At 50.1% G+C, this 72,089-nt stretch overlaps 1 protein-coding gene across 2 annotated transcripts; it reads left to right on the top strand.

The window, feature by feature from the left end:
* The first annotated feature begins 7,220 nt into the window (after positions 1 to 7,220).
* LOC123086070 (O-fucosyltransferase 1) lies at positions 7,221 to 42,864 on the top strand. 2 transcript variants are annotated; one of them, XM_044507770.1, is made up of 9 exons: positions 7,221 to 7,386; positions 7,464 to 7,599; positions 15,570 to 15,651; positions 15,750 to 15,826; positions 16,120 to 16,208; positions 31,510 to 31,633; positions 31,705 to 31,988; positions 33,118 to 33,247; positions 41,955 to 42,864. In XM_044507770.1, exons 1-9 carry the CDS (start codon positions 7,379 to 7,381, stop codon positions 42,585 to 42,587), a joined length of 1,563 nt encoding a protein of 520 aa, XP_044363705.1. In that variant the 5' UTR covers positions 7,221 to 7,378; the 3' UTR covers positions 42,588 to 42,864. The 2 variants fall into 2 exon arrangements, with proteins under 2 accessions (XP_044363705.1, XP_044363706.1); XM_044507771.1 differs by lacking the exons at positions 15,570 to 15,651; positions 15,750 to 15,826.
* The last annotated feature ends 29,225 nt before the right edge of the window (positions 42,865 to 72,089 follow it).

The following is a 72,089-nucleotide window of genomic DNA, read 5'->3' on the forward strand; positions in this document are numbered from 1 at the left end:
CAACAATAAAAGTCTAGGAAGGGATCATCTTTAAAATAAAACTTGCCTAAATTCTTTTCCTAGAAAAATAGTGGTCTTTTCAAAAATCAAAAACCTTTGCAAAATGACCTCACTAAACACATCTCTGCCTAGGGCAGAACCCAAATTTTGTTCTAGTTATTCCCCTCTCTCTCTCTCACACACACACGCACATTATTTTCTCTAACCCTTCTCTGCCTAGGACATAACCCAATTAAATTTCAAAGGAACTCCATTTGTCTAACCCTTCTGACCTAATGCACTAAAATAATTTTTTGCTCTAACCTAGTTAACCTAGCTTGTCAACCTAATGAACCTGATTAACCTAGCTAGTTAACCTAGTTTATCTAGATAATTAACCTAATTAAACTAGTTAACCTAGCTAGTTCTCTGTCAAACCCTTAAATAAATTTTTGCACAAACCTAGATAATTAACCTAATTAAACTAGTTAACCTAACTAGTTCTCTGTCGAAGCCCTAACTAAAATTTTGCACTAACCTAGATAATTAACCTAATTAAACTAGTTAACCTAGCTAGCTAGTTCTATGTCCAATGTTTGTGCTATGCATGAGAGAGAGGAGGGTTGGGGGCTTACAGAGGATGGCTCCGGTGGGGGCGAGGGAGGCAGTGGTGGCGAGGGAGGCAGTGGTGGCGAGGGAGGCAAGGGTGTCTCCGGTGATGGCGAGGAAGGCAGGGGCGTCTCCGGTGACGGCGAAGGAGGTAGGGGCATCGAGGGTGGCTCCGGTGGTGCCGAGGGCGGCTCCGGTGGCGTTGATGAGGCTGCGCGGCTCCGGTGGCATTGGGGGCGGCTCCGGTGGCATCGATGGCGAGCGGCTCTGGTGGCTCCGGGGGTGTCGACGCCGACAGGAGATGGGGGTGAAGTGGGGCAATTGGGAAGACGCCGGCGAAATGGGGCGATGGATTTGGGGGAGAAGTGGTGGTCGGGGGGAGGGAAACCTCTTTTGGGTTAAGTCAAACATAGCGGCATCGCGTTAAGTAAAAATGCGATGTAGCTAAGTTAGCTATAGTGATTTTTACTAAACGCACTACTACTATAGCTATGTATTTTCCTTTTATTTTCTTATTTCCTCTTCTCTTTCTATAGCGGGGGTCTAAGAAACGCGCTGCTGCTATATTATCTACAACACCTCTTATGAACAGACACTACTGCTATGCCTCTCTTTTTTTTTCCTTTTTCATTTATTTTTCTTTACTTCTTATTTTTTTTCTTTTTCCCTTTTTCTATTTCTTTCATTTTCATTTACTTTTCTATTTGTTTTTCATTTTCTTTTCTTTTCATTAGCAGTAGCGGCTTTCACCGTAAACGCGCTGCTACAATAATCTTAGTGGTAGCGCGGTTTTGTAAGACTGCTACTACTATGTGTAGCATATCGTCTTAGTAGTGGGAATTTTAGTAGTAACGCTTTTACTAGGGGATGCGCTACTGCTACATTTGTATATGTAGCGTGGTTATCCTGCACGCGCTACTGCTATGTAGCACTAGCGCACTTTTTTAACAAGCGCTACTGCTAAAGTTCCGTGTATAAGGTTTTCTCTAGTAGTGTGAGGGGTAACTAATTGTGGTTTCAGTTGAGGTGAAGATATCCCGAACAAACCCCTCAAAGAATTGTTTTTCATAGTAACAAGTGACAATAAATTTCAGCATAGTATATAAATGTTTCCTTACCAAAGGCGCTTCACTCCCCGGCAACGGCACTAGAAAATAGTCTTGATGACCCACAAGTATAGGGGATCAATTGTAGCTCTTTTAGATAAGTAAGAGTGTCGAACCCAACAAGGAGCAGAAGGAAATGACAAGTGGTTTTCAACAAGGTAATGTCTGCAAGTGCTGAAATTGTAAGTAACAGGGTAGTTTGATAGCAAGATATTTTGTAACGAGCAAAGAATGATAATAGTAACAATAGTGCAGCAAGGTAGCCCAATCCTTTTGAGGCAAAGGACATGCCAAAATGGTCTCTTATAGTAAGCAAAGCGTTCTTGAGGGTACATGAGAATTTCATCTAGTCACTTTCATCATGTTGATTCGATTCGTGTTCGCTACTTTGATAATTTGATATGTGGGTGGACCGGTGCTTACATGTTGTTCTTACTTGAACAAACCTTCTACTTATGATTAATCCCCTCGCAAGCATCCACAACTACGAGAAAAGTATTAAGGATAAATCCTAACCATAGCATTAAACTTTTGGATCCAATCGGTCCCTTACGAAATAGCGCATAAACTAGGGTTTAAGCTTCTGTCACTCTCGCAGCCCATCATATAATAACTACTCAGCAATGCATTCCCTTAGGCCCTAATAAGGTGAAGTGTCATGTATTCGACGTTCAGATGACACCACTAAGGGAATCACAACATACATACTATCAAAATATCGAACACGTATCAAGTTCACATGATTACTTGCAACATGATTTCTCCCGTGACCTCAAGAACAAAAGTAACTACTCACAAGTGATAAACATGCTAAAGATCAGAGGGGTATTAAATAGCATAATGGATCTGAACATATAATATTCCACCAAATAAACCATATAGTAGTCAACTACAAGATGTAATCAACACTACTAGTCACCCACAAGCACCAATCTATAGTTCCGGTACAAAGATTGAACACACGAGATGAAATAGGATTTGAGAGGAGATGGTGTTGTTGAAGATGTTGATGGCGATTGCCCTCCCCAAGATGGGAGAGTTGTTGGTGATGATGATTTCCCCCTCCAGGAGGGAGGTTCCCCCGGCGCAATCGCTCCACGGAGGGCAAAAGTGCTCTTGCCCAAGTTCCGCCTCAAGATGGCGGCGCTCTGTCCCGAAAGTCCTCTCCTTATTTTTCTAGGTCAAAATGACTTATATAACAGAAGATGGGCACTGGAGGTGGCCTTGGATGAGCACAACCCACCAGGGCGCGCCTGGGCTCCCTGGCGTGCCCAGGTGGGTTGTGCCCACTTGGTGGCCCCCCTCTGGTACTTATTGGCTCCAATATTCCTCATATATTCCATAAAAAATCTCCGTAAAGTTTCATCTTGTTTGGAGTTGTGCAGAATAGGTGGCCTGACGTTGCTTTTTCAGGTCCTGATTTCCAACTGCCGGAATTCTCCCTCTTTGTGTATACCTTGCATATTATGAGAGAAAAGGCATTAGAATTATGCCAAAAAGCATTATTATGCATAAAAAAATCATAAATAATAGTAGGAAAACATGATGCAAAATGGATGTATCACATCACGAGGCAGGTTATGCCCACGAGGCGGGTCATTGTTGTGAGGCGGGTTACGACGAAACATGATGCAAAATGGACGTATCACATCACGGGGCAGGTTATGCCCACGGGGCGGGTCATCGTTGTGAGGCGGGTTACGACGCTGTTCGCTGCTAGAAACCGCCGGCGACTCAATGCGCCGGCTGTAACTTCGGATTTGGCGTGGTGTTGAGTGGATTCACTCTCGACTGTACGAGTAAGCCGCCTGCTGAGCTACAGCCGTCTGGAGAAGCTCCACGACATTCTGGGTCTCTATCGCAACTTGAGACTCGCCTTCGATTGGAATAGCTGCCAACCGCGAGGTTGCGGCAATCATATTATCCAATGTGTTGGAGTAATGACCATAAGGTGTTGGAACTCTTTGAGTGGGGGTTAGGTCCAGACGAGGCGCGTCTGGCACACGGGGCTGAGCCGCCGCTCCGGTCCCAGTCGCCTCAGCCGCCCGGGTCACACCAGGCAGGTTACTCGGTCCTGCTCCGGGTGTATTAAAAAGGTTCCGCCCTTCAAACTGCGCAGGTAAGCGGCTTTGGTGCCTCCTTCGAAGGACAACATTTGACGCGTTCTGATCCAGATTTAAACGAAAGGCCTATGCCCTTATCCACTGCGTCTCGACCTCCAAGGCGGCTCGTTCCATGGCCATCCTAACATTCTCTGCTTCAAGGTCCTCTCGGGCCTTGGCCACCTCATCCCGCAACTTTGCAACCTCCGCATTATGCTGTACTTGATTTGCCAGAGTCACCTCTGTGGCCAACAGAGTCGCCAAAGCATCTAAGAGTTCAGGTAAGACTTGAGCCGGCGGACGCGCAGAGCCGCTCACCCCAGCCGTCGCAACGGCAGTTGAGCCGATCGTCATGGCCGCAGCAGTCGAGGAGTTTAACACTGGTTGCGTGCCAGCCATGAAAATAGCGGCCATGGTCGACGGCTCATAGGGGTCTGAAATACTGTCAGCATCGGAATAGCCCCCAAGCCCGCCGTCCTAAAGTTGATAGATTCACTCGGTTTCACCAGTTGAGGACTCATCACCTGAATAGATGGCCGTCTCTCCACCACACATGGATCCTTCCTCAAGATCCGCCCTATGAACAAAGCCAACGAAAAGCGCGCTTCCGGCCGGGCTGAATCATGCGGGAAGCGCGCGCTGAGCCATCTCGATGATGTCAGTGCAGGAATCCGGCTCAGGCTCTGACTCGCCGATCTTGCCGATGAAGACATGAATTCCGTCGAAGGGGACCCGGTACTCGTACTCAATTGAGTCGGCCTCGGGGCCCCAGCCAGCATCGTCGATGTAGATCTTGCCGCGGCGACTCTTGGTCATCCGTCCCACGACGTATCCTTCAATCCCTAAGAAGCTGCCCTTCAAAAACTCGAAACCACTGTGCTCAGGCCCCACGACGGGCACCAACCGTCGTGGGTTTATCACAACAAATGTCCTAATGAAAGGACTTAGGTGTGAAGCCATCGTGGCATATGTTAGCTTGAAGGGGTTGAACGGGATAAAAGACACAAAGGATTTACCCAGGTTCGACCCCTCACAATGAGGTAAAAGCCTACGCCCTGCTTCTAGTTGTATTGTGTGAGTTTCGATTACAAGGGAGCGAATACACTTGACCTAGTTCTCTATCGATTGTTTCTTAAGTTAACGCGCCGCTGGGTCTCGCCTTTATATACACAGGTCCATGCCCGACGGCTTACAAGATTTTGAGCCGGATCAGACAACGTGACCGACTTGGTTTCTAGTTGCCTTGCCTTAACCGACAAGCTAACATATGGCGGTTCATACGCTTGGGTCTTGGGCCTTTCCCAGACCCGCTTCTGTGAATCGTCGTTTTCATACTTCACCTTCTTGGGCTTTCTTGGGTCTTCTTCATTTTAAGTCGCCAAAGGTGTAACCCGACCCCTCCTGGACGGGTCACACCACGGGGTATATCCTCAACAGGACAAGTTTTTTTCGGACGGAGGAAGTACTAAACTACTAATCCTTCACCACGTATGCGTGCATAGAAAATGAGCATGGGCCGTGACACGCACCAAATCTCTCATGGGCTTTCTGTTTTTATACTCAATTTCGGTGTCACATGATTCATGGGTGTGACACCAGAATGACGGGAGCACCTAACCAGTGCTTCAGGCGCCGGCTGGCTCTACCGGTGCTCGCTAGCGACGCTTAGCGTGTCGGCCCACCAACCGATTTTGAACAAAAAATCATCAAACTGAAAAACAGTTCACCGGTTTGAAAAAAAGTTGAAAAACTTCAAAAATAGTTCACGAATGCAAAGAAGTTCATCGAATTTGACAAAAATCACTGATTTTGAAAAAAGTTCATCAATTTTGAATTTTTTTCATAAACTTTAATTTTTTTATGAAATTTTAAAAAGTTCATCGAATTTGAAAACAACTGCACGGATTTAAAAAAAAGTTCATCCACTTAAAAAAATTTCATCAAATTTGAAAAAAGTTCATCAAATTTGTTTTTTTATTGATTTTGAAAAAAAAATCACCAACTTTGGAAAATGTTCATCCAATTAGAAAAACGTTCATCAATTTTGAAAAAAGTTTATCAAATTAGAAAAAACGTTCATAAAATCCAATAAACTTGTTGCATCGAATTAGAAAAAGAAAGAAAACAAGCAAAGAAAAGGAAAAGTAAAAAAAAGAATTAAAGAGATAAGAACCTGCACCACTAGCGCTTAAGGAACCGTGGCCGTGTGGGTTTAGGATTCGCCCAGAACGACAAAGGCATCGTTCGTACCTTTTTTTTAACTTCGCATACTGTTCTACTAAAAAAAAGACCATGTTACTTTTTTTATAAAAAAACTTTCCTTCTATTCATCTTCAATCATGATGGTATAACAAACACCGAAAAATAATAAAAATTATATCCAAATTTATAGACCATCCAGCGGCGACTACAAACACTGAAGCGTGCCGAAGGTGCACTGCCGTCATTGCCCCTCCCTCGCCGGAGTCGGTCACAATTTGTCGTAGTAGACAGTCGGGAACGCATTGTGCTAAGACCCTATATGACCATTGCACCAGAACAGCAACCGCCACCAATGAAGAATAACGTAGATCGGAAGTATCCAACCTGAAGACATACGGACATAGAAAAACAACAACCAGATCCGAGCAAATCCACCGACGATAGATCCACCGGAGACACACCTTTCACACGCCCACCAACGATGCTAAACACATCACCGAAATGAGGGTTAGGCGAGGAGACCTTTATTCCATCTTTAAGAAGCCGACGCCATCTCGCCTTCCTAAGCAAAACATAAAGCCTAACAAATTTTAAAGGAACAACTAACAAAAAAGCCCTCTCGCCGGCCCTTGTCAGGATCCACCACGTCCCCATGGCCCTAGGGCCACCGGAGACGAGACAGACCTGCGGCAGAGCCGGCAAGAGGCACAAATCCTAGTTTTTTTTGTCGCTATCTCTATCTAAAGGCCATGTTACTTGCTGTTAATCAACTCTCTCTAAAAAAATATTGTTAATCAACTACGTATTATTGGTGACTGTATTTTTAAGTGTATTTTCGTGCACTTATAAGTGTTAGTGTTTTCTTTGTGTTGTCCATTATTTTTGCTGGCTTCCGATCCGTCATCAAACCATGTGTTGCTCGAAAATTCGTACTAAAACTGAACCAAAAGTAAATGATTATTACAAAAACTGAACTGTAACGACATATAAAACCTATGAACCAAAGTATAAAAACCATATAACCGAACCGAATCAAACCGAAAAAACCGAATGCACACCCTGAACCAATGCCCCGCGGGCCTTCGCTCCTGCGCCAACGATTGCCAAATATGACGGTCGGACGGCCAATGAGCGTTCGCTTGGAAATCGCTCTGAACGAGCAGTTTTGGAAAAAAAGGCCGCTTTTCCATTTCAGGAAAAAAAATGAAAAAAAGGAGAAAAGGGCCGCTAAACAAAACCTCACATCCCACGTTTCACCTACCCGCGCGCGCAGGACACACGCTCAACTCCCACTCCCACCCACACCTTCGATTCCCAGATCTTAGCGCATATCGTGCCCAATCCCCCCACCTGTTTCCGAAACCTAACCCCGCGATCCCAATGCGCAGGTGAGCACCGCTTTCCCTCGCCATACCCCCTTATCGTTTCAATTTTTTGCTGAATTTTTCGGTGATCTCTCCGGTAGGGGTCCTGGCGAGGCGTCCCTCCGCCGCCGCCGCGCGCCGGCGCGGCTGTTGGTCGCCGTGGCGGCGCTCGTCACTTGCACTATCTGGCTCTGGTCCTCCTCCGCCGACCTCACCCTTGCCTCCTACAAGGCCCAGGTGCGTTCTCTGGACCGTGCTTGTTTACCGGTGTGTAGCTTAGCTGTATTGTTTGATCTGCTTGGCTATTTCTATGGCAATGGAAGCACACGATATGCTTGTGCTGTTTGCGGGCCAACTGGGGATGCAACTGCTGCATTAGTTAGACGATGTTACGGAATTTCTCCCCATTTTCTCTTCAACAGGGTATTTGTTCAAGTTACGATATGCTTGTGCTGTTTGCGGGCCAACAGGGTGAAGTCTACAAAAAACCTTAAACTCATACACCTTGTCGGAATTAAACCATGAACTCTTAATCCCTAAAATGGGCACCCTATACTTATCAATCCCGGTCAAGATAGACCCGAACCTGTTTGGTGCACCAGGAAAAGATCGATTCCGACCAGGATTAGAGGCTATTCTCAGTTTCTCACTGACATCTATGTCCTCACTGTCATATTTATCTTCATCCAACGACCACCCATGACAACGACCCATGGCTGTGTGCAGGTCCTCCAGCTCGTAGCCTTGTGCGCCCATTATGAATCATGTTCCTCACGTGCTGTGCTGCTTGGACGGCCTCGGAGACGCGGTACCCGCTGAGCTTGCCCGCCACTGGCGACGAGTGGTGACAACATGTTCGGCTACACCAGCCCGTAGTTTGCACCTGACCCATCGAGCGTCCTTTCCACGACCACGTACTGGTTGGCGGTTGCAAGTGCATGCCTTGAGTAGCAGAATCAATCACTTGAGCCGTTCTAGGCTCACGAGTACATAACAACATGTTGCAGCAGGCTCTTGCATAGCATCGTCAACTCACCGTCAGCCGGATGGACAGTGGGTGCGTCTGCAGTGCATGCTTTCGTGTGAAGACTCGGACACTGGAGACATTGCCTTGTACGCTGTGCTGTGGCCGCCATTGCCGAGCATCTTCGCGGACGCACGCAGCAGTTTGTCTCGGCTTGAACCGCTTCAGGATGAGATCCTCCAAAAAAACCATCTTTCCTCTCCACTCTTACTTATTCTCTAAGAATTATAGCGCACGCTTGCCTCTGATGGATAAGTCTGTGTACTAGGGTCCTTGTGGGGCTGCAGCACATGGTCCTTGTGGCAGTTAGGAGGATAAAGTCCTGGACCATCAAGGACTGGCTGTTAGGATAGAGTTCTGTTCTTGACCATCAAGGACTGTCAGTTAGCATCTTAGACTAGCATCTTAGACTAGCATCTTAGACTGGCATCTTAGCAGCATCTTAGCATATGCCTTGGCTGGCTAGCAGCCTATAAATATGTATCCCCAACCCCTCAGGTTGGTATGGCATTGTGTGAGAAATAAACCAACGAAAATTGTCCCAACTCTCCTAGTGTCATCCACAACTATCAATGCTCAGGGTGAAAGGTCTAACAAGTGGTATCAGAGCCTCGTTAACCTGCACCCTGAGCATTTCCTGTGAGCAGCCCAAGTCGGTAGCAGCAGCTGCTCCGTCTGCCTCTGGTTACCTTCCTCCCTCCGGACTGTCGAGCAGCAGCTCGTCTTCATCAGCCTCCTCTTCACGCAACAGCCCCCCTGCAGCGAGCCATGTCTGCAGGTCGCTCTCAGCACACGGCTACCTCGAGCATGCGGCGCCGGCAAGAGGCCGAGCGCGCCGTGGCAGAGGAGCGTGAGCGAGCGGCTGTAGCAGCGGCTGCTGCGGCGGCAAGAGTGTCGAGGCTGGCTGCAGCGGAGCTGGCAGCAGCCAGAGCGGAGGTAGAAGCAGCCAGGGCGGAGGTAGAAGCAGCAGCAGCAGCAGAAGCAGCCCGTGAGGCTACGGCGGATGCCAAGGCACTCCGCGGCAGCCCCGGCAGCTCCAGCAGCTCCGCGCCTGCGGACGACGGCGCCGACGCAGATCGCGCCAAAGTGGCGCAGGAGCGGACGGCGCAGTGGGTAGCCGAGCACGCCCGCGCTCCAGGTGGAGGCGCGCACCGCGACGGCGGCTGCAACGACCAGGACCGCGGCCTCTACGAGGTCCGGACTGTGGTCAGGGATGTTGGTTCCAGTGTTGGGTGGCCTACCCTCACTAAAACCAACTACGTCGAGTGGGCCGGGATCATGAAGGTCAGGCTCCAGGTGCGGCGCATGTGGGAGGCAGTCCAGGACAGCAACGTCGACCACCTAGAGGATCGACGGGCGCTGGACGCCCTCATCGCCGCAGTCCCGCCCGAGATGCAGTTCTCGCTTTCCAACAAGCGGACTGCCAAGGAGGCTTGGGACGCCATCGCCGCAGCACGCATCGGCAGCGACCGTGCTCGCAAGTCCACCCTGCAGGCACTTCGTAAGGAGTGGGAGAACCTGGGCTTCAAGCCAGGTGAGGACGTTGATGACTTTGCTCTCCGTCTCAACACTCTGCTGCAGAAGATGGTGAAGTTTGGCGATGCCACCTACACCGAGGAGAGAGCTGTCGAGAAGCTTTTTCGGTGCATTCCCGAGAAGTACAAGTAGATGGCTCGCTCGATCGAGTCGTTGCTGGACCTCTCCACGATGACGATCGAGGAGGCGATAGGTCGACTCAAGGTCGTCGACACCGACGAGCCACAGCCCCCCTCGGGGCCCGTCACCACCGGCGGGAAGCTGCTCCTAACTCGGGAGCAGTGGGATCCCAGCCTTGGTGACAAGAAGAAGGGGGAGCCTTCCTCCTCGACGGGCGGCCGCAAGCGTGGCAAGCAGCGTAAGGCGCGAAGAGGCCCCCCGGGCAGGGCACAAGGACGTGCCGAAGGTGACGCCCGCGGAGGCGCCAAGGACGGCGCCGCTGGCAAGCCCAGGCCGGCACAAGACAACAGTTGCCACAACTGTGGCCGGTTTGGCCATTGGGCCAATGAGTGTCGGCAACCACGACAAGGCCAGGCTCACGTCGCACAGGCGAAGGAGGAGGAGACGGCTCTGTTCATGGCGCATGCAAGCATTGAGCTACCCTCGGCGACTCCAGTCGCAAAGGCTTTCATCCACCTCGATGAGCCAAAAGCACACGCTCTTCTCGGCGATGGCTCCGGGAAGGACAAGGCTACAGGGTGGTGCCTCGACACCGGCGCCACCCACCACATGACCGGTCGAAGGGAATTCTTCGCCGAGCTCGACTCCGATGCGCGAGGCTCCGTCAAGTTCGGGGATGCCTCCGCTGTGGAGATAAAGGGCGTCGGCTCCGTCATCTTCACCACCAAGATGGGAGAGCACCGGCTGCTCACCGGTGTCTACTACATCCCCGCGCTAAGGAATTCCATCATCAGCTTGGGACAGCTGGATGAGAACGGCTCACGCGTGCTGATTGAGCATGGGGTCCTACGCATCTGGGATCGCCAGCGTCGCCTTCTCGCCAAGGTGCCCAGAGGTGAAAATCGACTCTACGTCCTTGATGTGCAGGTGGCACAACCGGTCTGTCTCGCTGTCCGTCGAGACGACGAGGCGTGGCAGTGGCATGAGCGCTTTGGGCACCTTCACTTTGAGGCCCTGAAGCGTCTAAGTGCCAAGGAGATGGTGCGAGGCCTGCCATGCCTCGACCATGTGGAGCAGCTCTGCGACATCTGCGTACTGACAAAGCAGAGACGACTCCCCTTTCCCCAACAGGCGAGTTTTCGGGCTAAGGAGAAGCTGGAGCTCGTGCACGGAGACCTGTGCGGCCCGGTGACGCCAGCCACACCAGGAGGTCGACACTACTTCCTGCTGCTCGTCGACGATCTCTCCCGCTACATGTGGGTGATGATCCTCGGCAGTAAGGGAGAAGCGGTGGACGCCATCAGGCGCGCGCAGGTTGGTGTGGAGGCGGAGAGCGGCCGCAAATTGCGCGTGTTGCGCACTGACAACGGCGGCGAGTTCACGGCGGCTGAATTCGCGTCGTACTGCGCCGTTGAGGGCATCCAGCGCCACTACTCCGCGTCGTACAACCCGCAGCAAAACGGCGTCGTCGAGCGGCGCAACCAGACGGTTGTGGGGATGGCTCGGGCTCTCCTCAAGCAGAGAGGGATGCCGGCTGTCTTCTGGGGAGAGGCGGTGCTAACGGCCGTCTACATCCTCAACCGCTCTCCTACTAAGGAACTCGACGGCAGAACTCCGTACGAGGCCTGGCATGGGCGGAAGCCGGCGGTCTCTCATTTGCGGGTCTTTGGCTGCCTTGCGTTCGCCAAGGAGCTCGGCCACATCGGCAAGCTCGACGACAGGAGCACTCCGGGAGTCTTCATCGGCTACGCGGAGGGCTCAAAGGCCTACCGCATCCTCGACCCAAAGACACAACGTGTGCGCACAGCGCGAGACGTCGTGTTCAACGAAGGGCGAGGGTGGCAATGGGACAAGGCGGTGGACGACGGCTCGACGCCGACGTATGACGACTTCATTGTCGAGTACGCTCACTTCAAGGAAGCTGGGGGAGCAAGCAGCTCCTCTTCACCGGGCACGTCTACCCCGGCCCCCAAAACTACATCGACTCCGGCGCCTGCTACACCGACGACACCACAACCGGCGACGCCGCATACTCCAGCCCCGGCGGTCGCCACTCCGGGCTCGTCTTCATCAGCACCAGCTCACGCAGAGCACAACCCGATGAAGTTCGCTTCCCCGCTCACTCACGACGAGGAGCGGGTCAACGCATGGTATGGAGGCGAACCGCTGCGGTACCGTACGATGGATAATGTGCTCGGCGACCAGCCGGTGCCAGGACTGGTGCCACGTGACCTGGAGGCGCAGCTACAGCTCGTGTGTGAAGACGGCGAACCACGGTCCTTTGCAGAGGCCGAGAGAGACGCGGCATGGCGCGCCGCGATGAAGTTGGAGATGGATGCGGTCGAGCAAAACCGCACCTGGGAGCTTGCTGATCTCCCTCGAGGTCACCGCGCAATCACCCTTAAGTGGGTGTTCAAGCTGAAGAGGGATGGAGCCGGCGCCATCATCAAGCACAAGGCTCGTTTGGTGGCCCGAGGCTTCTTGCAGCAGGAAGGAGTCGACTTCGACGACGCTTTCGCTCCCGTGGCACGGATGGAGTCCGTGCGACTTCTCCTTGCGCTGGCTGCCCAGGAGGGCTGGCGTGTCCACCACATGGACGTTAAGTCGGCATTCCTCAATGGCGACTTGAAGGAGGAAGTCTACGTGCATCAGCCACCGGGGTTTACGATTCCCGGCCAGGAGGGCAAGGTGCTCCGCCTGCGCAAGGCTCTCTATGGCCTGCGGCAGGCACCCAGGGCGTGGAACGCCAAGCTGGACTCCACGCTGAAGAAGATGGGTTTTGAGCAGAGCCCGCATGAGGCTGCCGTCTATCGACGGGGGAGTGGAGGAAATGCCCTGCTGGTGGGCGTCTACGTTGACGACCTGGTGATCACCGGCACCAAAGATGCAGAGGTGGCGGCGTTCAAGGAAGACATGAAGGCCACGTTCCAGATGAGTGACCTGGGGCTCCTCTCCTTCTATCTAGGGATTGAGGTGCACCAGGACCACTCCGGGATCGCGCTTCGACAGTCCGCCTACGCCAAGCGCATCGTTGAGCTAGCTGGGCTCACCGACTGCCATCCAGCTCTCACTCCGATGGAGGAGAGGCTGAAACTAAGTCGCGACAGCACGACGGAGGAAGTGGATGCTACGCAGTACCGACGCCTTGTGGGGAGCCTTCGCTACCTCACTCACACACGGCCGGACTTGGCATTCTCCGTCGGCTATGTCAGTCGGTTCATGGAGCGACCAACGTCGGAACACCAGCAGGCAGTGAAGAGGATCGTCCGCTACATAGCAGGGACCCTCGACCACGGCCTCCACTACCCTAGGTGTCCTGGGGCGGCACACTTCGTCGGGTACAGCGACAGCGACCACGCCGGCGACATCGACACCAGCAAGAGCACGAGCGGGATCCTCCTCTTCCTCGGCAAGTGTCTCGTGAGCTGGCAATCAGTCAAGCAGCAGGTGGTGGCCCTGTCCAGCTGTGAGGCTGAGTACATAGCGGCCTCCACCGCCTGTACTCAGGCGCTCTGGCTTGCTCGACTGCTTGGTGATCTTCTCGTTCAAGACACCAGAACGGTGCAGCTCTTGGTGGACAGCAAGTCCGCCCTGGCCCTGGCAAAGAACCCCGTGTTCCACGAACGGAGCAAGCACATCCGACTGAGGTATCATTTCATCCGCAGCTGTGTGGAAGAAGGGAGCATCGAGGCGAGCTACATCAACACCAAGGATCAGCTCGCAGACCTGCTCACCAAGCCCCTTGGGAGGGTCAAGTTCCTCGAACTTTGCTCCAGGATTGGGATGATTCAACTCTCCCACAAGACGACGTACAAGACTTAGGGGGAGAATGATGGATAAGTCTGTGTACTAGGGTCCTTGTGGGGCTGCAGCACATGGTCCTTGTGGCAGTTAGGAGGATAAATTCCTGGACCATCAAGGACTGGCTGTTAGGATAGAGTTCTGTTCTTGACCATCAAGGACTGTCAGTTAGCATCTTAGACTAGCATCTTAGACTAGCATCTTAGACTGGCATCTTAGCAGCATCTTAGCATATGCCTTGGCTGGCTAGCAGCCTATAAATATGTATCCCCAACCCCTCAGGTTGGTATGGCATTGTGTGAGAAATAAACCAACGAAAATTGTCCCAACTCTCCTAGTGTCATCCACAACTATCAATGCTCAGGCTGAAAGGTCTAACAGCCTCCTCCCACGCTCCCCAGCCTGGCACTTGCTCCTCCCGTAGCCACTAACATTCTGTCGAATAGTTGGTGTGCATGCACTCCCCAACAGTTCACCTCGTCTCCAAGCTCACTCTGACTGCCCCTGTGGATTCCCGCGACTCTCATTCGCCATACCGCGTCATTGGATGAGCTCTAATCACATTTTGTCCCCCTATTTCTTCATCCACAGTTCGCTCTAGGCCCCTGCCCTGCGCCAGAGCACGCCAGGCCGAACGCATGCATGCCGCTCACAGTGCCGCATGGACGGCGCGAACGGCGACAAAACAAGTGCACATGTGCCCATTCTCATGCCCTTCCCATAGTTCCGCTGCCAAACCTCACCGTTCTGAACGAGCACCCCAGTTCTTGGCGAGAGAGATAAAAATTACAGGAAGAAGATGGATATGACATGCGGATCCGTGCAGTCAGTGAGAGTAGAGAGTAATCCCGGCCGGGATTGTTATTTTCCTAGCATGACAAACTAGTCTACATAGGTTTAGGGTTGAGATAGACCGGGATCAGTGAGTAGAGGGTGTCAATTTCAGGGATTTGGAAGTTGGGGTTTGATTGCGACGAGCCATATGAATTGAAGGTTCAAAACAGACTTCACTTGTTAGATGATGTTACGGAATTTCTCCCCATCTTCTCTTCAACAGGGTATTTGTTCAAGTTATTTTTCGCGTTGTTTATCAGCGAGGAAATGGTGATGGTATTATGTTAATATTTTTTTATTGCTTTGGGGAAAGACCAATAGATGGTGATGGGCCATTTCTCTGAGGCTTGGGGGTCGAAGAACTCCAAGCCGCTGCAAAAGAAAAATATGTGAACGATCGTTGTTACGATGGGAGGGACCGGTGGAGGGGGATAGTGCGTTTACCAGAACTTTCATTATTTTGTGTAGTTGATCTATATGGTTGGTGACCGGCAAGAAAAAAAGATATATATGGTTGCTGCTATTAGTTTATTGTGGATTTGGATGATATAAGTGGAGGCAATGCAAATGCATTTAAATTGGTTAGAAAGAATTATTACCTTCTCTGTGGAAATCATTGGGACACTTTGATGGCTCATGAGGATGTATTTCCTAGTGGTGAACTGGATGACTTTGCATTTTAAAATATTCTATTCTAATGATAAACAATAGTATCAGAAATAAATTCTGTTTAGTGGCAATATGCCTTTTGAAATGCATCATTTTAGTTTGTGGGCTGATAAGCTGATTTTAACTAATTGCATCATTTTAATTACAATGACAATATGTGCATTGTGTATTTGAATTCTCAATGAAATGATTTCTTATACTAACATCGATGCGATTATTCAAGGATGTTGATGTAAATAAGTTGTGGAGAACTGCAAATTCAAATGGCTGGAGAGCTTCTTCTGCACCACGATCATATTGGCCTCGTATGTTTGTGTCTCTAACCTCTCTGGAAGTTGACGGTCATATTCTTAGCAAAGGATGGTAAAAGTGGATATGCTGAAGTTAATTAATGTACCTGCAGCCCCACCAACTGAGTCTGAGACTAATGGGTACTTGCGTGTCCGATGCAATGGTGGCTTGAACCAACAACGTACTGCGGTGATTAACGAATAAGCTCTCCCTTTATCTGTAAAGAAGCATGTTTGATCATAATACTTGCTATTTTTTGAACCCGGTTCCACATTTTCCGTAACTTCCATAACAGAAAGTAAAAAAAGAAGAAGGTGAAAACAAGAAAACGGGTTCAACTCACTAGTGGGAAACCCACTGTCCAACACCATTCTTGGAGACGAACTATGGGACGAAAACCACCAGCACTAAATTGCTGGAGTTACTATGATTATATGATTGATGGTAACAAAATTAAGGTTGCTATTGTCCTGTTTTTGTAGATATGTAATGCTGTTGTTGCTGCACGAATAATGAATGCTACACTAGTGCTGCCAGAATTAGATGCAAACTCTTTTTGGCGTGACGAGAGGTATCACTTTTATCCGAAATGGCATCTCATGCAGTAACAATGTATGCATTTAGATAAAAACCTTGTGTTCTTTGTGAAAATTGTTGATTTTTGCAGAATACTTAATAAGTTATAAAACAATCATATTTCCATTGTGTTCATATTCTATAGTTGGTTTTAGTTGATTATATAATTTCAGCCTCTTCTTTTTGTGCCTGATTATGTGACATTTACATGAGAATGATTGACCCTAATATTTCCATCCAGTGAACTATCTCGGTCAACTCCCTAGTCCCTACAAGCATTTGAAGCAAGATATTTAGCACTTAGTAGATGAAATGCTGTACAGTAGAATAGTTCCAGAGTTCTGAAAAGTGCCTATAAATTTATGCATGCAATGCCACAACACGTGTGTATATTGGGCGGGATATAAGAAGTTTTTTTTTCCATTCTGAACAAATTAAAATTTAGTTCAGTTCCTTTATATAGAATTTCATGAATAAATGACCGGTCCATGGTTACACCAGTATCCTACTTGAAAATATTCTCAAATTATGTGTTTATTGTGTAGTTGCAAATCATTGTTCCTTTTGTAGATTATTGCATCGTTTATATTGTCGATAATAGGCAATGAAAAGTTTGGCGGCGGACTCGATAGTATTAATGTAACAGAAAGTATGATGCAATTGAAAATTATCCAGCAAATAATTTGAAACCCATAAGATATTGAAACCAAGTCATTGTTCTGGCACATGGATAGCTAACTTTCACGCACCCCTGTCCATGGCTAAATCTTTGGTGATATTCCAGTCCTTTAGATCTCCGATCTCTCTTTAGGGACCCCTTCCATGTCAAGTTTGGTCTACCCCGATCTCTCAGGACATTATCAGCACGCCTTAACCATCCGCTATGCACTGGCGCTTCCGGAGGCCTGTGCTATATATGCCCAAACCATATCAGGCACGGTGCCACCCCAACTCTATCAAGTATATCATCATTTTGAACCCGAATCTTCTTGTGTGGCCACATATCCATCTTAACATGCGCATCTCTGCTACACCTAGCTGTTGGACATGCCGCCTTTTAGTTGGCCACTATTCAACGCCAGACAACCATCGCAGGTCGAACCGCCATCCTATAGAACCTGCCTTTTAGCTTTTGTGGCTCTCTCTCATCACAGAGAACTCAAGAAGCTTGGCGACACTTCATCCATCCAACTTTTATTTGATGGCTCACATCTTCATCGATATCACCATCCTTATGCAACATTGACCCCAAATATCGAAATGTGTCCTTTCGAGGTACCATCTGCTCGTCAAGGCTAACTTCCTCCTGCTCGTGCCTACTAGAACTGAAATCGCACCCCATGTAGTCAATTTTACGTCTACTAAGCCTACAACTTTGCGATTTTGAAGTCTGTCTCCACATCTCTAACTTTCCATTAACCCCCGTTCGACCATTTCCGACTAGCACCACATCATCCGCAAAGAGCATTACACCATGGGATATCTCCTGATATTATCCCTTGTGACCTAATCCATCACCAAAGCAAAAAGATAAGGGCTTAAAAAGTTGACCCTTGGTGCAGTCCTATTCTAATTGAAAGTCATCGGTGTCCCCATCACTTGTTCAAACACTTGTCACAACATTATCGTACATGTACTTGATGAGGGTAATGTACTTTGTTGGGACTTTGTGTTTCTCCAAGGCCCACCATATGACATTCTGCAGTATCTTATCGAGGCCTTCTCCAAGCCAATGAACACCATATGCAAATCCTTCTTTTGCTCCTTGTATCTCTCCATAAGTTGTCGAACCAAGAAAATGGCTTCCAGGATTGACCTCCTAGGCATGAAACCATACTGTTTTTCTGGTCACGTTTGTCAATCTTCTTAAGCAATGCTCCATGGTAATTAGTACAACTTTGAACACCCTAGTAGGAGCTAGGGCCCTACCAGGTCTTGGTCGGAGGTTGTACGGGAAGGAGGGAGGCGGGCGCGGACGTGAGCACGGCCGCCGGCGCGAGGGCGCCGTGTCGCGCGGAGGAGGCGGCGGCGATGAGAGCGGGCGGCTAGGGTTAGGGTTCCGGCTCCTTCGGGGAGCCGAGCAATAGAATATGTCTTATTGCTTAATTCCAAAAGGGTGTCTTACAACTGTTTATATAATCTTGATGCTAATAAAAATAAAATAACTTGGGCTAAGCCCCTAACTAGACGCGCCCATTGGGCCTCCTCCGGCTATAAGTGATGCCGGTCATAACATCTCTCCCCGCCTGCGCAAACAACTCGTCCTCGAGCTGGAAGTCTGGAAAATGTTGACGGAACTCCTCGAGCTTCTCCCAAGTGGCATCCTCCTCCGGAAGGCCGTGTCACTGGATCAGCAAATGCCATACTCCACGACGCTGCTGGACCTGCAACACCTTCGCCGGTCCTGGAAGAAGGCGCCCGTCGAAGGTCGGAGGTAGTACTGGCGTGGCCGCCGCTGGGTCTCCACGGAAGGGCTTCAGCAACCCCACATGAAACACGTCATGGATGCGGGCACCGGTCGAAAGCTGCAAGCAGTAGCCCACCTTGCCTATGCGCTCTACCACAGGAAACGGGCCCGCGTAGCGAGGGCCCAGCTTGCGCTTAGCGCGCGGGTCCAGGGATTGCATGGAGCGGTGAAGGAGGCGCAGCCACACCCAGTCGCCCATCGCAAACTCCGCCTCGCGGTGATGGTCGTCGTAGTACCGCTTGGACAACTGCTGGGCTTGGAGAAGGCGTTAGCGCACCTCCGCTAGCATCTCGTCCCGGCTGCGAAGGTCGCCCACCGCCTCCGTCCTAGCCGTCTCAGGGTCAACTGGCAGGATGGGCGGTGGCGGTCGGCCATAGACCACCTTGAATGGCGTGGCGCGCAGGGCGGAGTGGTAAGAGGTGTTGTAGCAGTACTCCGCCCACGCGAGCCAGTCCACCCAAGCACAGGGACGATCACCTGTAAAACAACGCAAATACATGGCAATCACCTTGTTGACCACCTTGGATTGGCCGTCCGTCTGAGGATGGAAGGCCGTACTCAGGCGGAGCTTCACGCCTACCATCCGGAAGAGATCGCGCCAGACATGCCCCGTGAACACCGGGTCCCGGTCGCTGACGATCGAAGAGGGAAACCCGTGTAGGCGGACGATGCCGTCAAAGAATGCACGAGCCACGGAAGCGGCGGTGTAGGGATGGTCGAGCGCGATGAAGTGTGCGTACTTGGAGAAGCGGTCGACCACCGTGAGGATGACGGACTTGCCGCCCACCTTAGGGAGGCCCTCGATGAAGTCCATGGAGATATCGGCCCAGACTTGAGAGGGCACCTCCAGGGGCTGTAGCAGCCCAGCTGGGTGCAGTGTCTCCGTCTTGTTACGCTGGCACGTAACACAAGACCGCACCCAGTCTCGGACCAGGGCTTGATCGTCGGGGAGGTAGAAATCGGCGAGGAGACGGTGAAGGGTCTTCTGCACACCCTTGTGGCCGGCCGAGTGTGCTTGCAGCAGAACCTGGTGACGGAGGTCGTCGTGATCCGGCACGAAGAGGCGGCGCCCATGCAGGAGTAAGCCATCTGCCAAACGCCACGGCTCCTCCAGGTCGCCGGCATCGAGGCGCTCCCGAATGAGCTGAGCATCCGGCGCGTCTGCGGTTGCCCTGCTGATGTCGTTAATGCGGGCGAAGGAAGGCCCCGAGCGGATGCAGAGAGCCGCTCCGTCGGCGTCGCTGGCGTCCGTGTCGTGGTCGGCGTCGCGGTGGGACAGGGCGTCGGCCACAGTGTTCAGACGGCCCGGACGATACTCGACGGTGAAGTCGAAGCCAAAGAGCTTGCTGATCCACTGGTGCTGCGACAGGGTAGATAGCCTTTGGTCCAATAAGAACTTGAGGCTGTAGTGATCCGTGCGAATACGGAACGGCCGCCCCCAAAGATATGGCCGCTAGTGGCGCACGACCTGCACCAAGCCAATGAGCTCCCGCTCATAGGCCGCGAGCTTATGATAGCGCGCGGCGAAGGGCCTGCTGAAGAACGCAAGCGGCCTGTCGCCCTGATGAAGGACGGCGCCGAAACCCCACACCAAAGGCGTCGCAGTCCACCATGAACGGCCGGTCAAAGTCGGGCATCTGGAGGACGGGACCCGTCGTGAGGGCCCTCTTGAGAGCCTCGAACGCCTTAGTGGCCTCCGCATCCCAGGCGAACGTGTCGCGTCGCAGCAGGCGCGTCAGCGGGGATGCGATGAGGCCGAACTCTCGGATAAATTTCTGATAGTACCCTGCGAGGCCCAGGAAGCCGCGGATAGCCCGTGGTGAGTGCGGCGTCGGCCAGGCTGCGACAGCTGCCACCTTATCGGCGTCCATAGCAACACCCTTGGCCGAGATGACGTGGCCGAGGTAGGCGATTGAAGGCGTGCCGAACGAGCACTTCGAGCGCTTAAGATGAAGATGGTGCGCTTGAAGCTCGTTGAAGACGATGGCAACGTGCTAAAGGTGCTCCGCCCATGAGGCGCTGTAGATAAGAATGTCATCAAAGAAAACAAGCACAGACCGACGCAAGTAGGGGTGGAGGACGTCGTTCATCAAGGCCTGAAAGGTCGCCGGGGCGTTGGAGAGGCCAAAAGGCATCACCAAGAACTCGAAGTGGCCGTGATGAGTCCGAAACGCCGTCTTCGCGACATCGTCCGGGTGCATCCGCACCTGGTGGGTAGCCCGAACGGAGGTCGAGCTTGGTGAAGAAGCGCTCCCCATGTAGCTTGTGGACGATTGGAATAGGAAATTTGTCCTTGAGCGTCTGGGCGTTAAGGGCACGGTAGTCGATGCAGAAGCGCCACGTGTCGTCCGACTTGCGGACGAGGAGGACCGGCGCTGAAAACGGGGAAGTAGAGATCCGGATGATGCCCAAGGCGAGCATTAGCGCACACTGCCGCTCCGGCTCGTCCTTCTGCAGCTGGGGGTAGCGGTAGGGGCGCACCGCAACCGGCGCCGTGCCCGGCAGGAGATGAATTTGGTGGCCATACACTCGGGCTGGCGGAAGGCCCTGAGGCTCATCGAAAATGTCGCGGTGCTGCTGCAGAAGATGATCCAACAGAGGGTGCTCGGGCCCTGCAGCAGTCGCGGCCAGCTGCAGCTGCGGCGTCGCTGGTGAGGCGCCACCCACGACCTCCCACCGGACGTGGTGACCTAGGCGCCAGAAGGTCATCGTTAGGGCGTCGAAGTCCCAGAGGATGGGACTAAGGGTCCTCAAGAAGTCGACGCCGAGGATGAAGTCGAAGCAGCCCAAGTTGATGCTGGCGCACGTGATGGTGAAGTGCTCGTCGCCGATGGTGATGGGCACGTTTCGCGCCAGCCCATGGCACGAGAGACGGTTGCCGTTAGCCACGGTGACCTGGAGTTGCTCCCCGCCCGTCGGCTGGAGCGCTAAGCGGCGCATGGTCGCCTCGGGCAGAAAGTTATGCGTGGAGCCCGTATCCAGGAGGGCCACCAGACGCTCACCATGGATCATCACCGGCAAGAGCATAGTCCACTCGTCTCGGATGTCTGCGAGCGCATGGAGGGAGACCACGAGAGCCATCGCTGGAGCGGGCGCCGGTGCGACCTCCGCAGCAACTGGGGCGGGCAAGTCGCCGAGCCTGTCGACGACTGTGTCCTCCTCGACGTAGTCGGCCGCCTCCAAGTAGAAGAGGCGCGGGCATACGTGGCCCGACACGTAGGGCTCGTCGCAGTTATATCAAAGCCCCTGGCGACGTCGCTCGAGCTGCTCGGCCGGGGTGAGCCAGCGGAAGGGCCGCGTCGCGGCCGGAGTGGTAGTCGCCGGAGCGGCTGGGGGTGGGCGGCCCGGCACAGGTCGTGTCGGTGCTGGCCTGGCTGGCTGTCGGGCACCCCGACACGGTGACGCCTGTTGCGAGGCCTGCGCGCGATGCTCGAAGGTGCAGGCATAGTACATGGCCGTCTGGAGGTCCTGGGGTCCCCGAAGCTCCATGTCCACGCGGATATGATCCGGCAGACCGCCGACGAAGAGCTCGGCCCGCTGGCGAGCCGTCACGCCGGGCGCGTGGCACGCCAGGGCCTGGAAGCGGTCGGCGAAGTCCTGCACCGTGGAGGTGAAGGGGAGGTGGCCTAGCTTCGCCAGCCGGCTCCCGCGTATCGGCGGCCCGAAGCGAAGGAAGCAGAGCTCGCGAAAGCGCTCTCATGGGGGCGTGCCGCCCTCGTCCTGCTCGAGGGCGTAATACCACGTCTGTGCGGCGCCTCGAAGGTGATATGAGGCGAGCCAGGTGCGGTCCGACGCGAGCGTGCGTTGCCCTCGGAAGAACTGCTCACACTGATTAAGCCAGTTGAGGGGATCCTCGGTGCCGTCGTAGGTGGCGAAGTCTAGCTTGGCGAAACGCGGCGGTGTATGAGTATGACCGTCGTGGGAGTATGGCTCGTCGGTGCGAAGCAGCGACGGGGCAGTGCCGGGTCGGTGGAAACAACCCCCCTGGGATGGCGGCCCGTCGAGGCCAGCGTAGGGACCCGCGGCGCTGGAGGACCCGTCGTACTGCAGGTTGGGCGCCGGCTGCGAGTGGACGTGCGGCGGTTTCGAGGCCATCGTGTAGACCGGCTGCGGCGACGACCCGGCCAACCAGGACGGTAGCGGTGACGGCGAGGGTGGGAACCGGACCTGGTGGATCGGCACTCCCGCCGACGCGGTCGGAGCCGGCCCGGAGCTGATCGGCGGTGGCGTCGGCAGTTGCAGCGGGGCGACGGGGGCCGCCAGGGGCTGCGATGGCCATGGCAACCAGGGCGGGGTGGTGGGTGGCGGCGGCAGCTGCAGCTGTGGCGGCCCAGTGAGTGCGGCGGAGGCCGCTGGGTGCGGCGGCTGCCACGGCAGCAGCAGCGGCCCGGTGACGGCGGCCCGTAGGGGCCGGCCAAGTAGAGGCGGATCTCCTGGACCGCGGCGGCGAGATCGCGGAGCGCCCCGATGACTTCCTCCGGGGTGAAGACGGTGGGAGCCGGTACGGTGGAGGTAACCGGCATCGGCAAGGGAGGGGCGCTGGCCGTGGTGGCCATCGGGGAGGTGGTGGCGGTCGGCAGCGGCAGGGTTAGAGTGGGCGGTGGCGAAGACATGACCGAACCTAAGCTACCTGATACCAAATTGGTAGGAGCTAGTGCCCTACCGGGTCTTGGCCGGAGGTTGTACGGGAAGGAGGGAGGCGGGCGCGGACATGAGCGCGGCCGCCGGCGCGAGGGCGCCCTGTCGCGCGGAGAAGGCGGCGGCGGCGATGAGAGCGGGCGGCTAGGGTCAGGGTTCCGGCTCCTTTGGGGAACCGGGCAATAGAATATGTCTTATTGCTTAATCCCAAAAGGGTGTCTTAGAACTGTTTATATAATCTCGATGCTAATAAAAATAAAATAAATTGGGCTAAGCCCCTAACTAGACGCGCCCATTGGGCTTCCTCCGGCTATAAATGACGCCGGTCATAACACACCCAATTCAAAATTATCCATTCACTAGTATAGTATATAAAACTAAATTAAATCAAGAATCAAAGTTCACGCACGAACGTGTTAGGATGAATCCAAGTGATGAGGAACAATAGATGAGAGAAAAGAAGAAAGAAAACACACGCCAGATCTGTTTGGCTACTTCTAGATACTTCCACTCTAGTGTAGTATTTCTTTTCTCTTCTTTACCCTACCTGTTGTTTCTATAGTTCTCTAGTTATAAATAGCTGTGAGTAGAATGGTGAATCCTAAATAATGTTTTTTCTAGAGTGTTCCAGCTATAAGTAGAAGTATGTGAATGCTTCCCAAAGCCCTATAAATAGAGGTCCTCACCTCTACTTTGTAACCCAGACTAGGTACCCACTACCTATAATAGAACTTGTTGTTCTTATCTAAGATCTTGGAGTAGATCTTGTGCTCTAGGAGTTCTGGATTGAACTATTGCTGCCATATCGGCCTACATTCGCCTCTAGAGCGATATCTAGCGCAACACGTTGAAGTTGTTTCTTCAACACTTGTGCTGCACACATTGTAGCAGCAAGGTTGTAGTTGTGCAATACCATAACACGCTCGCATGCAGCCTACCTTGCCCCTTTCACTCGTGTAGTTGTGCAATACCATAACACTATGGTTTGGCTTGGCGTCGTCGTGTTATCGCTGTCTGCAGTGCCGCGCATTGCTTAGTCAATGCCCTTCTTTGTTGTGCTTGTCATATGGTCCTAGTGTTAGGTATTCAAAGTATCAGACTACGGTGTCACATATTGAAACGTAGGTGTCAATTATTCAGTTATAGTTTTGCTAGATCAAATAGCCTCCACTATCTATGTTCCTTCAATGGCCTAGATTACCCCGTGCTTGATTACTACTGCAACAACATAGTCATCTTTACAACGTATTATTCCTGACCCCGCTACCTATATAACCAGTTGGGTTGTGGCTAAGGTTCATCATTCTATGTTCCCCAATTTTGCTTCTGTGACAAGACATATAACACTATATTCATACATAAATCAATAGATGGCCAGCTTCATCCGGCCTTGTAGCTAGAACTGTGAGATACATGCATATGAATATCAGTTGAAATCCACGGTGACACATGGTTTGACAAATTGGTATTCAGAGCAAGAATTCCTCGGAGACCAATCGAGTTGTGGAGCAAGTGTGGTTGAGATCTCTCGTAGAATCCCACCCTCCCCTCCCCTTTCACAACGGCGGTGTTGAACTTTGTGTGGCCGCGATTAGACGATGACGAATCCATTAGGGTGTAGTTCGGAAGCCACCAAAGTGGTTGTTGGGGATTTTTTTCCTTGTTGTAAAATTCCATGCATGATTCGCTCTGTACACCTTGTCGGCGTTTCGGTGGCTGCGGTGAGATTTGATCGCTGGGGCAGGTTGTTGAGCAAGTCTCAACATGAAATTCCCGCTGGGGCAGTTTGTTGAGTAAGTCTCAACGTGAAATTCCTTCTTGGATCATTCAGATGTGACGATATGAAGAGCAAACCCAAGCATGGATGAGGCTGAATACCAAGACCTCCTATCCATGAAGGGCGATGTCCTTGAGTATTAGAAGGAGACCGCATCTCTTCTCTCGGACATGACAATATTGCAAACTGAGGTACGATTGTCCACTCGGGTTGGATTATCTGTGGGCTGCGCCCCTTGGTCCTGTTGGACCATGTCGTGCGCTGGTAGCTCATCATTTCCATGCCTCCCAAGTAGGCACGATCCCTGACCGACTGCTAGGCTCGAGTGGCTGACTCCACGCCTGATTAGGGGTGTTGAGCCCTTTGCTTGACAGGCATGCCCGTATGTTGTATCCTTGTTAGTAGCCCCGGAGTGCTGCGTGACCTGCTTGCCGGGAGGTTGCGTGGGACTTGTTTGATCCACTCGCTCCCGTGTGAAGGTGAAACCTTGGATCGAGACGTTTGAGGACCAACCTTTTTGAGTCTTGACCAACGATTAGTTGAGGGTACGCCGTGTTGACCGAAGGTCCACTGACTGCAAGGAGAAAGATTCATGGTCCTTGGCCCTCTAATTGACTGAGGGCAGGGGACGAAACAGGGGCCGGTAGGACACACACCAAGTCTTGATGTCCAATGTTCGCGATGCCATCAGAAGGTTTGGGAACCAAGGCATGCTTGCGTGGGGTGTTGAGTTACCATTCTGAATGGTTGCATCAGAGCTGACGTGGTGATTCCCGAGGGTGGGGGGTGTTTTGGCCTCCCCTTTGCCTATAAGACAGGCTGGGATGGGGAGCAGCGAGGTCACCAAGCCCTTGTTGCCTTCTTCCTTGCTGCCCCCTTCCCTTTCCCAACGTTTTGCCTACCATTGTGAGGGTGTGTCTCACTCCTTACACATGCCTTGCCATCACTCTGCTCCTTGCTCTTGCACCGCCAACGCTCTTCCGTAGAAATGATGTCATCCCCATCAGCCTTTGCCAAGGATCCCACTGTTGTAGATATGTTGCCGTCGTCCTCACAATATCTTGCTCCGGCGGGCAAGCCGAGGGCCCACCTGAGCGGTGGAGCAGGCCCTCCGACGCAGCCGAGGAGGTGAAGGCGGCATTGGGGCGGCGGAAAATTAGGAGGTGGAGGAGGAAGATCCGGCGACCTAGTGTCCTTCGAAGATGACGACGTCGAAGATATTGAAGCTGGTGGTGGCGGGTGTGTTTTCCCTCAATCTCCGATGGCGGGTGCCCAAAAGAGAGGCAACCCCCGAACCTTGAGAGGGGGAGGCGGTGGTTTTCGTTCCTTTCTTCGAGAGGGGGTTCTCCCTGCCGATCCAACCCTTTCTCCGAGGACCGCTCCATTACTATGGGCTGGAGCTTCACGACTTGAATCTGAACGGGATCAGGTGGCGAGCTTCATCACCTACAACGAGGGCTTTCTGGGGATCGAGGCTCATTTCGCCTAGTGAAAGAGGCTGTATTTTGTGAAGGCATACATGTGTCAGGATGATATCAAGTTGGGGGAGTCGGCATCTCAGTTTGGGTAATGCCGGGGTTGAGGTGGCCAAGGTTTCCACCGTCTCGTCCAACAAGGGTGGCACCATAACTGGTTCTACTATTCCAATCCTAACCCTGCGTTACTGGCCTTCAACGCCCAATATGCGCTATACAACGATGTCCGGGCAGCCCGACCTACTCCCGAGGAGCAGATAGTAGCGAAGTTTTTGGGGAAACACATAACCATGCTCCACGAGGCGCCCTTAGGGAGACTGTGGTGGCGACATTCATCGGACATCGAGTTCAGCCCATCAAACTGAGGTGCTGCCCTATGTGATTGTACACAGGCTTGGGGGATCCAACCTGGGAGGCGCCAGACGAGCTCAGGGGAAGGAGATGCACAGACGGGCGGTCAAACTAGTGAAGTCCAAGGTCGTTGACCTGATGGGTCGGCCTGCTGTCCTCAGGCATCCCGACCAGCCGGATGAGGTAAGTGCGCTATCCTTGGGGCCCCCAACCCTTTTCCCTTTCACGCCTCATTTGTCGTTTTTGGTGGCTTTGCAGGAGGTGGCCTCCTTTGTCTCCCGACATCCCCTTCCCGTGGACTAGGCATGACGTTGGGTGGCTGCCCTGCCCAAGCTCCCGTGCCAGCTCCTGGTCCGGCCAGTACTTTAAGCGCTAGTGGTTTGAATTTGGGCATGGGGCAGGCATCGAACGGCTCCTCCCATTCAGGGAAGAGGAAAACGCCCGGGAGCATCTCCTCTGGGGTCGATGCAGCGGGTGACACCTTTGGGAAGCAGAAGTTGCCAGCAGCCACTGAGGAGGGGGGAGAGCTTCCGAGGTGATCATCGGGAGGAAGAGGAGGAAAACCGCCCAGACGACTGTCAAGAAGGGAGGTGTCCAAGCCGGCCCTCAAGGGACGACGTGTGACTCACCACAGGAGGGACTGTTGCTTTTCCCACATGGGAGTCCCCTTGTGAGGACCTTAAATTTGGGAATTCTCCATGTCGTCACTGCCCAGGAGGGAGTTGTTGCAGCTCCAAATTGCCTTGGGGGCAAATATTCATCTTCTTCTAGGGGTCTTGATATCACGCTGTTGGAGGGGGACTCGAGGTTGGCGCCTATTGGTTGTGCGTCTGGTACTCCCACTCCAACTTCAGTGAAAGTTGTGTCTCGGGATTTGAACCCCGAGCCGAGCATCCTGGACGCAGAGCTGCGGGAGCAGGTTGAAGAGCGGTCGCCCGGCTCCCTGGCTGCTGGAAGGTATGATGAGGAATCTTCATGTGGCGGGAGCCTGAATATCCTCCTTTTGTCCGATGTGAGTTCTCCTTCCAGCAACTTTTCTCAAATGATGCTTGTACAAGGTGCAACCCCCCTCCAGCCTATGCTTTGTTGGAATACTAGTTCTGGGTCGCATGGCAGCGTTTCTGGTTTGGCTGCCATGGCAGCCGTTTTCGCTGCGACGACAACGTTTTCAGTTTGTTAGCGTTTTGGCCCATTTCTGTTTAGAGTCAACACCACGGGACGCGTTTTTGCATGATTCATGGCTAGTTTGTAGGGCGCCGTGGGCTTGTGCTAGGTCGTGGGATGGCATGATCCAGTCGCAGTGCGTGGGCGCGGCATGACTTGCGTTCGTTGAGAAATAAAAGGAGGAGAAACAGAAAAGCAACAATACTTACGCTGCGCAAATCTCTCTCTTTCTCTCATGAGCTGAATTTCATCTTAGAGAGGCAACAGGTGGCATCAAAGCCATGTCGGGTACTTCGGCGGCCAGCTATCGGTCACGTACGCCCCTGCGCCTCCACGTGGCGTTGCAGGAGCGGAGCCAGCGTAGAACCTGCGGCGGCAGCGGTGGTGCAGTAGGCGACCTCCGGCGGCGCCCTCCCGATGCTGACACGCACCAACTATGCGGAGTGGGCGCTGCTGATGAAGGTTTACCTTCAAGCACATGGCTGGTGGGAGGCTGTGTCCATTGGGAACGCCTCCTACCACGACGAGCACAATGCCATGATCACCATTTCGCGAGACGTGCTGAACGCCGTTGACAAGGAGAACGCCAAGGCTGCGTGGGATGCCATCGCCATGCAGCGCATGGGCGCCAGCTGGGTGCGCAAGGCGACACACATAAGCTGCGGCATGACTTCGGGGGCATCTCCTTCCGTGATGGCGAGACCATCGACGACTTCTCGATGCGGCTCTCCGAGATCGTCACCAATTTGCGCGCGCTCGACGACACGCTGGAGGAGTCCAAGGTAGTAGCCAAGTTCCTCCGTGTTGTGCCATCCCAATTCGCACAGGTCGCCATTGCCATTGAGACACTGCTCGACGTGAGCACGTTCCTCTGGACGAAGTCACCCGGCAGCTTCGCGTGGTCGAAGACCGTCTGAACGACATCCACGGCAGCAACAACGGTTAGGGTGGCCGCCTGCTTCTCACGAAGGAGTGGGAGGCCCGGAAGTAGCAACCCCAAGGCAACAACAGCTCTTACTTTGGTGGGCGGAACAACCGCCAGAGGGGCGGTGCCCGCGGAGGTGGACGCTAGAACGGCCATGACCACAAGAGCGGCGGCGACAAAGACAAATGCCGCTACTGTAGCATAAAGGGCCATTGGGCCCGTGAATTCAGGAAAAAGAAGAGGGAGGAGGCACTCCTTGCTCGAGCCGACAAGGAGGCTGATCCGGACTTGCTGCTGGCCGAGGTCGTGGAGATCTCTGCCACGGCTGCGAATTTTGCTGCCATGGTAGCGGTTTCGCACCCTCCCATAGATGCAGCGGAAAACGCTGCCATGTTAGCGAATTGGTTGCCACGGCAGCAATTCCAGTCTCGCCATGGCAGCGGATCTGAGCCCCTGCGAGCAAACGCGCCCCGTGATCTTTCTCAATGAAGAGAAGGCAAATGTCGTCCCGGCCGGCGGCGACGAGCCTCAGGACACGGCGTGGTACCTTGACACCGGCGTGTCAAATCGCATGACAGGTGATCTCGCAGTCTTCACCGAGCTTGACATGGGGATCGTTGGAACCGTGCGTTTCGGTGATAGATCCGTGGTGCACATTGAGGGGCGTGACACCGTTGCGTTCTCCATCGACGGTGCCACTGCAAGGTCTATGCATTAGTAGTGGGGCTTATGGGAGCCAATCAAGCAGTCGTACTATTGGAATTACAGGTCGGCAATGAGAATAGCATAGTAGACGATGCTGCGCACCACTCTGCTGGTGCAGTGCCAGGCTATGTTGTCACAATCACAACAATGTGCCCGTTGACTGCTTCGTGTGGCAAATGCCGTCGAATCACATCTCGATCACTGCCTCACCTTACGTAGTTACTCCTGGGCTGCTGCCTTGTCGCTTAGCCACACTGGCTCGCACGTTGACACTGGGACCTTTGCCATATGTGGGTGCCTTGCCTAGTTTGTGCCACCATTTTATGGAGTCTTGAGTCTTGAGCGGTTCATTCACCCTGCTGCCATGTCACATGTGCGTCTGTTGTTGCCCAACTCATCAATTTGGCTATCAATGCAACTGTGCTGTTTGGTCCTTGTTGCAAGCTCTGTTGCAGCATCTTTGGGGCCATTGTGCATACATGCTTAGGCTGGAGATTACCCCCCTGTAAAATGAGAAAATCTAAAATTTAACTCAGTCAGAACCTTCTTGACCTCGGCTAGTTGGCATTTTGAACCAGGTTTTACAAATGCTGCTTCATAATTATAAAAGGTATTCTAAATGTGCAATTTCCGACCAAGTTTTACAAATGCAGTGTCATGACTAGAATACTTATATGCAAGTAATGGAACCATTGGCTTATTCAGTACAAGCCATTTAAAAGTACTCCCTCCGTTCCATATTACTCGTCACTGATTTAGTACAAAGTTGTACTAAACCAGCGATGAGTAATATGGAGCGGAGGGAGTAACTCTTAGCATTCCGGGTTGGACAAATGGCACAAAACCAATTGCCCCACATTACACTATAAAATTGTGTAATAGCTTTATATGTGGCATTTACATTTACTTTTCATTGCTTAGACCTTCTACCTGTAGCTATGCAGTAATGCCAGAATTAAGTTGTTTCTATGACATAAGTTCCTCTCTGTGCTGCAATCTAATGCCAGGCAAATCCTTTTATCGTCGTTTCCTTTCCGGTCTGGAAGAAATTTTGGAGGATTCCTACGGGATTTTCTTCATATGTTTAGCAATCGTTTCATAGGAATAGAGGTACTTGATTCCTTAGGATTGTGTCCGTCCATATTGACCTGCTTCCTTAGGATTCTTAGTATTTGGTAAGACCTCATCGGAAGTTCCTAAGGATTGGAGAGCACGGTAATCCTGGCGAGTAGGATCCAGAGGAACGCAGGCAGAAGTACTGCCTCCTTGATTGGGTCGCACATGTCAACTGGTTTTTCAGAGACCTAAAAGGGCGAAGCCCTGGGTAGGGCATCTTAATCCTTTACTTTTTCTATTCCTCTGATTTGAAAATCTTGTAAAACTGAAGTAGCCCTTCATCTGTACACAGATTATTTCCATTTCTTAAGCAAAAGATACATTTCTGCATATTCTCAAAATTAAGTACTGTTTGTTCGATTTTTGAGTTCCAGCTACGTGGTACTCCCTCCGTAACTTAATTCAAGACATTTTTTGACACCGTGACAGTGTGAAAAAACGTCTTATATAAGTTACAGAGGGAGTATCTTTTTGTTATAGGAATCAAGTAAGATAGTAGGCTTCACAAATGATTTACATGTAGTGTGCTTCATTCCTCGTAAGAACATTTAATTTCAGCTTTGCTGTTCTATATATTTGAAACTGCCTTTTTGTCAGCATTTTTGGTTTGTTCTGAATGATCTTGGCATGATGGTTCCTGGTTGGTGTTTTTACTTATGGTTTCTATTTATACACCAGTGGTTTCATAGGTATTTATGATGTTCCCCACTTCATCAAGACATTAAAATATGATGTCCGTATTGCTATGAGCGTTCCAGATATCATTACAAACGGAAAAACTAAGAAGCTGAAAGCCTACCAGGTGAAAGAAAAGCTCACTAGTTTCAGTTATACGAGTGAATAACTCCAGAGACTAATATGTGTTGCTAACAGATCCGGCCACCGAGAGATGCACCGGTAACTTGGTATACGACAGTTGCTTTAGAGAAGATGAAGAGTTATGGGGCTATCTATTTAACTCCATTTTCACATCGCTTGGCAGAAGATATAAATGATCCAGAGATCCAGAGACTTCGATGCCGGGTGAATTATCATGCATTACGATTCAAGCCAAACATCATGAAAACAAGCAGTGAGATAGTGAATAAGCTCCGCTCAGAAGGCCATTTCATGTCGATTCATCTTCGGTTTGAGATGGATATGCTTGCTTTTGCTGGGTAGAACATTGACTGACCACACTGTGTGATTACATGATTCAGTCATTCACATTTATAATAGTCAGTTTGTTATTCACTTGTCATCATATTTGCTTTGCTATGCATCCAGAAATGGAGAAGCGCATCTATGTATTCTTTATTTCAGTTCATTGTAGGCTACAGAAAAGCTAACAAGAGCATCGTAGAGCCTTAGATATCAATAACATTACTCAACTTTTCATCAAATTTTTGAAATGATGTCATTAACCAAACTAGCAAAGTGCCTGTGGCTTGCACTGGACCCATAATAAATCAATGTGCTCGCAAATCTGAAAAACAGTTCAATAGTTATACCATCTAACTTAGGCTTCATCCTGATTTGGGTTGTGTAACAATCCTCTTAAAATAAAATAAAAACACAGCACTTCGATTGTGGGCTAGTTTAATAAATACCGTTTGATTTCTTTGTTATACCCTTTGTGTATATGGATTAGATGGTAAGAAGCTAGAACCCTCTTGATAAGGTTCGGAGTTTGACTCCGCTGCTGCCTCAGTAGTTTATTTCTGCCTTATTTTGGCAAAAAGATCCCACATGTGACAGTAGAGAAGTGTGGGTGAATCTGCCACCAACTCAAAACCTTTAGAAGGAAGATAGGAAATGATAAACTCAAATCATTGATATTCTGTATCATGGTCATTTGTGCTCTCTTGTACTAGAACTTTGGGATGCATTTATATTGTTTGGTTCATTTTTATAGTTCTACAGATGATCAGCTTGTATTTTTACTAGAGACAAGCTATGCTACACAGGGATGTGGTTACCGGGAGAAAAAACCGGTTACCGGGAATCTCGTTACCCATGAGAAATCGCCTTACCGAGTGAAAAATCCCGAATTTCAAACTCAATAAATTTTGACTGAATTTTGTTCAGATCCAAAATTCATTAAAAAAAGCCTCCGGTAACGGCCTGTATTTTCTGGTTACCGCGGTAACCGGAAATCTTGGTGCCCCATGAGATTTTTTAGCATTTGGAATCCAAAACCTTGATGCTACATTGCTGGTAACAAAGATTTGATAAATGCAGTTGTTATTTTGCATATCTTCATTTTACATTGCTGGCCATGGCTTATTTTCTACATGAAAAATGCAGGTGCATTGATATATTTACACCTCAGGAACAGAAAATTCTGATCAAGTACCGCAAGGAAAATTTTGCAGAAAAAGAACTTGTCTATAGGGAAAGACGGCTCATTGGAAAGTGCCCTTTAACTCCAGAAGAGGTAATGAATCTTTGTAGATACATTGCTCTGGATATTTCTGTAGTGGTACTCAAATATTCAACTATGTTCTGAAATTAGGAGTTACTCCCTCCATTCCAAAATAAGTGTTGTGCTTTTAGTTCAAATTTGAACTAAAACCGTGTCACTTATTTTGGAACGGAGGGAGTACTTGTAAACTGGAATACCAAATTGAAGGCCAACTGAGTAAATTTTATCCTTCACAGCATAACGATTGTTCTGGACCAGAAGTCTATCCAGAACTATGAGTAAATTTAGTGATTTCGACACTGCCCGACTAGTATATCCAAAGCTACAACCAAATATTATTGCTATTTAGTGCACATACCTTACCTGCCAGAGTGTCACTTTCTGGCTACAACCAAATATTGCAGTTTGTTTACTTCGCTAATTATTATTTTGATTGTTGAATGTTCTTTTTAAAAGTCCACTTCAGCTTTCAGCCCTCAACTGCATTCTGAGTTGGAAACTTGAACTATATAAATTGTCCTCTGTACAACCTTAGGTGGTTTTACGATTTGTTTTTATTTATTTTGAAAAGGTGTATTACTTAGGAAGAAATAATTTGGTATACAATCGTGCAACACCGCCGTGGACACGCAGGTTGGGACAGAGCCTTGCAGAACGCCCGCCCCCACACGACACACTGCACCCATATTGAGCAAGCTCATGGGCAGTCCTGTTATAGACAGGAGGAAGGAAGTGTTGGAACTGTGTCGAATAATTGTACAAGGCAGGTTACAGTTGGACTTGGATTCAAGCTGTGTGTAGATAGGGTACAGAGACATGTTCGAGTAGGACACTTGTATCCTAGGCCTCTTATATAATGTCGGGGTAGACACATATATAATCTATGCCAACATAATAGCATAGGCATGCAGGGGGAGCCAGCGGCATGTGATGGCCCCCGGGTGGCCGGTGTGTGGTCTTGTAGCGGTGGGAGGAGTGCTCATAGTCAGGCCCTAGGGATGTAGCCGATATTCGGTGAACCTCATTAACAAATTTCGGTCGTGCCTTGTGTGATTGCTTGGTCCTCGGTAGATCGACTACACGCCTTCGATTATTCTAACAAGTGGTATCATGAGCAAGGTTCAAGGAGATCACGGATTGTTGATCTAGAGGAAGGGTGCCAATTTCGTATGATTCACGTGGTAGCAGGAGCGAAGATCAGATCGGGTTCGGAGGCGATGAGTTTGAGACTGCACGCGATGTGGCTATCAAGGTATGGGCATGATGAAGCAATTGGAATGCGAAGACGTGCAGCAGCAGAGGACCTCATCGTGGGTGATCTTGGCGAGATTGATTCGATTGGCAGAACTCAGTGGTGGCTGCGAACGATTTTACGTGGCATGTGGCAGGGGCACGTGCACGTGCGCATGCGCGTGGGTAGCAGTAGAAGACCTAAGCGTATAGCTACTGGAGGCTCGAGTGAGGCGGGTTGGTCTCAAGAGGGGCTGGCTGGTGCGCTGTGGGATGGCGGAAGCAGCTGCTGACGGAAGCCTAGGTAGAGAGCTGCTATGAAGGTCAAAACCTAGGTGGGGAGTGGTGCTGCCACGGCAAGATGCACAATATGAGATTTGGTTAAGAAATAAAATCGGTTCTGGAAGGTGTTGCAGCGCGTTCGAACATGGGATTCGCTGGCTGCTAGCATGTTTATCTCGAGCGTGGAAAAAAAGAGAATAAGAAAATTAGTCAGGAAGTCACGAGGTGCTACAGGTGTGGAACTGATAGTAATGGAATTGCTTGGACTACTTCTGTTTTTTTGCTTCGTACGCCAAGGGGATGGCAGCATGGCAGCAGTGGTGTTGTTCGGCTAGCAGTCAAACGGGAACCGAGGATGGCGACGTGTGTATAAGGCTCAGAGGAGTCTGGAGCGCGTCGTGGCAGGAATGCAGGATCATGCACAGTGGCGGAGCTTCAACCACTTCTTTGGGAGGGCCAAAACAGGTCTGGTTAGGAAATACCATTGAACTTTCGCTTTCAGGGCCCAGATACAATACCAGTCTTCACTGAATTCCTGATGGGCTCGGTGGGCCATGACCTGGTTTGGTCCACCCGTAGCTCTGCCCTTGATCATGCATACACAGAGGGCTTGTGCGGTTTCACATGAGACTCGACCGGGAGGATGGTTGACATGATGTAGGCTGGAGCATGGTTGCAGTCAGATAAGTTCGGCTTGGTCGGATTATACAGTCTGATGGATCAACGTGAGTCCATCAGTATAGAAAACGGCGGTGATTTCAGCGACGATGACATATGAGGGTGATGCTGATAGTGACCGACATGGGGTGTGAAAACACGTGGTGCGGACCCGAGGGCTTGTGCTGCTTCGACAAGACTATGGCTATGGCACAGGGTTGATTGAAGACAGCGTACGGATGGGAACTTAAAGTCGACGGGGCGCGGGGTAGCATGGCCAGCTACATGGAGTCATGCTGAAGGTGGAGTTGGAGTGTGATGGAAGACTTCATTTGGTGCTGATGGAGGGGCTACGGTGTAAGGATATCGAGAATCGAAGCCTATTTCAGTGGGTAAAGTGAGATACGTGGTTCGGACTAGGTCCCAGTGGTCTGATGGAAACGTGGTACTCAAAATTTGTTGGTGATCATCGGTGGTTCTCTGCAGTGGTGGTTGAGGTGGTGTGGGCTAGCTACCCAGGAGACTCAACGGAGACATGGTATAATGTCAAATCAAATGTACATGAGGTTCGACGCATGGATGAATCTATGATGGTGGAGAATATTTGTCAAGGTGTATTTTGCTGGAATTGTGTCAAATACTTGTATAAGGTAGGTTACAGTTGGATCTGGATTCAAATCGTGTGTAGATAAGGTACAAATAAGGTACGGATACGTGTTCGAGTAGGACACTTGTATTATAGGCCTCTTATATAATGTGGGGATAGACACACGATGTAACGTATGCCACAACATAATAGCAGGGGCGCGCAGAAGAGCTGACCCCTGGGTGGCCGGCGTGCGGTATTGTCGTGGTATCATGGAGAGGAGCGCTCATAGTCAGGCTCCTGGGATGTAGCCGATGTTCGGTGAGCCTCGTTAACAAATCTCAATATTGTGTCTTGTGTGATTGCTTGGGTCCTTGGTAGATCAACTACGCTCCTTAGATTATTCTAAGAGGAACCAATGCCGTACTTGCCGCAGTAGAACGACGTTGTTGAACGCGGAACCAAACAATGGTCGGGGCGTGCAACATGATGAAGGCGAACGGCATGCCGGACTACTAGAGGAAGGCAATGACCACCATGTACATCTTCAACCATGCGCACACCCGGAGCATCGAGGCGATGACGCCCTACGAGGCCTGGCACAACAAGAAGCCTGAGGTCGAACACCTGTGCGTCTTTGGTTGCGTCGCGCACGTCAAGACGGTGCGACCAAATCTCAAGAAGCTGGACAACCGAAGAATGCCCATGGTGTTCATCGGGTACGAGCGGGGCTCCAAAGCTTATCGGGTGTGTATTACCCCACCAGCCGCCGTCTATACGTCTCTTGTGGCGTGGTTTTTGACAAGGATGTGAGCTGGAGCTGGGGTCAGGAGGCGGACCACCTTGGTGGCACCTTTACCATTGACCTCATCGTGCATGTAGGGGCGACGGCAGCGTCAGTCGAAAACGCTGCCATGATAGCACCAGGACCATCTGCGGCAGTGGGCGAAAACCCTGCCATGGCAGCCACCCCAGCGGTGCTTCCCCAACACCTAGGAACGCTGCCATGGCAGCCAACACCCTAGAGCCTGCTGGCGTGCCGGCGTGCAGGAAGTGGAGTTCGTGCCACTGTACGCCACTGTATGGCCTGACGGTGCGCAGCGATGCCAACGACCCCGACGCCGTGCACTGGTGTCGCCGCGTCACTGATCTGCTTGATCAGGGTGCGACTAACCCAGGAGAGGCGGAGCGCCGCCTTTTGATGTCGGAGGGCGAGCTGGCGAATTTTCCCGACGCCGAGCCCCATGCTGCTTGGCGGGCCATGGTGATGGACGAGATGGCGCCCATTGAATCTGACAGGACTTGGTCCCTCTCTGATCTTCCTGTAGGTCACCGACCCATTGGTCTGAAGTGGGTGTTCAAGGAGAAAAAAGAACACCGTCGGCGAGATGATCAAGCACAAGGCTCGGCTTGTCGCAAAGGGCTACGTGCAGCGCGCCGACATCGATTTCAAGGTGTTTGCACCAGTTGCTCGCCTTGACTCTGTGCGCGTGCTGCTCGCTGTCGCCTCCTAGGAGGCCTGGGATGTGCAGCATCATGACGTCAAGTCCGCGTTCCTCAAGAGCAAACTTGATGAGGTGTATGTGGTGCAGCTTTCTGGATTCGTGTGCGATGGTGCCAAGAGCAAGGTGCTCAGCCTGCACAAAGCCCTCTACAGTCTTTGTCAGCCACCATACGCCTGGAACACGGAGCTTGATAGCAGCCTCGCTGCATTCGGCTTTGACAAGTGCCCATCAGAGCATGCGGTGTACATGCGTAGCGCTGTAGGTGAGCGCCTCCTCGTCGGAGTGTACGTCGACGACTTGATTGTCACCGGCGGCGATCAATGGCTTCAAGTGGGAGATGATGGCACTCTTCAATATGAGCAACCTGGTCCTACTGAGCTACTACCTTGGGATCAAGGTTATACAGTGCCCGGAGTGCAGCCTCGTCAGGCAAGCTGCTGGAGATGGCCGGCATGGGAGATTGCAACTCCTCCACTGCCCATGCAGCCGCGTCTAAAGCTTAGAAAGGCGGGTGTTGGCGAGCCCGTGGACGTGCCCATTGCCACAAGCATAGTGGACAGTCTACGCTATCTCATCCACACAAGGCCTTGCATAGCCTACACCTTAGGCTACATCAGCCGCTTCATGAAGACGCCGGCGAGCGAGCACTGGGCGGCGGTGAAACAATTGATGCGGTACATTGCCGACACACGTCAGCTCAGATGCCGCTATTCATGGCAGCAGCACGGCACAAGGCTTGTTAGTTACAACGATAACGATCTGGCGGACGACGTCGACAATCGAAAGAGCACAAGAGGCACCATCTTCTTCCTCAGAAGGTGCCCTATGTCCTTGAAATTGGCAAATCACAAAATAGTGGTGCTCTCATCTTGCTAGGTGGAGAGGCGGAGTACGTTGCCCTGGCGGGCGTGGCATGCCAGGGTATCTGATAGGTGAGCTGCTCGGGCGCCAGGACGGTGCCGTCGAGCTCTGCATCGACAACAAGTCAGCCATTGCGCTGAGCAAGAATAATGTCTTCTATGACAGGAGCAAACATATCAAGCTCCGCTACCATTTCCTTCTCCAGTGTGTTGATGACAGGCAACATTGACATTCAGTATGTGCGCACTGACGATCAGCTCGCCGACGTTCTGATGAAGGCTTTGAGACGTGCCATTTTCAGGAGCCGTGCAACCGCATCGGCATTGTGAGTGCTGAATAAGTAGATTAGGGGGAGTTTGTTGGCTAATCTTGTTATTTCTTCAGCTTGTTAGTTTTAGCCGTAGCTAGTTTTCAGCTAAATTAGTCTTTGCACGACATGCACTTGTAAACCGATCGCCTGGGACGTGGGATGGCACGGCTCGTGTAGGGCATCGTGGGCACATGCCACAATCGTTTTCAGTTGAATAGAAGCAGAAGAACGCCGGCAGAAAAGCTGCAAGTTCATAGCACACAACTCTCTCGCTTGCTGTGTTCATTGCCACTATCGGCTACATGTATAAGGTCTTTAACTCAGGCAGTCTGGAGCGGCCCCTCGGACCTTTAGGTTCCTTCTTTGAATCCAGTTATCTCTCCATATACGGATCTTCTCTCCTGTGTGCACATGCTAAATGACACCTTGCTTTAGCAGCTCCAAATCATGAACGATCCCTTGCCAACAAGCCGAAGCATTCCGACTAAAAGAAGAATCAACAAGATCGCCTAAAGGGTAATAGTTCGCTTTGAGTAGCTGAGCACACAAACTTTTGGGTATGCGATAAGGCGTCAGGCTTGTCTCGCAAGAAGTGCTTGATTAAACAGTCTCAGGCCCCTAAAGCCCATGCCACTTTCAAGCTTTGGTCAAACAATTTTGTCCCAAGCCATCCAATGTACCTTCCTTCTATCTGTCTCCTCAACCCACCCGAATTTCCGGGTAATTTGCGATATCACACAGCCCTGCCGAAAACTTGAAAATGTTGTTGCATAAGTTGGGATTGTTTGCAACATGGATTGATAAGAACTTCCTTAGCACCATCAGAGAGGTACTTCTCACTCCAATCCAAACATCTTTCGCTAAACTTGTCCTTGATGTATCGGAGGGCCCAAGTATTTCTCTTTGAAACCAACTGTTGTGATATCAAGACTTGACTGGTGTCAGACTGTCGATGCTATTTGTTTGCCACATCATCAAACAGGGAAAGATATAGATAGATGGTGAAATATGGCACGGGTGAAGTGAGAGCTTACTGTGGTAACACAAACCTTACCCGTTCCGTCAGTGCGAAGTGGTTTGTTTGATGACATGACATGACAGACATGCACTATCTATGTCAGCCAAAATCACTTGTATTGCCACCCGAGGTTGCGAAGTAGACGGTTTTGATACTTTGAGGTTGCAACTCCTATGGTTTTAGGGTTCAGGGTTGAAAAGTGGACCATTCTTTAGTCTAATATATAGCTGGCTTGACAGAAAGCTTGGGCACAATTCCTATTCTGTACCTCCACCTTAATCTTTGTGGAGTTTATCCTTCCTCTGAAAGTAAGAACAAGGGAATGTTCAGAGTTGTACTAATTACCGTGGAATTAAGCTGATGAGCCATACAATGAAGCTATGGGAGAGAGTCATTGAGCACCGCTTTAGAAGAATGACAAGGGTGACCAAAAATCAGTTTGGGTTCATGCCTGGGAGGTCGATCATGGAAGCCATTTTCTTGGTACAACAATTTATGGAGAGATATAGGAAGCAAAAGAAGGACTTGCATATGATGTTCACTGACTTGGAGAAGGCCTATGATAAGATATACCACGAAATGTCATGTGGTGGGCCTTGGAGAAACACAAAGTCCGAGCAAAGTACATTATCCTCATCAAAAAGGACATGTACGATAATGTTGTGACAAGTGTTCGAACAAATGATGTCGACACTGATGACTTCCCAATTAAGATAGGACTGCATCAGGGGTCAACTTTGAGCCCTTATCTTTTTGCATTGGTGATGGATGAGGTCACAAGGGATATACAAGGAGATATCCCACGGTGTATGCTCTTTGTGGATGATGTGGTGCTAGTTGACGATAGTCAGACGGGGGTAAATAGGAAGTTAGAGTTATGAAGACAAACCTTGGAATCGAAAGGGTTTAGGCTTAGTAGAACTAAAATCAAGTACATGATGTGCGGTTTCAGTACTACTAGGTGTGAGGAGGAGGAGGTTAGCCTTGATGGCCAGGTGGTACCTCAGAAGGACACCTTTCGATATTTGGGATCAATGCTGTAGGAGGATGGGGGTATTGATGAAGATGTGAACCATCGAATCAAAGTCGGATGGATGAAGTGGCGCCAAGCTTCTGGCATTCTCTGTGACAAGAGAGTGCCACAAAAGCTAAAAGGCAAGTTCTACAGGACGGCGGTTCGACCCGCAATGTTATATGGCGCTGAGTGTTGACCGACTAAAAGGCGACATGTTCAATAGTTAGGTGTGATGGAGATGCGTATGTTGAGATGGATGTGTGACCATACGAGGAAGGATCGAGTCCGGAATGATGATATACGAGATAGAGTTGGGGTAGCACCAATTGAAGAGAAGCTTGTCCAACATCGTCTGAGATGGTTTGTGCTTATTCACAGCAGGCCTTCAGAAGCCTCAGTGCATAGCGGACGGCTAAAGTATGCGGAGAATGTCAAGAGAGGGCGGGGTAGACCAAATTTGATATGGGAGGAGTCCGTTAAGAGAGACCTGAAGGATTGGAGTATCACCAAAGAGCTAGCTATGGACAAGGGTGTGTGGAAGCTTGCTATCCATGAGCAGTTGGTTGCAAGATTTTATGGGTTTCACCTCTAGCCTATCCCAACTTGTTTAGGACTAATGGCTTTGTTGTTGTTGTTGTTGTTGTTGTTGCTGCTGCTGTTGTTGTTTGTTTTTTTTGAAAGCAAGATCCATATACTCTGATCTGCACCACTTTTTGACTGTTCTAGTCTATCTTGAAATATCAAATCTGGGTGCCCACTGTACACCCGTGTTCAGTTTGGTGAGGAATGGATGCGTAATCTAGGTAAAAAAGTTAAAAAAAAATTTTATGTATGGGAAAAAAATTTGAATGGACCGTACTTTCTTCGCCACGGATATCACGGGCACCCATTCCCCACGAAACTGAATGCGGGTGTACAATGAGCACCTAGTTTGATATCCCAAAATTTCAGAATTTTTTGAATTTTTCTGATTTTTTTTAATACTGTATTCATATAGGGGTGTGTGGCACCCGAGAGCTGCGATGCATTTTTCCTTGCACGCCATATACTATCATGTTGTAAATGGGACATTTTGATGGACTAAGATTAATTATAGGAAGGAAAGTTTGAAGCATACGCAGGAAAACAGTATATGCTTGGTAAAAATTTCAAAATTGTTCATAGACATTAAAATATGTACATTTCATAGCTGAACTTCTTGGTTGAAGAAAACTTCACATGGCTAATTCAAATACGCATTAATGTTGTTGTGCAGGTAGGTCTTATTCTTCGTGCACTGGGCTTTGATAATACAACACACATTTACCTTGCTTCTGGAGAGCTCTTTGGTGGGAAACGCTTCATGAGGCCCTTCAAGGATATGTTTTCGCGCCTAGAAAACCATAGCTCCGTTGGACCTGGAAAGCTGGAAGAAAATACCCGTGGACTGGCAGGTTCTGCAGTTGATTACATGGTCTGTCTCCTATCAGACATTTTTATGCCCACATATGATGGCCCAAGCAACTTTGCAAACAACCTCATTGGTCACCGCCTATACTATGGTTTCCGTACCAACATCACGCCAAACAGGAAGGCCCTTGCTCCGATATTCATGGACAGGGAAGTAGGCTTGACAGCTGGTTTTGAGGAGCGAGTGAGGCAGGTCATGACAAAGACATATGTTGGTGGCCCCCATAAGCGCATTCATCCCGAACCTTTCTATACAAACTCATGGCCAGAGTGCTTTTGCCAGGAGAACCCTAGGAATCATGCAGACAAATGCCCACCAGACAATATATATGAGGTTCTGGAGAATCAATTTAGGAGTGAAGAGAATGAAGAAAGTATAGAAGTGAAAGCCACTAGTCAGATTGATTCAACCAGCCAAACCGAAGAGACTGTGATTTAACTGAGGAACCAAACTGTTATTGTCTCAGAGGACGAGACTGGATCATTTATGCCCGTAGCAGATTATTGCATTTTCGAATGGATCGACTATCGAAGGTACGGCCAGGCCTAATAAACTGGGATGGAGGTAGTATTTCATCACAAAAAATTACACATGTAGTGTACATCCATATGAGCATCTAGTTTTTTTTTGGAACTTCAGAATACCATTTTGGCACTATTGAAAATATAGTGCTCACTGGAGCGGGTGCACCAAAGTGTTCTTTTGTTGTCTCTCAGTTTCTCGTTTCTGCGATTATTACTAGCTTGGTGTTTTTGTTGAAGTTGTGTCGAATATAGTGTACAAGGTAGGTTATAGTTGGACTTGTAGTTGTATTGTGTTTATATAGGATATAGAGTCGTGTCCTAATAGGACACTTGTATCCTAGGCCTCTCTTTTATATAGCGGGGGTAGACACACGATGTAACCTATGTCAACATAATAGCGACACACGATGTAACCTATGCTAACATAATAGCACTGGAACGCAGGGGAAGCCGGCGGTATGTGCCGGTGTCCAGGGTGACCGGGTGCGGTATTGTAGCGGTGTCATGAGGAGGAGCGCCCATAGTCAGGCCCCGGGAATGTAGCCATATCGGTGAACCTCGTTAACAAATATCGGTGTCGTGCTCGTGTGATTGCTTAGTCCTTGGATGATCGACGGTATGCCTCGATTTATTCTAACAAGTGGCATCATGAGCTAGGTTGTTCGGAGGCGGCAAGAGTTGATCTAGAGGAGGAAGAATATCGATAGAAATTTGCATGATGCGGTCGTGATGCGGGACGAAGGACGTCGGCGAGTTGTGATCTAAAGCAGAGTTGGTCGAGTTGTAATCTTCAGTGAAGCAATTGGAAGCGGGCAAAGTTCTTGACGGAAGATACGTGTGCGAGGACGTGCGGCGATCACGAATCAATCGGGCGAGCGTACAGTCAGCAGCGGCGGCGCACCGCGCACGGGCAGGCAGGCAGCAGATCGGTCGATCGATGGCTACGGAAACCCGCGTGGGCAGCGGCCCAGGTGGCGGAAAGCCGCACGGCTGGAGCGGTGGAGTCACGTACACGTACTGGCCAAAGCGACGAATCAGGTCGGGTACAGCAGGCGAGAACAGTCAGACAGAGATTTGTTTTGAAAAGAAGGGACCGAGTCCGGAAGGGACCTTGTCTCCGTGACGAATACGAGGCAGCCGGATTGATTCAAGCGAAGGGAAAAATCCATCAGATTATTCATTGAAATAGCAGGAGCTTTGGCAAAGCAAGGCAACAGCCAGCATTGTAATTAGTGCTAAGGGAGCTGCCCATCGCGTGAATACCAGGAGGTCTTTTTTTGGCTGGAGTTGTGCACAGAAGTGCCTGTGTACTTCGGCGTCGTGGGGATAGCTCAGGTATTTTTCTCGCAGGGTCAGCCGTATAAAGAAACATGATGTTAATGGGTATCAGGTTTGAGGTGAAGAAGTTTGTGGAACTGAAAACCTTGGGTTATGACAGACACGGATGAAAAATTTATTAGCTCAACAGAGATGCTTGAAGGCGTTGCGGGAAACCAAGTCAGCTAAGATGGAAATTATTATGTGATGGATGGAAATTCGTAGAAGATATCTGGGAGCCTGGGTCGGACTGGATAGTTTGACGGATCGACGTAAGTCGGTTGGTACAGAAGACAGTGGTGGAATCAGCGACGACGACATAGGAGCGTGATACTGATGGTGATCGACTTCTGGGCGTGGAAACATGTGGCACGGGCCTGAGTGCTTGTGTGGCTTCGACAAGGCTATGGCGCGGGGTTGATTCAAGACGGTGCACATGAGAGCTTGGAGTCGACGGGGCGTGGGTGGCACGTACAACCGCCATGAAGTCATGTTGAAGGTGGAGCTGATTGAGGGGATACGACGTAAGAGCTCAGAGAGTCGAAGCCTATTCAGCGGAAAAAGCGAGGGACACGTAATTCAGACTGGAGCTCTGTGGTCTGATGGAAGCGTGAAACTCGTCATCGGTCGATGATGATCGATGGTACTCTGCAGTGGGGGTTGAGTGATGTGGTTTCGCGACCCTTGAGACTCGACCAGAACAACGGAGGCTCGATGCGGTAATAGCGGCGAGGCGTGCGGCGCGCATGGGGCATGAAGACGGGCCAGGGCTCTGGTGGTCATACATGTGATGAGACAACCGCGAATTTGACTCGGGATGACTAAAAGCAATGGTGAAATTCCTTCAAGTTTCAGATAGGCAGTCAAGAAAGGAGCAGTGATGTTGAGTTCAGGTAACTCTTATATGTGACACCAATATGTGAGTTGTTCACTGTCATGCAGGTCAGTGATCAGTGTGTGATGGCGTTGACGAATACTCTGGAAGTTGGGAGCACAAACTAGAGTAACAAAGAACTTAATTTTGCTCGAGTGTTGACCATGGAAAGAAAGAAGGAACTACAAGTTGCAGGTGGAGTCATATGGAGTCTTTGGAGTAGTAGCGGTGCTCACGGGATAAGCTCAAGTCCAATGTACATGGAAGTTTGACGCATTGACGAATTCAAGGTGGTGGAGAATATTCACCAAGGTGGAGTTTGTTGGAGTTGTGTCGAATATAGTGTACAAGGTTGGTTACAGTTGGACTTGTAGTTGTATTGTGTTTATATAGGATATGGAGTCGTGTCTTAGTAGGACACTTGTATCCTAGGCCTCTCTTTTATATAGCGGGGGTAGACACACGATGTAACCTATGCCAATATAATAGCACCGGAACGCAGGGGAAGCCGGCGGCATGTGCCGATGTCCAGGGCGCCCGGGTGCGGTATTGTAGCGGTGTCATGGGGAGGAGCGCCCATAGTCAGGCCCCGGGGATGTAGCCATATCGGTGAACCTCGTTAACAAATCTTGGTGTCGTGCTCGTGTGATTGCTTGGTCCTCGGATGATCGACGGTATGCTTCAGATTTATTTTAACAATTTTGTTGGAGAAATATAATGGAATAAGAGCCCAACTTTACATTACTAATGAAAGCACACCTCCAACCCGGCAGTGGTGAAAGATTGCAAGCTACGTTTCGTGGGATGATGCCCCAACCTTCAGTTTCATTAGAGCATCTCCAGCCGTTCGGCCCTAGGACGCCGAAAAAGAGTCCTCTGGGAGCGAGTCGGTGCTAGATTGGCGCGGGGGGGGGGGGGGGCCTAGCTCCCAGTCGTCGATCCACCGGTCGCCCCGGGTACGGCGATGTTGTGTATAAAATACATGCAAACTCGACATTTGCACAAACTCGGTGAAAATACATTCAAATTTGTACATGAAAACATGCAAACTACGACTGAACTACACCTAACCGCCGCCGCCGCTGTCTACATGCCGAGAAGCCTGTAGAAGCGGGTGTAGTCGCCGTCGTCTTCGTTGCACGGCTGGCTTGAGCCGGCGACGTCGCTGCTGCAGCCCCGGCCAGGGTCAGCGAGGCGTGGTGGCGCGCTGGACGGCCCGGCCTCGTCCTCCTCGTTGCTGTCTAGGACGATGACGCCGCCCTCCTCGCGCCCACGGCGCCGGGCCTGGAGCTTCGCGTACGCCCGGCGCTGGCGGCGGACCTTCTCACGGATGTAGTCCTCCTTCGCCCACTTAAGAGCGGACTCGTTGTCGGGGGCTGCCATCTCGACGTGCTCCGGCTTCACCGGGAGCAGCCCCAGATCGGGCTTCGGCCGGACCAGGCAAGGAGGGCCGGGCACCCTCGTTGATGACGAGGGCACCGCTGCGGGTGCGGCGCCCGAGCGGCGTCTCCTCCGGCTCGGGCTTTGACGGAGCGGAGCGCGGCCGGTGAGCCGGAACCCGACGACGAGGACGACCCCGGCTCCATCCGCCGCGGTGTCCAAGAGCTACCACGGCGGCGAGAGAAGGACGGCCGCTGCGGCTACTCGAGGTGCGTCACGTTGCCGGTCTCGATGTGGTCGAGGACGGCCTCGAGGATGCGGTCTGGCACGCCCCACCACTCGCGTCGACCGTCGGTGTTGAAGCGGCCGCGGGGGATGACGCCGTTGGTGGCGGTGATCTGCTCCTCGCGGCGGCGCTGGAAGTACATGGTCCAGAGGGTGTGGCTGTCGGCGGCGTAGCGCGGCTTGTCCCTCTGCACTTGCGTCAGGGAAGAGCGGATGCGGGCGATCTCGGCACGCCGTGCCGCTCCTTCGGGCACCGGTGACACCGGTACGCCACCGGCGCTCAGCCACCACGTCCCCGACACCCGCATGTTCGAGGGCGCTGGGTACTCGGCCTCGTAGAGCAGGCGCGCCTCCTGCTTTTGGAGGTGGCGGCGGCCGAAGTCGTTCGCCGCCGCGCCATTGCCTGGGTACCTCTTGGCCATGTTTCTTGTCGGCGGGAAGATAGGAGTGTTGCTATCTACGCCGGAGAGGAGGAAAATGAGAGCTATGGCGTCCACCAGCGGGAGGTTGCCTTTTATAACCGTAGCGGGGCGGTGACGGGCTGCATGCCAGGCGACGTGTGGCTGGACGTGCGTCGCAGCGCGTTCATTGCGCCGCCCGTGAGAGGCATCAATGGAGGCTGACCGGTGAGGCAGCACGACAGCCTTCGCATTGATTCCCGCGGAAACCGAGGCGATGAGGACGGCGAAGCGGTGTCTTGCTGACTTGACGAGCCCATCCGCTTTCGCGTCAAAACCACTCGCCCTGGTGTTTCCGAGCGTCCCAGCGCGTCGGGTTCGGTTTGGGTATGCCGGCGTCAGTTTTCAGCCCAAATCGATAAAAAAAAAAAGCTCTTAAGGGTGTGATTGGGTCGATTTTTCAACACCAGTGTGGCAAAAACGCTTAAAAAGGGCCTACTAAAGATGCGGCTGAAGATGCTCTTAGTCACCAGGTCTGTTGGGATGATGCCTCAACCATAGGTTCCTTGAGCTGGTACGGCGAGGGCATTGTGTGTCTTCAAAGCTGGCACGCAGAGGGCATTTGCAGATGTCTCTTTCATGTTTTATTTGTTAAGTGCAATTTTCAAGTTTGAGCAAGCGCCGCACAATGGGAGTGTTGAGATATGTTGGTATTTAGAGATGGACTGTGCTAACTTCCGACTAGCTACAGATCCGAACGATTCGATCGAGTAGTATATCTATCAGGTGTACTGTGCTCATGTTTTTTCTTTTCTAAACCAAACTCATTCGTATTAGTTTTTCCTAATTGTTATGTATGTATGTAAGACAAAATTGTTTATGTGAGCAGAGATTCCATCAAATTTGAAAACTTAAAATGTTTTGTTACTCAAATCGCCGCTCTGATTGAAAAACTGTTTATACATAAAAGATTCGTAGTGACGTGATTTTCGAAACTAGATCTCATGTTGATACATTCCGACGACTTTTTTCCAGGTAACGTGTGCTACATAAGTTATCATGTCCATGATGCATAAGTTATCATGTTATTTACATAGAAATTACTGGAGCATAAAAAAAGATCCTCCAGCCTTCTCTTCACATGTACATGCGTGCATGCATTAGACCAAATTTTTTAGTGTCACCGACCAAAATTTTTAGTATCACCTTAATCCTTTCCTGTATGAAGCTTTAAAATGTTTTACAGCTCAAAACCGTTGGTCTGATTGAAAAACCGTTTTCACATATAGAATTCATCGTGACGAAACCTTTGAAACTAGATCTCATGTTAATACGTTCTAATGACTTTTTTTTCATGCAAATAGTTATCAAGGCTAGGCTAAGTAAGTTATCAGGTCTGATGTGTGTCTATTTTCATGCCATTTACACATAAGTTACCGTGGTACATCAACTATTTTTTCAGGACAAAGTTACAACTATGTTTGTGTGTGAGTTGACATGCATGTGGTCCATATATTACCATGCTATTTACGCATAAATTATCGAGGGTATGTTTTCAAACAACTTCCTCCTCTGAGTCAAAATTATCACGGTGTTTGTACATGAGTTATCAAGTCAACGGTGCGTATATTATTGTAATATTTATACGGAAGTTATCGGGAGGGGGGGGGGGTATGTTTTCAAACAACTTCCTCCCCTCCCACCACCCCTGGATCAAACTTACCATGGTATTTATGTGTAAGTTATCGCGTATATGGTGTGTACAACATCATGTTATTTATATGGAAGTTATTGGGGGATGTTTTGAAACACCTCTCCCGGGCAAAGTTATCACGGTGTTTACGCATGAGTTATCAGGTTTATGTGGTGTGTAAAGTATCGTGCTATTTATGCTGAACCTATCGGGGATGTGTTCAACAACTTTTTCTTCCGGGTCAAAGTTATCATGGTGTCTGTGCGCGAGTTATCAGGTCCGTGATGTGTAAATTATCATTATATTTACGCAAGCTATCAAGGGATGTCTTCAACAACTTTTTCTGTCGGATCAAAGTTATCACGGATGTTTGTGCATGAGTTATCATGCCTGTGATGTGTAAATTATCATGCTATTTTCGTATAAGTTACCCAGCATAGCCAGATAACTACACAAAATTAACCATGTTCATAACTATAGTACATCTAGCCTGATAATTGCATAGTAACCATGTTGGTAACTATAGTACATCTAGCCCGATAACTACAAAATACCCGTGTTGGTAACTATAGTACATCTAGCCCGATAACTATAAAATAACCATGTTGGTAACTATAGTACATCTAGCCCGATAACTTCAAGAAGCTGCCGCTGTCTCGTCTTCCTGAGCGGGTCATAAATCCTAATAAAACTTAAATCACCAAAAAAACGATGCCCTCACGCCGGCAAGCGTCGGGATCCATTACACAAAACTTATCAACGTCTGTTTGAACAGTTTTTTCCATTGGCTTATAAGTTCCCATGGTATTTATATGTAAGTTATCAGGTACGCGACATGTATATTATCATGCTATTTACACACAATTTACTGAGGACATTTTTATAGTTTTTTCAGGTAAAAAAAGCTACCACGATGTTTGTACGTAGGCTATTAAGTTTGTGGTGCGTAAATTATCAGAATCATTCCAAAGAATTTATCAGGGATGTTTGAAAACAAACTTTTTTTGATGACACATGACAAAAAGACTGTTGTTCAAATTTCATAGGGTGTGGAACATTTATTTCTCTAGAAAATGTTCATCATTATGAAAAAGGAAAAGTATAACACAATGCATCAGACCATTAAAAAACTTGGATCAGATGGTTTTGTCCACTCGTCAAAGTAGGCACCGTTGACTTCCTTTTCCGCTCATTTAATAAGGTATAAAATCCATCTAATATATATAAAAAATCAGAACAAAAACTTAGCTCTGCTGTTAGCGCATTGTGGCCTCAACCAGCAGGTTGTTTGTTCGATTCTCTAGTAGAGCCCCTTTTTTCTTTTCACACGTGACTGAAAAAGAGAGGATCTAGCGGTTTGTCGCGTGAGAGAAGCGAATTGATTGAAGGAAATGTCTTTTCATTAATATCGCCAGTTTTTTCCCCTAGCGACTTAAGCTAGGGTTCCCCTGTCCTCCAGCGTACGCCGTCGAGAGTTCCCCTGTGATCGATCGTAGCCACCGTCCACTGCCCTGGCTGCCTGGTCTGTCTTTGCGTGACCTTAGCGGCTAGGGTTTCACCCACCAGGAAGATGGCCGCACCCTCGGAGGCTAGCGGATCGCGATCCAAAACCCCCGAAGACCCTAGTGTTTTGCTGGAGCGTTTGCATCTGGAGGAGGATGAATTGGATAATTTGGTGTGGGAAGAAGCGAACGAACCAGATGAGAAGCCGAAGTGGCTTGCGCTGGCCAGGGTTTTGACGAACAAATCCTTTGGGCAGGGGGCGTTGATCGCCGACATGAAAGCGGCTTGGAACCCTGCCAAGGAGGTGGTTTGGAGAAGAATTAACCCTAACCTGTTTTCGGTACAATTTAATTGTCTAGCAGACTGGAATAAGGCGCTCCATCAGGATCCTTGGGATTTCAAGGGCATGGCCCTGATCATTGCTGAGTATGATGGTTTCAAGAACCCGGAATCAGTAAAGTTGGATAAAATTGAGATGTGGTGTCAGATCCACCGACTCCCGGATATGGTGCTTAAGAGGGAGCAGTTCGTGAAGAACATGGCGCAGCGCATAGGTGAAGTGGTCGAGCTACAGATTGTTCTGCCAAATGGATTTATTGGTGAGTTCGTACGGGTTAGAGTTAAACTCGGCGTCACAAAAAAGCTGACAAGGTTTGTTGGCTTTACAAAGGGAGGAGAAACTGAATATTACCAAGTCAAGTTTGAGAAACTCCCTGTTTTCTGTTATATGTGTGGCCTGCTAGGGCACTGGCATGAAGAATGTGGATCCGGTGAACATGATGATAAAGATATGGAGTGGGGTCCTTTTATACTTGCTGCTAGAAGGGGCGCCAATGCTAACCGGACCCCGGGCAGAGGCTATGGTCGCAGCTCGGAACGGGATGCAGGTGTCTTTGGTGATGAGGGTGATGTGAACGACTATGGCAGGGGCCGGGGAACCGATAGATCCCATGTCCGAGGTCGCGGTAATGAGCACCAGAACTTTGTTCCAACTTTAGACCCCACTGGACGGGGTCAATTCATGCAAAAGAGCTGGCGTTTCAATGCTACAAACACCTTGTATGACCCCGGGGGTTCAGCTGGCCACTGCTGTTGGTGTGACACAACTTGGACAGAAGGATGATCCTCTCATTTTGGGCAAAAGGGGGGCAGATGACTCGAGCACTTCACACACCATTACTGGTGAAGAAGTGGTAGACATGATTGTGGGCGCCCTTGTCCCGCTGGGGATCATAGCAGACAGGGTGGCTAAGTTTGAGGGACCTGATCCACCTAACATCTCTAATGGTGGAACTCCTCAAAAGAATGCAAACCGGAAAAAAATATAAGACAGATGATGGTGCGGCCATTGACAGTACCTCAACTAAATCATCGGCGGCCTCCTTGGCGAAGGACCGCCCGTCCAAATGAATCTACTGAGTTGGAACTGCCGGGGTGGGGGGAATCCCCGGATAGTTCGTGATGTTGCGACGTTGGTGCGGTCGCATTCTCCCCATGTTTGTGTTTTTGTGCGAAACTCGACAAAAATCGAGTAAGATGAAAAGAATTAGAGGACATCTCGGCCTTCACGGTTTTTTGGGTGTGGACAGTAATGGATTAAGCGGTGGACTAGCATTGTTTTGTCACGAATCATACCAAGTAACAGTTCTAGGAACAGATGACAGGTTCATTGATATTTCTGTTAGCTCTCCCGGCGGGGAGCAATGGAGATTAACTGCAGTTTATAGTGAACCTATGGTTGAAAACATGCACTTGATGTGGACTAAACTGCAAACTTTGAAGCAAGCTTCGGACCTGCCTTGGGTAGTAATCAGAGACTTCAATGAGGCGATGTAGAGTTTTGAACACATGTCCTTAACGGCTAGGCCAGAAGCTCAAATGGCCGCGTTTCGGGATGGGCTGATGGCATGTGAGTTAGTCGATCTGGGGTTTTCTGGCATACCCTATACATACGACAATATGCGACCGGGTTCTGCAAATGTACGTGTGCGCTTGGATCATGCGGTGGCAACAAATGATTGGAGAAACATGTACGCATACTCTTTTGTGCTACACCTTGCATCCCCTTGCTCGGATCATATCCCATTGCTGCTAAGGTTTAATGCAGAGCAGGAGAGGCCTAGAGCCAAGGCACGTCAATATGAAATCTTTTGGCGATGGGACGCAGAATTGTCAGATCTTGTAAATAAGGCGTGGTCGGCCTTCGGTGCAATGGAGAACCTGGGACAGGTTAGTGCTGCCTTGCAATCAACCATGACACCACTCCGTTCATGGAGTAACAAAAGGTTTGGGAACATTACAAGGGAAATAAATAAATCATGCAACCAGCTTGAGGAGCTAATGTGAATGAATGCTAATAGGTAGGAAATAAGGAAGGTGTCTGACAAACTCAATGAGCTTCTGTACAAAGAGGAGATGCTATGGTTGCAACGCTCGCGTATCATGTGGCTAAAAGAGGGAGATAGGAACACAATTTTTTTCAGAGTAAATATGTATGGCGCGCACGGAAAAACAGAATTAAATAGCTGCATGATGCTGATGTTAATGTTTATACAGATACTGATACTATGAGTAACATGGCTACTTCCTATTTTAAGGACATATTCACAGCTGCTCCATCCCCGGATGCTTCGGGGGTTGTGGATCTGGTTAATACGGTTATAGCCGACAACGATAATGATAAGCTCTGTGCTGAGTTCACTGATCATGAGATCTCTGATGCTCTATTCCAGATTGGGCCCTTGAAGGCGCCTGGCCCAGATGGGTTTCCAGCGAGATTTTTTCAGCGTAACTGGGAGGTTTTGAAGGAAAATATTATCAGGGTTGTCAATGAATTTTTTAAAACAGGAATCATGCCAGAAGGGGTTAATGAGACATCTATTGTGTTAATCCCAAAAGTTGCTACCCCTACAAGAGTTTCTGAATTCTGACCTATTAGTCTTTGTAACATGATTTATAAGGTGGTTTCTAAATGCCTTGTTAACAGACTGAGGCCCCTTCTGGATGATATTATCTCCCCTGAATAAAGTGCCTTCATTTCTGGAAGGATGATAACAGACAACGCGTTGATTGCCTTTGAATGCATCCACCATATTAAGCAAGAAAAGGATCCAACAAAGAGCTTTTGTGCTTATAAACTTGACCTATGAAAAGCGTATGATCGGGTTGACTGGAACTTCTTAAGGCAAGTGATGCAAAAGTTGGGTTTTTCTCACTGATGGATTGACTGGATTATGACTTGTGTCACATCGGTGAGATATTCTGTGAGATTCAATGGAACCCTCTTGGATTCATTTGCACCATCGTGTGGTCTTCGGCAAGGTGATCTGCTCTCCCCTTTCTTGTTTTTATTCGTCGCTGACGGTCTATCTGCAATTCTGAGACATCGTGTTGAAGTGGGCTTGATTACTCCAATAAAGATTTGTAGGCGTGCTCCTGGCATATCACACCTCCTGTTTGCAGATGACACACTCTTATTTTTTGAGGCATCTCGTGCACAAGCTGAACAAGTTAAATCCTGTCTCGACCTGTATGCAAGTGCTACAGGGCAACTACTGAACTATAACAAGTGTTCTATCATGTTTGGTGAAGCATGTCCGATGAATGCCCAAGAATATGTACGGGATGTTTTAACTTTTACAAGCATTGAATTTGAAGAGAAGTACTTGGGGTTACCAACACCTAATGGTAAAATGTCTAAAGGTAGATTTCAAAATCTACAGATGCAGCTGATGAAGAGGCTAGTGCAATGGGGAGATGGGCACCTAGCCCAACCGGGTAGGGAGGTTTTGATTAAATCCGTTGCTGAAGCCCTTCCAGTGTTTGTCATGGGAGTTTTTAAACTTCCCTACTCTGTCTGTGATGATCTCACGATGATGGTCAGGAACTTCTATTGGGGTGCAGCCCGAGGGAAACAGAAGGTGCACTGGAAGTCTTGGCAAAAACTGCAACAACCAAAAAGCAAAGGGGGTGCAGGGTTCCATGATTATCGGTTGTTCAACCAGGCCCTTCTAGCTCGGCAGGCCTGGAGACTCCTACTAGGCCTGAGAGTTTATGTGCAAGATTGTTAAAGAGTAAATATTACGCCAATGGCAATTTACAGGATACGGTTTTCTCGGGTAATGGTTCTTCTACTTGGACTGCTATCAGCCATGGCCTTGATCTGCTCAAGAAAGGGCTGATATGGAGAGTGGGAAACAGCCGGAGTATTCGAATAGGGAGGGATGCTTGGATTCCTAGGCCTTTCTCATACAAGCCAATTTCGGCACAAGGTACATGCCGATACCAATGGGTTTCCCAACTCTTAACAGGAAATGGATCCTAGAATCACCGGTAGTATCTGGCACTTGGAAGGGTGTGTTTTATTAAGTATCTGGTTCTAGTTGTCATAAGGTCAAGGTACAACTCCAAGTCGTCATGTTACCGAAGATCACGGCTATTCGAATAGATTAACTTCCCTGCAGGGGTGCACCATATTTCCCAACACGCTCGATCACATTTGCCTGGACACACTTTTCTAGGTCATGCCCGGCCTTAGAAGATCAACATGTTGCAACCCTACCTAGGCACAATAGAGAGGTCAACGCGCTGGTCTAAATCCTATGGCACAGGGGTCTGGGCCCATCGCCCATTGCACACCTGCACGTTGCGTACGCGGCCGGTGAGCAGACCTAGCCTCCCTTATACAAGAGCAGGCGTTCCAGTCCAACCCGGCACGCGCCGCTCAGTCGCTGACGTCACGAAGGCTTCGGTTGATACCACGACGTCGAGTGCCCATAACTGTTCCCGCATCGTTGGTTAGTGCGTATAGGCCAGTAGCCAGACTCAGATCAAATACCCAGATCTCGTTAAGAGTGTTATTTTGAAGTAACCACAAACGCCGACCAGGGCCAGGCCCACCTCTCTCCTAGGTGGTCTCCGCCTGCCCTGCCGCTCCACCTCAAACTAACAGTCGGGGGCCGTCGGGAACCTAGGACCACCACTATCCTGGGTGGAACCACCTGCCCCTTCAGCCCCCAACATCGGAATCACTTGCGGGTGCCCAATGAGCGGACCCGACTTTAGTCACAACATGATCACGACCCGATAGTATAAAATGGCAGACTGACATGAATGTAGGGCCACTGATAATAATCTAGCATCCTATACTAAGCATTTAGGGTTGCAGGTAAGGTATCAACAGTTGTGGCAACAATGACAGGCTACGCATCAGAATAGGATTAACAGAAAATAGTAACATGCTACACTACTCTAATGCAAGCAGTAGAGAGAAGAGTAGGCGATATCTGGTGATCAAGGGGGGGCCTGCCTGGTTGCTCTGCCAAGAGAGAGGGGTCATAAACACCGTAGTCGTACTGGGTAGCAGCGGCGTCGGTCTCGGTGTCTAGCGAGAGAAGAGGGGAGGAAATAGTAAATATTAAGCAAACAGATGCATAGCGACGCATGACATGACAAGTAGTGGTGCTAGGGAGTGCCCTGACGCGGTATGAGGTGGTACTGGTGAAGGGGGAAACATCCGGGAAAATATCCCCGATGTTTCGCATTTTCGGCAGATGAATCCGAGGGGGAAAGTTGTGTGTTCTCAATGCTAGGGATGCGTGGCGGACGAACGGGCTACGTATCTGGATTCGTATCGTTGTTCTGAGCTACTTTCATGTAGAAAGCTTTTCCATCCGAGCTACGGTTTATATTATATTAATTATAAAACATTTAAATCATTTTTAGGATTTATTTAATTATTTAAATTCAACATTATCCAGAACAGTGCATGCTGACGTCAGCATGACGCCAGCAGTCAATGTTGACCATTGACCTGGTAAACCTGACGTGTGGGTCCAGTGGGACCCACCTCTCATTCTCTGTTTAGGTTAATTAGGGTTTAGGTTAATTATTTAGGCTTAATTAGTTGTTTCGTTTAATTAAACAAAATTAATTAAGTTAATTAATTGTTTAATTAATTAATTAATTAATTAATTTTATTTTTTTAATTCTTTTTAGTTCATTTTTTTACGTTCTGGGCACGGGCCCATTTGTCATTGGGCCAAAGGCCTTAGCAGGGTGGGTGTGTGCGGGCGTTGGGCGCCGAGCGCCGGGTCGCCTGGACCCGAGCGTGCGCAGGCTGGCCGGCGGCCACGGCAGGGCAGCCGCAGCCGGCCGGAGTGGGTCTGCGAGGTGAGGGGGGCGGCCAAGCGCGACACTAGGGGGAGCTTGCAGGCGTGCACAGCAGGCGGCGGGCGCGGTGCGGATGCAGCAGTGGACGCGGCACGCGGCGACGGGGGCTCGGCACGGGGAGCAAGGGCGGCAGCGGGGCGACGCGAGGGCGCGGTCGCGCGAGCGGGGGCCGATGGCCTCGGCCCCGAACGGCATGCAGAGAGTGAGCGGGAGGCGATGGACGTGCAGGGAAGCAGGGGCGGCTGCAGTGGCGGCCGTCACGACCAGAGCAGAGCAGCTCAGAGGCAGGCGGGGCGCGATACGGGGACGCGAGCACACGCGAGCGAGTAGCAGCAACACTGCAGCGGGTAGCAGAAGCAAAGCCAGCAGCGGGGTCCGCAGGAGCGAGGCCGGAGTAGCCAGGGCGCGGGAGGGCGGCTTGCAGGCCGCTCAGGAGCGGTGACGGGCGCGGCCGGTGCGGGTGTGGGCGTGCGGTGCGCGACGAAGCGCGCGTGCGGCGTAGGGGTACAGCGAGCGACGCAGTGACGGCGGTGCGTGCGCACAGAGGAGGAAGGGAGGAAGAGGGAGGCAAGTGCGGTGCTCACGGCGGGGGTGTAGGGAAAAGGCAGCGGGCACGGGGTTGGCTGGTGAGGATGAGACCGGGACGGGGCGGCGCCAGCGTGGTCGACGGCGGCAGGGGCGGACCCGAGCGGCGAGGTGGTGCAAAGGACGGAGACGAGCCAAGGACGGATCGGTCCGGCGAGGGCGGGTGGTCGAGAGGCGACGCAGGGAGACGGCGCTGCGCGAGGGAGAGGAGGGCAAGGTGGCAACGGTGACGGCGATCCGGGGCGGTGTCGTCGGGGTCGGGGGCGTAGTCGCCTCGATCTCGACTTGGATCGAGGGAGTGAGGGGAGAGTGGGGGCGGAGTGGGGATCGGGTGAGGGTTAGGGTTCGGGGAGGTGGCCTTGTAGGCAAGAGAAGAGGGCCGGCTGGGCCGGCCGGTTGGCCCAGCGTGCGGGAGGGGTGTTGTGTATTTTCCTTTTCTTTTGTTTATTTATTTCTTTTCTATTTGTTCTTTATTTTACTTTCTTTTAATTATACTTTTTACTTAATATTAAAATGAACCCTAAAATAGTAATACCACGAAACCCACTACCCCAAAAGGTTTTTGCCCCAAAACAATTTAGTTAAGAATTGTATTGATTATGAAAGCCTTTAAATGCCGGCTTTTTCTACTGTTTTATTCACCTTAGAGCATTTATACATTTTTTAAAAGTGGGGTTTCTTCTCCACAGTTACCTATGCATTATTTGGCACAATCCCAATATTTTAGTTTTAAAGTTTGAAAACTTTTATTGTTTGACTTAGATTTTGAATACGAATTTAAATCGGTTTCGAAGCAAGGTGAGTTTATCAATAGTAACAGAGGTGACGTGGCATCATTAGCAGGGAATTACTATAGCTTAATTATCTGGGCGTCACACAAATAATGCAAAAGTTTTTGGTCAAATTTTCATGCTTTATTAATGCAAATGACATGTTACAAAATGTAAGGTGTGACAGATGTGCATCAGCCGCTAGAAGGTCGCTCCGGCATTCCACAGCCTGAAGGGCATGCAGGTGTACGCACGGGGAGATGAAGGTCATCTTCTCGACGTCTTCTGTTGCCATCTTGATTCGATGATATCTCGGAAAAGCGTCCAGGAAGCATAACAGATCACACTGGGCGGTGGAGTCCACAATCTGGTCGATGTGTGGGAGCGGGAAGGGGTCCTGAGGGCAGGCCTTGTTGAGCCTTGTGAAGTCGATGCACGTGTGGTCCTTCCCCCCTTTCTTGGGGCGATCACTAGATTTTCTAACCAAGCCGGGTGTCGTACTTCCCGAATGTCACTGGCCTCTTGCAGCTTGCGGACCTCTTGGATGATGAACGCTTGCTTCTCTTGTGCTTGACACCGTGCTTTTTGCTTCATCGGGCGTGCATCGGGGCATACCATCAAGTGGTGCTCGATCACCTCCCTTAGGACACCAACCAAGTCAGATGCTTCCCACACAAACACGTCCTTGTTGGCCCTCAGGAAGCCAACCAATGACTCCTCTTGTTCCGGGGGGAGGCCAGAGCTTATGGGGAAGGTGGGGCCCGAGCCCCCGCTATCGACAGGAACCTAGTTCCTCTCCTCCTGGTCCTAAGAAAACAACTACTTTTCTTTGCGGACGCGACCTCCAGAGCCTCCGGGGGGCCCTGGCATCGAGGCATGAGGAAGTCACAGCCTTGTAGGAGAGCTTGAGGGCCCGGACCGCATCCTTTGTGTGTCTGGCCACCATGATAATGTCACTGTTTGTGTGACATCTTGATGACGTTGTAGCCTGGATGGGTTGCCGCGATGAACTTGGCAAGGGCCGGATACCCCAGGATGGCGTTGTACAGAAAGCTGATGCGGGCCAAGTCGAAGTTGATGAGATAGGTGCGATAGTTCGCATGTGCGAAAGGTGACGAGCAGGCACACCTGCCCCAAGGGGGTGGTTGAGCCCTTGACCACACCCCCGAGAAGGGCTTGGTGGGCGCGAGCTGGTCCTACGGCACCTGGAGCAGATCGAAGGTTTCCACGGAGAGGATGTTTAGCCCGGCGCTGCCATCGATGATGGTCTTGGTGACCACGACGTTGCTGATAGTAGGCATGCATAGCATGGGGAGGGCACCCGCAGTTGCCGTTGTCTTGGGATGATATCTCGAATCGAAGGTGATGCCGACATCGGGCATCTCGAGGCCTCGATAAGCCTCTCGCCATGGCCGTGTAGCGCCCGCCCGACGGAAGAGCTGCTTGATGTGGCGGCCAGAGGCAGGTGCCTGTGACCCGACGATGATGCACGTGACTGCGTGGGGCGCCGGTGTCGCAGAGCACGTGATGAACTGATCGTGGAGCTCCTCCCAATAGGATATATAGGCGTCCAGGAGGCCACGAAGCCAAGATCATGGGACCTCCATGAGGGCCATGGGAAACCAGTTTGCCTTGGCCTTGTCATCACCACCCACTACTCGGATGGCCTGCTTGTACAACCGGAGGGACTCCTCGGGGCCTGCAGCACCCTCATACCGCGGGGGTAGCACTAGCCTAAATCTCACAGGCCACCTCACCTGGCGCAGGCCTAGAGTGAATGTCAGGCACCTCGCGTCACTCTTGTAGGCTTCGGGTGGCCATGTCTGCAGGGCAGCGCCCGCCATGGGGATAATGAGACGAGTGCGGAGCGTGGCCGGTGAAGAGGCCAAGCTTCGACATGCCCCTACCCAGTGCACCAAATGTCGGATTTAGGGCTCCGCAGTCCCAGGAAGGTTCACACTCTGGGGCGTGTGTGAAGATCTCGACCTCTCAAGTATCAAGCTCGTCACCCTAGAGCCTAGCCTCGTTGAGTTCGCGCGAGCGGGGAAGAAGATGGACACATCAGTTTACCCAGGTTTGGGCCACCTTGCGATGTAAAATCCTACTCCTGCTTTGTGGTGGATTGGCCTCACGAGGAGGCTGGAGATGAACAAGTACAGTGGGTGAACAGCCTCGCGAGGGCTATGGTGGTGAGGGTGGAATGGTTCTGATCCGGTCCCTCCCTACGATGATGGCAAACCTATATTAATAGTGGCCTCGGTCCTCTTCCCTCAAAACATGGGCGAGAAGGGATCCTAGAGTGGCCAATTTCAAGTGGGATAAGAAGTACATCTAATCTTGCCGAAAGGTGGTCTTCGCTTGCAAAGCTTCTGGTCGTGATGTGGCGATGGGCTCGGTGATGACATCTGCCCTGCCGAGCTCATGGACTTAGTCTTATTGCACTGGAATGGAAAGCTTTGGGGGACTCCTCGGGAACCTACGTCTATCCTTGCTCCCTTAGCACCGAAAGGGAAACTGTCTCCTCTGTGCCCGCTGGCGCTCACCTAGCCATATTCGTCAAGGCTCACGTCATCGCAGCCTAGTGAGGCTGGGTACCTGCATAGAAATATCCTCTCTTGGGAGGCAACCTGGGGAGGCCGCTCCTCTAAATGTCTTGGCACCGTTCTCCTTGCGAAGCCGAGGCGCTCGAGAGGGTCTTGTCTTGGAGGCCTTGCCGCTGGGCCGTACTAGGCCGTTGAGGGAGCCATGTCGTGGGCCGCAAGCAGGATGATCTGGGTAGCCCTGATCCCAGAACGCCGATAGAGTCCCCCTCCAGTAAGCTCCCGAGAAAGGCCCCAATATGGGATCTCATGGGAACAGAGGCTTTCGGCGGCGGAAAAGTATTTTGGTGGATGCCTCTGATGGTTTGGGAATATTTGGGAATTTATAATGCAAGAATTAGGGTTGGAGGACTCCGGAGGGGCCCACAAGCCATCAGGGCGCCCCCTAGGCCGCGCCTAGGATGCTTGTGGCCTCCTCGTGAAGCTTCTGGCCCCCAGTCCAAGTCCTATGGGTGTCTTCTGGTCCAAGAAAAATCATCGCGAAAGTTTTATTCCGTTTGGACTTCATTTGATATAACTTTTCTATAAAACTCTAAAACAAGGAAAAAATAGAAACTGGTACTAGGCTCTTGGTTAGCCCCAAAAATAATATAAATAGCATATTAATGCATAGAAAACATCCAAAACAGATAACATAACATCGTGGAACAATAGAAAAACATAGATACATCGGAGACGTATCAAGCATCCCCAAGCTTAATTCCTGCTCGTCCTTGAGTAGGTAAATGGTAAAACCGATTTTTTTATGTGAAATGCTACCTAACATATTTATACATGTAATCTTCTTTATTGTGGCATGAATATTCAGATCCATAATATTCAAAACAAAAGTTTAATATTGACATAAAACAATAATAGTTCAAGCATACTAATAAAGCAATCATGTCTTCTCAAATAACATGGCCAAAGAAATTATCCCTACAAAATCATATAGCTTGGCTATGCTCCATCTTCATCACACAAAGTATTTCATCATGCACAACCCCGGTGACAAGCCAAGCAATTGTTTCATACTTTTGGAGTTCTCAAACTTTTTCAACTTTCACACAATACATGAGCGTGAGCCGTGGATATAGCACTGTAGGTGGAATATAATATGGTGGTTGTGGAGAAGACAAAAAGAAGGAGAAAGTCTCACATGAACTAGGCATATTAACGGGCTATGGAGATGCCCATCAATAGATATCAATCTGAGTGAGTAGGGATTGCCATGCAACGGATGCACTAGAGCTATAAGTGTATGAAAGCTCAAAAAGAAACTAAGTGGGTGTGCATCCAACTCGGATGCTCACGAAGACCTAGGGCAATTTGAGGAAGCCCGTCATTGGAATATACAAGCCAAGTTCTATAATGAAAAACTCCCACTAGTATATGAAGGTGACAAAATAGGAGACTCTCTATCATGAAGAACATGGTGCTACTTTGAAGCACAAGTGTGGAAAAAGGATAGTAACATTGCCCCCTCTCTCTTTTTTGTTTGGGAATCTTTGGCCTCTTTTGTTTTTTATAATGTCCAGAGACTCAACCCAACTTGTGAGGGAATCATAGCTTCCATCATCCTTTCCTCACATGGGACAATCCTCTAATAGTGATGATCATCACACTTTTATTTACTTACAACTCGATACTAGAAAAAATATGACTCTATATGATTGCCTCCGGTGGTGTGCCAGGATGTGCAATTATCAAGAGTGACATGTATAAAAAATATGAATGGTGGCCAAGCCACAAATACTATGCCAACTACATGATCATGCAAAGCAATATGACAATGATGGTATGTTTCATAATAAACGGAACGGTGGAAGTTGCATGGAAATATATCTCAGAATGGCTATGGAAATGCCATAATAGGTAGGTATAGTGGCTGTTTTGAGGAAGGGTATATGGTGGGTTTAATGCACCGGCGAAAGTTGCGCTGTACTCGAGAGTCTAGCAATGGTGGAAGGGTGAGAGTGCGTATAATCCATGGACTCAACATTAGTCATAAAGAACTCACATACTTAACGCAAAAATTTATTAGTAATAGAAACAAAGTACTACATGCACGCTCCTAGGGGAGAGGTTGGTATGAGTTAACCATCGCGCACACCCGAACTCCACACAAAGGATGACAATCAAAAACTAAATGATGCTCGAACTTCATCACATAACGGGTCACCATGTGTGCATCCTACAGGAATCACAAAATTTGACACAAGTATTTCTACCAATCCACAATTACTCACTAGCATGACTCTAATATAACCATCTTTATATCTCAAAACAATATGCAAGGAATGAAACTTCTCATAGTATTCAATGCTCTTTATATGAAAGTTTTTATTATATACCTCTTGGATGCCCATCATATTAGGACTAAATTCATAGCCTAAGAAAATTCCCTTGATGTTTAAGGACTCTCAAAATATTATAAGTGAAGAATGAGAGTTCAATAATTTCTATAAAATAAAGCCACCGCCGTGCTCTAAAAAGATATAAGTGAAGCACTAGAGCAAACTGCCTAGCTCGAAAGATATAGTGAAGCACATAGAGTATTCTAATAAATTCGCAACTAATGTGTGTCCCTCTCAAAAGGTGTTGATAGCAAGGATGATTGTGGCAAACTAAAAAGCTAAGACTCCTATCATACAAGAAGCTCCAAGCAAAACACATATCATGTGGTGAATAAAAGTATAGCCTCAAGTAAATTTACCGATGGAACGGAGACGAAAGAGGGGATGCCATCCGGGGCATCCCCAAGCTTAGATGCTTGGTTGTCCTTCTTGGGGTGCCTTGGGCATCCCCAAGCTTAGGCTCTTGCAAATCCTTATTCCATAGTCCATCAAATCTTTACCCAAAACTTGAAAACTTCACAACACAAAACTCAGCAGAAAACTCGTGAGATTCGTTAGTATAATAAAATAAATCACCACTTTAGGAACTATTGTGAACTCATTATAAATTTATATTGGTGTAACATCTACTGTATTCCAACTTCTCCATTGTTCATACCCCCGATACTACACATAGAAACAAGCAAACAACACATAGAAAATAGAATCTGTCAAAAACAGAATAGTCTGTAGCAATCTGGAAACTTCGTATACTTGTGTAACTCGAAAAATTCTGAAAACTTTGGACAATCTAGGAAATTCATATATCAATCTTGTGTAAAAAAATCGGATCAGAAGCATGTTTCTGTGACTTTTTTAAATTCTGTCAATGAGCGCAAAAGTTTCTGTTTTTCAGCAAGATCAAATCAACTATCACCGTAGACCATCCCAGAAGTCTTACTTGGCTCAAAAACTAATTAAAACAACAAAACACAATTACTACAGAAGTAATAATGTGTAAGCTAATAAAGAAAGAAAATAAAAATATTCGGTTGTCTCCCAACAAGTGCTTTTCTTTAAAGCCTTTTAGCTAGGCATTGATAATTTTAATGATGCTCACATGAAAGATAGCAATTGAAACATGAAAAGAGCATCATGTTGTTATGACCGACATCCACTATAGCCGGAGAAGGCCTCATGGCGCAGGTAGTTAGGGGCCCAGCCCAAGTTATCTTGTTGTGTTAGGGGCTTAACCCAATTATATTATTATGAGGATTATATAAACTCATGTAAGGACCCGTTTTGAGATTAAGCAGAAGAAATCATATTTTCTTGGCTTCCTGAAGGGAGTCGGGAGACCTAACCCTAGCCGCCAGCCCCTGCGCCTTCTCTCCCTTTCACGCATGCGACGACGGCGCCCCAATGCCGACGGCCTCGCCTTCCTCCACGCCAACCTCCCTTCCACCCCTATAACCTGAGAGCTCGTCTTGGTAGGGACCCGATTCCTACCAATCTGGTATCAGGTGTCTCAGGCTCGATCATGTCCGCCCCGTCGCCCACCCCTCCCTTCTACTTCCGACCGCCACTACGTCACCGATGACCACCGCGGCCGGTACGCAGTCCCTCATTGGGCCACACTCCTCCGCCGCCGGGACGTCACCCGCGGCCATCCTCGCGGTTCTCACCCTGGAGGAGATGTCGGCAGCGCTCCTTGACCTCACCCAGGCGGTCCAGGGCATCTGCCTCTTCCTCGCGCGGCCCTACAGGCCGCAGCCGGCTGCTCCTATCGCCGCCATCATCGGGCCACCGCATCTCCCATGGCAACTGCCACCACCAGCGACCTCCGTCGACCCCGCTGTGCCGCTGCTGTAGCAGCTGCAGCTGCTGCCACCACCACCTGCCACCTCCGGGATGGCCCTTCCGACGACGATGCCCGGGGTGCCCATCCACCAAGTGCGCTTCCCCCTATCGCCGTCTCCGCTACCGGCCTGGCTGGACGGATCCTCCCCACCGTTCTACACGATGTCCCCGGGTCATCCGCACGTTCCGTCTCCGTCAGCGCTGCCTCTGTAGTTCGGCGGGCCCTCGAGCTCCGCCGACCCCTATGACGGTGTGGACGGGGTCGTATTTCAATCAGTGTGACCAGTTTTTTAGGGGCCAGCGCACGCTAGCATCTGACCACACTTGGCTTGCTTCCTATCACCTCCGGGGCGCAACGCAGATGTGGTATTACACCCTCGAACAGGATGAGGGCGGCATGCCTCCATGCGAACGCTTCCGCGAGCTATGCCTCTTGCGTTTCGGGCCGCCAATTCACCGGAGCAGCCTGGCGGAGCTTGGGCGTTTTCCTTTCACTTCCACTGTGCAAGACTTCGTCGACCACTTCCAGGCCCTGGCTTGCCACGCGCCCGGCATCACAGCTCGCCAGCGAGCCGAGCTGTTTGTTGGCAGGCTACTGGATCATATCTGCATGGATCTGGAGATGTGCAGGCAATAGGACCACCAAACGGCCATGTATTACGCCCGCGCCTTCGAGCTATGCGCAGTGGCCATGCAGCACGCACTTCCGACTCGGTGCGCCTGCCAGCACGCCTGCCCACCACTAACGCCACAATCGCCGGGGCGTCCTGCCCAGGCTCTCGAGGCGTCTGATGCCCCAGCTGCACCTTGTCCGTTCCGTCGGCTCACCCCGGCTAAACAGCTCGAGCATCGTCGTTAGGGGCTGTGCTGCAACTGCCACGAGCCCTATGTGTTGAGCCATGTCTGCCAGCGGCTGTTCTACTTGGAGGCTGCGGACTACGTCGAGGTGGACACTACCGCCAAGGGGCTCGACGCCCTGCCCCCCAGTTGCCGCAGAGACCGCGCCGGCCCCTGCCCCGGCGACTGCACTCCTGACCTCCCTCCATGCCCTAGAGGGCATACAAGTGGATAAGACTATGTTGCTGCCGGTGACGATCAACAGAGAGCGCCTCCTAGCCCTGCTAGATACGGGCTCCACGCATAACTTTCTGCCCGCGTTGACCATGCCCCGCTTGGCGCTCCAGCCGACGGGCGGCGAGCACCTACGGGCTACCGTCCCTAACGGTGACTGCCTCCACTGTCACAGGATTGCATGGCATGTCCCCATCAGCGTCGGCGACAAGCACTTCACCATCACGTGCATCGGCATTGAGTTGGGCTGCTTCGACTTCATCCTCGACATCGACTTTTGTGGACCTTCGGTCCCATCCTATGGGACTTGGACGCTATGATGATGGTCTTCTGGTGCATGGGTCACCGCACCCGGTGGGAGGGCGCGGGCGGCCCTCCATCCACGGCGCCCCATCCATAGTTGGGGATGGCCGGCTCTTGGAAAGGCGCCGACAGCGACAGTGAGCACTTTTTCCACGACGGCGGCGATTGTCGCGGTGGCACCCTCCGTGGTGAACTTGCCCTTGGTGATGGCCGCGAAGCCTCCGCCAGTAGCGGCGCCTCCCCTGGGGAGAGCACGAGCGATGACGACTAGGACGAGCCACACCCAAACCAAGAAGGAGGGCGAGACGCCACGCCGTCGGGGCCTCGTCAAGGAGTAGGAGGACTCCGACTGATCATGGGAAGCACCAGAGCCGGGCCTCGGGAACGGTGCTCCTCCTGAGGCCACTCCATTTGTTTGTTTTCTGCTTCCTGCATCCAGAAACATGAAGAGCCCCTCGGGGCGTGTAAGGAACTATGGCGCTCGCGCCTTTTTATGGTTGTTTCTTGCGTGTACTCTAGCATCTACGCGGTTACTAATTGAAAGATTCCTGCCTAGCATAATTAGGATAACTTAGCTCGGTGTGCTCGCGACCCTTTATAGGTCCGTGCATCATGGGGGCATGCTCCTCTGGAGCCTTGACCTCGGGTACACCCCTGAGGTCCCGAGGAGGACCTCGCGAGGATTTGGGGCCTCCGGAGACGCCTCCAATAGGTGTTGAACCTCTCGTGGATATAGGTGGCGCTTGGTGTGAGGTTCCCTGATACCGAGTTGAGCCACGACTACATTTTCTCCAGCCGCCCCTTCTTGGCGCCCATCCTACGCTAGAGCCCCCGAGCGAGGTTCGATCGCCACTAGTGCACCGGGTCGCGATGCCCGGTGTAGCCAGGAGATGAAATCTCCTGACGCCTGGGGCCAAGGACCACACTTGCTTGTTGGCTTGCTCAAGAGCATCGCGCGAGGATTCGGACGCCAAAGCCTTGGCTAGGTGTGTGCGTGGGCTGACCCGCAGCCGTTGTGGCAACGTTGCCGGGTATGCCTCAAGTGCAACACCGTGCCGAGCCCCCGCTCGCGAGGCATGAGGAAGCGAACAATGGGCCACTATTAATTCCTCCGAAACATGGTTCAAGAGGATAACACCGCAAGAATAAAAAATCCTGACCCCCCATTCGAATAAAGACATGGAAACTTCAAACTTCATTCCAAGAAATAGCAAATTTTTGGTTACAAGAGAAAGGAAAGATCATCCGCGTCCGGCACCTAGCCAGTCTTCCCACTAGCATGGAGCATGGGGCCTCCACTTGGTGTGGGCATAATCGTTGTTTGACCATGTTGTTCGCCAGCGAGGAGCATGGGGCTTCCACTTGGACGTGGGTGGGAGCCATCGTGAGGCCCAAGGGCGGTGCTCAGGAGACTCCGGGGTGTGTAAAACTCCACTCATTATTACGTGAGAGTGTCATGGGTAGAACTAGCAAAGATGCTGGATTTTCCGGGCCTTCTGGATGGGGTCTCCATCCTACGTCTCCAGGCATACAGCGCCGGGCCTGGAGACATGGGCGATCTTGAACGGGCCCTCCCACATGGGCGAGAGCTTGTGGAGGTCCTCCCGGGAGAGGACCCGCCTCAAGACAAGGTCTCCGACCTCGAGGGTCCACGAGCGGATGTTGTGGCAATGGTAGCCCCGCAGCGCCTGCTGGTACCTCGCTGCACGGAGCGAGGCCTAGTGGCGGGCCTCCTCCCCGAACACGAGATATGTTCCCCGCGAGGCATCCTAATGTGCCTCGTCAAATCCCATGACTCACGGGGAGTGATGCTTGACCTCGTGTGGGAGGACCACCTCAGCTGCGTAGACAAGGAAGAACGGGGTCTCACCGGTGGGCTTAGTCGTGCTACCTCTTGAGCTTGCGTTGGTTTTCCCTTGAAGGGGACATGGTGATGCAGCAAAGTTTCGTAAGTATTTCAATTAGTTTTGAGAACCAAGGTGTCAATCCAGTAGGAGACAAGGCGACAAGCCACCGAATACCTGCACAAACAAACACCAAATTGCAAGCAACGCGACAAAGGGGTTGCCAACCCCTTCATGGTTATTCGCAAAGTGAGATCTGATAGAGATGGATAAACGGTAAAGTAATATTTTTGGTTTATGGAACGGAAAGTAAAAGATTGCAAAAGAATGTAAATAGGAAACTAGAATTGTAGATCGGAAACTTATATGATGGAAAATAGACCTGGGGGGCATATGTTTCATTAGAGGCTTCTCTCAAGAAAGAATTATTACGGTGGGTGAACAAATTCTGCCGAGCAATTGATAGAAAAGCCCAAAGTTATGATGATATCTAAGGCAATGATCAGGAATATAGGCATCACATCCATGTCAATTAGACCGAAACGATTCTGCATCTAGTAATATTACTCCACACATCGACCGACTCCTGCCTACATCTAGACTATTAAGTTCATAAGAACAGAGTAACGCATTAAGTAAGATGACATTATGTAGCGGGATTAACTAAAGCAATATGATGAAAACCCCATCTTGTTATCCTCGATGACAACAATACAAAACATGCCTTGCCGCCCCTACTGTCACTGGGAAAGGACACCGCAACATTGAACCCAAAGCTCAGCACTTCTCCCATTGCAAGAAAAACCAATCTAGTTGGCCAAACAAAATCGATAGTTCAAAGAGACTTGCAAATATATCAAATCATGCATAAAAGGATTTAGAGAATATTCAAATAATATTTATAGTTAAGCTGATCATAAATCCGCAATTCATCAGATCTCGGCAAACACACCGCAAAAGAGTATTACAATGAATAATTCTCCAAGAACGTTGAGAAGAACATGGTATTGAGAATCAAAGAGAGAGAAAAGACCATCTAGCTACTAGCTATGGACCCGTAGGTCTATGGTAAACTACTCGCCCTTCATCGGAGAGGCAATGGTGTTGATGTAGAAGCCCTCCGTGATCGAATCCCCCTCCGGTAGGATGCTGGAAAAGGCCCCAAGATGGGATCTCATAGGTACAGAAGGTTTCGGCGGTGGAAAAGTCGTTTCGTGGCTCGCCTGGAAGTTTTCAGGGTATGAGAGTATATATAGGAGGAAGATCTAGGTCAGGAGGCCACCGAGGGGCCCACAAGGTTGGGGGGCGCGCCCTCCACCCTTGTGGCCGCCTTGTGGCTCTTCCGACTTGCACTCCAAGTCTCATGGGTGTGTTCTGGTCCAAGAAAGATCATCACGAAAGTTTTATTCTGTTTGGACTCCGTTTGGTATTCCTTTTCTGTGAAACTCTAAAACAAGGAAAAGAAAGAAACTGGCACTGGCTCTAGGTTAATGGGTTAGTCCCAAAAATCATATAAAGTATCATATTAATGCATATAAAACATCCAAAATAGATAATATAATAGCATCGAACAATCAAAAATTATAGATATGTTGGAGACGTATCAAGCATCCCCAAGCTTAATTCCTGCTCGTCCTCGAGTAGGGAAATGATAAAAATAGATTTTTTTTATGTGGAATGCTACCTAACATATTTATCCATGTAATTCTCCTTATTGTGGCATGAATGTTCAGATCCGTAAGATTCAAAAAAAAGTTTAATATTGACATAAAAACAATAATACTTCAAGCATACTAACAAATAATTATGTCTTCTCGAAATTACATGGCCAAAGAAAGCTTATGCCTACAAAATCATACAGTCTGGCTATGCTCCATCTTGATCACACAAAATATTTAAATCATGCACAACCTTGATGACAAGCCAAGGAATTGTTTCATACTTTTGATGGTCTAAAAGTTTTTCAACTTTCACGCAATACATGAGCATGAGCCATGGACATAGCACTATAGGTTGAATTGACGGTGGTTGTGGAGAATACAAAAAGAAGGAGATAGTCTCACATCAACTAGGCGTATCAACGGTCTTTGGAGGTGCCCATTTATAGATATCAATGTGAGCGAGTAGGGATTTCCATGCAACGAATGCACTAGAGCTATAAGTTTATGAAAGCTCAATAAGAAAACTAAGTGGGTGTGCATCCAACTCGCTTCCTCACTATCGGCGTTCTGGGAACGGGGGTCCCAGACTTGCCTGCCTGCAGCCCGCAGCATGGCTCCACAAGCGGCACTGTACGACCCATCTTCACCAGCAAACATCCAAGACCCTCGCGAGGGGCCAAGCCTCGCAAGGCGGACGACGCAAGACCTCCCACTACTAGAAAAAAGGCTAATAGTGGCACACTAGTTTTTGCTATTAATGGCGCACTATAGGTGCACCACTATAAACACGCCACTAGTAACAAATAGTAATGGCGCACCTCTGGTGCGCCATTAGTATCCCAGATAATAGTGGCGCACCACATAGTGCACCATTACAATGCCTAGAAGTGTGCCATTACTATCTGACTTAGTAATGGCGCACCACATAGAAGTGCGCCATTACTAACAATTTTTTTCAAAAAAAAATTCAGAATTATTTTTAGATTTTTTTCCTTTTTTTCTTAATCTCGGGTCACTATGGCTTAATCTCGGGTCAATATGCTTAATCTCAAGTCAAATTGCACTCCGTGGTCAAACTTCCCCGAAAGCCACCCATCCTCACACTACTCGAGCCCCAGCACGCTTAACTTGTGAGTTCTATCCAACCCTAGCACCAGCTCACTTAACAGGCACTTGTTGATATATCTATCATATCAATCCTATTAAACCTTGTTGATGTCTAGGACTTTGTTCATGTTCATTAGTGTGATGAAATTTTGAAAAAATATTTCAAACTTCCCGGTCATATTACGTATCATATTTTGAACATTTTCCCAAAAAATAAAATTCAAAACCAATTTTTTTCTATTACTAGTGGCGCAACTAGCAAAATGTGCGCCATTACTTAGTTTGATTTTTTTTTTCATTTTCCCCCCTCTAGATCTTAATAGCCCCGTATCTTTTATTCTGTTAGGTTTTGGGGGATTCAGAAAATCTTCAACGGGGTTCCCCCAATTGAATTCTGATGTAACTTTTTGAGTAGATGATTTTTCATAAAGAAAACTTTTTAATCCGAGTTCGTATGAAAAAGTTATGCCCATTTTACTAAATTCCAGAGAGATTTTGCAAATAAAGTCGAAATTCATATTTGTTAATTTTCCCAACAACTAGAACACATATCACATGGGAAACTTATTTTCTTTTATTTTTTTGACATTTCCATCATTTTCTTTTATTATTTTTAAAACTGAAAAGGCGACCCACAGGGGGGGTGCATTTAGTAATGGCACACCTTCACAAAGTGCGCCATTACTATGTGTATGACTTGGTCAAACCTTGGTCAAAGTTAGTAATGGCGCACTTTGTATAGGTGTGCCATTACTAAGTTTGACATAATAATGGCGCACCTATGCAGAGTCGCCATTACTAAGTTTGACCAAGGTTTGACCCAGTCATACACATAGTTATGACGCACTTTGTAAAGGCGCACCATTACAATGTCAACTTAGTAATGGCGCACCTATACAAAGTGCGCCATTACTATGTGTATGACTGGGTCAAACCTTGGTCAAACTTAGTAATGGCGCACTTTTCACCTGGTGCGCCATTACTGTTTTGGTCACTAATGGCGCACCTACACATGGGGCGCCATTACACGCACCACATGTATAGTGCGCCGCTAGTGTCCATATTGGCTATAGTTGTTTTTCTAGTAGTGTCCTCAGGGGCGGCCTCACCAGGCTGGCTCGTGAGGGGCGGAGAGATCAAGGCGAGGGGCACCTCGCGAGGTTTCTGTGACGCAAGCCATGACGCCTGGGGCCAGGCGTACGCCAGCGCGCGTAGTGTCCTTGTTTCCTCTTTGGTGCTAAAGGGGCAAGCGTAGACGAGGAGTGTCGAGGCATCAGGAAAAGGTTTCCATATCGTTGCAACAAGATCAAGACCAGTAGGACGGCAGGACGGAGGTCACCGTGGAGCCCAAGACGGCGTCACCACCAGAGCCTTTGGCAGGCGAAGACTACTTTTGTCAGGATAGCTTGTACTAGCTGTCTCCCTTCGAATTTGGCCATTGTGGGATCCCTTCCCGCTCAATATTTGGGAAGAGGACAAGGGCCTCTATAAGTAGGACTCGCCACCACCGTAGGGATGCATCTAATCTTGGACTAGATACATTCCACCTAGGCCGCCAGACAAGTTCGCCAAGCACAAAAACACCTCTCCTCACGAGGTTGTTCTTCCCTTGTAACTGTTCTTCGTCAGCCAAAGAGGCAATCCACCACACCACACTGGAGTAGGGTATTACACCACAA

The sequence above is a fragment of the Triticum aestivum genome, chromosome 4A (genome assembly GCF_018294505.1).
Source record: "Triticum aestivum cultivar Chinese Spring chromosome 4A, IWGSC CS RefSeq v2.1, whole genome shotgun sequence".
Taxonomy (NCBI): domain Eukaryota; kingdom Viridiplantae; phylum Streptophyta; class Magnoliopsida; order Poales; family Poaceae; genus Triticum; species Triticum aestivum.

Bases quoted from the DNA above. Each gene is read 5' to 3' on its own strand.
- LOC123086070 (XM_044507770.1), top strand. The intron at 15,652-15,749 runs GTATGTTTGTGT...ATGTACCTGCAG, and splicing joins ACCACGATCATATTGGCCTC to CCCCACCAACTGAGTCTGAG. The intron at 15,827-16,119 runs GTGATTAACGAA...CTGTTTTTGTAG, and splicing joins TGAACCAACAACGTACTGCG to ATATGTAATGCTGTTGTTGC.